The sequence below is a fragment of the Equus caballus genome, chromosome 16, assembly GCF_041296265.1.
Source record: "Equus caballus isolate H_3958 breed thoroughbred chromosome 16, TB-T2T, whole genome shotgun sequence".
NCBI classification, from domain to species: Eukaryota; Metazoa; Chordata; class Mammalia; order Perissodactyla; family Equidae; genus Equus; species Equus caballus.
The window spans coordinates 82,310,046-82,382,134 of NC_091699.1; the positions used below are offsets into that span (position 1 = coordinate 82,310,046).

At 44.7% G+C, this 72,089-nt stretch overlaps 1 long non-coding RNA gene across 1 annotated transcript; it reads left to right on the forward strand.

Annotated features, from left to right (window-relative positions):
* Window positions 1-28,197: 28,197 nt before the first annotated feature.
* On the forward strand, window positions 28,198-49,780 carry LOC138918084 (uncharacterized). The gene is made up of 3 exons (XR_011427037.1): window positions 28,198-28,371; window positions 47,736-47,806; window positions 49,608-49,780. It is a non-coding gene; the product is annotated as an uncharacterized lncRNA (long non-coding RNA).
* The last annotated feature ends 22,309 nt before the right edge of the window (window positions 49,781-72,089 follow it).

Consider the following 72,089-nt stretch of genomic DNA (forward strand, 5'->3'; position numbering starts at 1 on the left):
CTCCCTCCGAAACTTGTGGAGAATCCTTCTTTGCCTCCGCCTCCTGGTGGCAGTCGACAATCCTTGGAGTTCCTTGGCTTGCAGCTGCAGCACTTCCATCTCTGCTGCCACCATCACACGGCATTCTCCCCTGGGGCGGCCATGTATCTTCTTATCAGTCATATTGGATTAGAGCCCACCCTAATCCAGTATGACCTCATCTTAACGCTATATCTGCAATGACTCTATTTCCAGAAAGGTCACATGCTGAGGTACTGAAAGTTAGGGCTACCACATTTCTTTTGGGGGGACAAAATTCGACCCATAACAGGATGAATGTGGAAAAGGCATGTGTCCTTATAGACTAAGTCTGTAGATACAGACACCACTCCAATGGGATACAGATATCCAATCCAGAAAACATACACCTAAACCCAGCCACAGCCAGGGAGGAGGGAAAAGAGAGAAATGAGGCAGAATCCATCAGTGGGGACTGTGGAGAGAGAACCAGTGAGGAAAGGAAGGGGCAGGGGCAGACAGAAGGAGAGCAACTAGACGAGAATGCGGACCTGGAAACCTCCTCTCAGTCTCTGGCCAAGGATGGCATAGAAGTGACCATGTTAGCAGGACACAGGAAAAGCACAGAGCCTCAGGCTTCCTATGGCAAAATGAAGGTGACCCCAGGCCCATCCCTGGCTTCCTTCCTTCCCAGCTGCCTCCTCCCCTTCTTCCATGGCTCTGACTATTGCCACTTGACTCTCCTAACGGAGAATTTAATGAGACCTTCAGTAAACAGATCCCGGATTCTCTCTCTACCCCGAGTAATTATAATGCTCAGCAATTTTTTTCCCCTAACTTGCTGCTGATTTTCTAATTACTCTTGCTCCAAATAGGACAGTTAGCATTAAAATGAAACCATGCTGAGGTTGTGGGTTCATTCACATCTGCTTCGCTTATTTCCTTAATTTGACAGCATGGCTTTATGGACAGAGAGCGGCAGGTGATTCCCACATTTTATAGTGCGAGGCTTGTGCCCCAAAAACACGGAAAACTCTCAACTGGCCTTAAGGTAGAACTCTCCTGTAGGAAAATCTCATCAAGACATACCCACCAGATGGAGTTTAATGAGTCTTAGAATATGGCAGCCTTCTCTCTGGGAGGGTACCAGAGAGGGCGTTTCCCTTCACTTCTTCCCAATAAAGTAGCATGGCTCCAGTAACTTGAAATGAATTTCTGAACATGAGGGAGATTCCTTTCATCTAAGGGCATGAAGCAATTCAAGGGCATAGAGTGGAGGTGAAGGGACACGGGTTTCTGGGGTAGGGTGGGGGAGGAAAGGAAAGTTCAGGTAAGAAGAATGAGCAAGCAACAGAAACTTAGAAAAAACTTGGGTTGGTGCCACAAATGTCAGCATCTCTGCATGGGCATGTCTGGAGAAGTCGTGTAAGGAAGCCCCCACCTTCAAGTCAAATTGTCCCAAATTTACATTAGGCTGATTAATAGCTATTTTCCTCTTGTGAAATTCCATGACCTAATTTGGGGCAGCAAGAGGAACTTTCCAAGGAGATGTGGTTAAAGAAGCCAGCAATGTTTAATCTGGAAGGAATCCTCACTATAAAGTCCTCCATCCATATATCTAATTTAAAAACACCACATGGCAAGTCAATCTCATTTCTTCCCGCCTTCATCTAAGTGGAAGCTGTGGAGGAGTGACTGCTCACCTGGATGCTGAGCAGTGTTTGCAGGCTCCTCTTCCCTCTCTCTCTGCCTCCTCTCAATCTCCTTTGTCCTCCATCAACACCTTAAGAGTCAGGAAACAGGAAGAGCCTCAAGACTCCTAGAGTAAAGGGAGGCCGACTTTAGACTCCGTTTCCCTACCCTGTAGTCATGGGTTCTTGCTTTTTTCCCCTCCCTGTTCTCTCCACATTCTGTCCCTTCTTTGGAGGTAAAACAAGTATTTGGATTCAGATTCCAGAGGTGTAGGGAATGAATGTGGACTTGAAACTCAAACAGACGTGGGTTCAAATCCTGGCAGCATCACTGACGAGCCATGCATCCTTGGTGAAGTTCATTTCTCGGCCTCACCATCCTGCCCTGTAAGCTGGAACCAGCATCATCCTTCTTCAGGATTATTGTGACAACCCAAGGAGTGTGCCGACATATGATTGGTCTCTAGTAACATCAGTCCTCTTCTCATTGTTAAATCAATAAGTATTTCTTAAGAATCTCACTTGGGAAGGGGAGTTAGGTGATACAGTCGCTACCCTCACAATGTGTCAGGCTCCATGTTTGTGCAATGGCACCTTGACTGGTACCCCAGAATTTTCCCCTTTCCTTCTTCTCCACATCCTTCTCAGTTCTCAAAGGCAGTGCAGGACCAAACTAGTATGGCTCGAGGCCTCAGTTCATCTTGTTTCCCTACCATCTGGCCTATGACCCACCATTAGTCCTTTTATGTCTCCTGTCTAAAGAAATGTCTTATGTTTTGCCTACGGAAGATGGTTCCCTAATGAATGTCAAATAACAATAAAGCTTAAGTGTTTTCATCAGACACTTGAGCAGGCATCTGTCCTCCCAGCAGTAAAATATGCTGGGGCTCTGGAAACAGCTAGGAAATTTGAAACTGGGTTTCATCCACTTAGAGGAGAGCTGTGAATAATTTCAATCACTGATGCAGTTAGAGGAAAAGCCCTCATGAGGCTATAGCTAAGCTGTCTTGGCTCTTGACATGAGCCTTCCCCGTGGAAGGAGAAAGAAGAGTGTGCCAGGGAGAAGGAAGGATGGGAAGGCACCTAGATCCCACGGCACTAGCCAGGGTAGGGCAGGCTCCTGGGGGCCACCGCCCTTCCCCCCGCCTCTGCTGCAGCCTCAGCCTCAGGCTCTGGGATGCCAGCCCTGTGGACAGCACCTCCTCCAGAGCCCTGGTCTGCCTGAGCACCAGAGCACATGCTTACTGGTCAAGAGAGCCTTAAAGTCACAAACGGAAAAAGAATTGCTCAGGTAGTGGCTCCCTCTAGCATAGTTCAGATGTCCGGGAGCAGATGAATCACACCCAAAGGCTCTGAAAGAACGTGCAGACAAGATCATGAAGCTGTCCTCAAGTATGGGACAGAAATAGAAGGCACTGTGGCATAGATTTGGAACCTGATGGTTTAATGTTCAAATCCTGGTACAGCCACTGGTCAACTGGTTTGGGGAAAGTGATTTAACCACTTTGAGTCTTGGTTTCCTTGTATGGAAAGTTATATGTAGGGATGGAGGTAAAGGTCGAGGGGAACTTAATATTTTTCTTTCAGAGTTGACGGGAGCGTTATAGATAAGGTGTGTAAGCCGTCTAGAATACAGCTAGTGCTCCATCGAAAGGTAGCCAGAAAACTAACTGTTTTCCCAGACGCTAGGGAACTGCATGGCCTCCATCCTCTAAGGGGGAAGAAACAAAACCTGAGGAACTTGAATATCCCAAGAGAGAAGGGAACAAGGCAGAGGTCACTACTGGCTTGCCAGGAGCAGCAATATTAAGCAAAGTTCAAGAAACGATTCTGTTTCCACAGGGCATCATACTTCATCAGGGAAATGAGATAAACCCAATGTACATTGTTTTCTTCAAGAACTCTGAAAAAGACTTCTGTAGTTAATATGAAGAAATGAAGACCGGATAATAGCAGCTGGGGAAATCATGGATCCAGTCACCGTGGAGGAAGGCCTCCATGGATGCTGCCTCAAGGATCTTCCCTTGTGTTTGGTACTGACTCTTTACCCAATGACTCCTGTGAAGTAAGAATGGGCATATTTATCACTTTTGTAGATGACACAAAGCTAGGAGAGCTATATAATAAATAGATTATAGGATTAATATTTTAAAATATCCCAGCGGCCTTAAATTATGAGCTCAAAGAAACACACAAGAACTGTAACTGTCAAACTCTTTACTTCAGTTCAGAATAGTAGCTGGAGGTGAGGCCCTTGTGCTAAGTGCAGTGGCATTCTTGGTTCAAGCCAGAGATAAAAACAGGAAGTATGAAGGGAGGAGGAAGAAAACTATTCTGAATCCAAAGCATCCAGGCCACCCGTAGAAGTCAGACGCCAGGTACAGTGGTCAGCAGGGGAGGGCTGTAGGAATTGATAGGCTCAGATGCACAGGTCGCTCCCTTGCCTTCCTCTGGATCTTTAAAAGCCTCATCCAGCCCTCTGCATTTTGCCTGAAGAGCTGATGCTGCTGTCTGTTCAGAACCAGGCAACCACCTCAGCAAACTGAAGCTAACTCCGGGGCTCGACAGAGCAAAGACGAGGTCAACTGGAGCCCCAGCCTCGCACTAGCGCTGCCTTCTTTGTGGGAAGTTTTGCATTCACTCTCTTACATGATCCATTTACTCTGTTTCTGCTGGCAGGAGGAAATGAAGTACACTTAGTGAGCATCTAGCACGGGAATCCCCCATAATGGTCTTTTCTGTGTATTTGTTCCCATCAGAGCCACTTCTCATGCTTACTCTTCTCCCTTTGGAAGCCACGTTGGCAAAATAGCTAATGCGCATCAATTCTATTTTACTGCATCCCCTACTCTCCGTTACTTTAAATCCTAGAATTTATTATACAGTTGATGCTAATGCTTAAACTGACTGAGGCTTTTTCTCCACCAAACATTTGATATGCAATTAAATAGAATTGGACACATTTGAAGCTAATGTCTTCTCACTTTCCTCATAACAATGTCGAGGCACCAGAAGCAGAGGGGCATCCCCATTCCCCTGAGAACCTTCCCATTTGTGGGAAAGGTTCATGCTGCCACATAACCTTCCCCCTAGGGCTGCACATGAGAACAGGAGGAATTAGGGAACTGGCAGGGCACTTTCACGACATCGTGCTGTAGGCTTCAAAGCAGGGAGCCATTTAAAATGTTTCCCGCTCGTGGTTTTGATCCCATACCAGAACAGCATGGGTAATTTTTATGGGTTACCAGGGGAGTATTCAAGAATAATTTTATTTCTTTTTATAAAAATAAAATGATTTTCAAGAAATTCCACCAGTGTTTGAGTCAAGACTGCTTGTCTCCAAAAATATTGCTTTAAACTCTGTTACATGCTTTCGTTAATCTGATTTGTAGAGTATTTGTCTTCAGAGAATCTTCAAGTAATGATAAATGTTAGAATTTTTGAAATCATAAATAAATGAGATGTGGCCCTGAGACAATAAGATCATTTCTTGACACCCAGTCCCATGTTCTTTCCACTCTTAGTTCTTTCATAATTTATTTCAGATTATAAGAAATTCTCTGTGCATTATAGCAGCATAAATTCATATCATTTATTTTTAAAATAAAGTTTATTTTCATAGAGATTCTGAGGGCTTGGCGTAGTATCGGCTTTGGGATTGTATTTTAGACTTGAAAGTATTAGAAGAAGCTTATTTACCTGTCTTTTGCTCACAACAGTCATGCACATCTTATTAGCATTCAAAGCTTGTGTATTTGCTTTTGTCACATTCCTTAGGAGGCTTAAATGTCAGCTGAGCACAGACCCCTGAAGTAGCCCAGGCTCCCCTTCCCAGATCATGCAGGCTGTTCCCAGTGCCAAGGCCAAACTGGCCTTCCAGAACTTTTCTCTGCTTGTAGAAGTCCTGGGAGAGCCAAAGGCAGGAGCCTGCGGCCACCTCAGGAATCCATGCTCAGCTCTGTCGTTCCTGCTCTTCCTCATCCCTTCCAGGTACACTGGCTGCCCAGCCCTGGCCACTCTTCTTAGACTGGAGTCACAGCTTCCCCAGAGGGGACCACCCTGCTGACCTGCTGGCATCCTGCCGTCTGCTTGCCCGCCCGATGATGGCACTGGCTTCTCACGTTGAAGCCATCCCTGCCAGCCACTGTCCCTCATTAAGCCCTTAGCATCTTTTAGTCTTTTCCTTGACCCCTGCCATCCACTGATAAGTGCACTGATAACCCACATAGTGACCAAGAAGTCCTGATTCGTCCAATGTGGTTTTGTCCTAATGCACTTATATTTAAGACATCTCATATTTAAGTGCATCACGGGGGTGAGCGTTGTGTTCCAGAGGGCAGTGCAGATGCTGGGAGCTCTCTGGTGACTGCACAGGAGAACAAAAAGCCCAGCAATGGCCAAGTCTCACTGGAAAGATGAGGGCCAAACTCCAAATTTGGAGGACCAAACGCCTGAGACAATTGGGCCCAAAGTTCACACCTGAAAAGTGATTTAATTTATGTTAGGATGCTTTGGAACAGGAGACGAGGGGCCCAGAGGGTGGCTAGATTAACAGAGTGAGTGCATGGGCTGTTTCCAGGCTTGGTTGAGAGTAGGGTGAGTGAGTCAGGCTGTGCTCAGGGCCAGAGAAGGCAGACACGGACACTCCCATCATCCAGCCACACACTGAACAATCGGGTACCCCAGAATCCATATTTAGCAGCACTGATTGCAGCAACACTGAGTAATTTCATTGATATTTTATTGGAGACTGAAACTTTTAATTTTAATTAGATCCATTTTTCTAGGTTTACTACATTTTTAATGTGTTTTTATTATGCCTTGAGGTCATTTCCCCATAGGAATTATTTTGGTTTTATAATTAAAAAAGGAATCAACATTCTGAATTTAAAATATGGATTTTTCAGATTTAACTTTTCTGAATCAAAGTTACACCCCCAAAATGCAACCACTTAGAGACTTAGAGTGGTGGTCTATGTCTGTGTCACATGGTGATTTTTTTCCTTCTCACCTGGATGACATAAAACCAGCTTTTACTGACCAACCCTGGGAGATGTTTCGGCCTGCAGATTCTTGGTAAAGACTCCAACATCTCTTGAGGCAAATGTGTGCAGGTTGCCTCAGATCTGGCTACAGAGCACACGCAGGTGAGGTGGCTGCCTTCCCTGGCAGACAGGAGGCGAAAGCTGTCGCTGGATTCTGCTACCTCGGCCCCACGCTGACAAACAACACACTAATAGGCAAGGAACTAGACAACTCTGTCTAGGAACCCAGCACGTCTCTTGGCAGAAGGGCAGGAAGGTTCTGGTTTCCAAATAACAAAGTTTTGTCGGAGCCAGAGGCCCAACATCCCCCTGCCTAGATGGCCTCTCACGGTTTCCCAGCTCCTCTCATCAAGGCAGCCTCTCCTTCAGCGAACAGCCTATGCGCTGAGAGCTGGGAAGGTGGTGGGCACGGGGCGTCCAAAAGAAACCCATGTAGCCATCCAGTCCTGCTGCCAAAGGCTGGTCTCTTACTGAGTTTCCACTAAGTGTCAGGTACCATTATAGGCTCAGAGGAAGACGTTGTTATTCTCATTTTAGAGTCCAGGAAGCTGAGCTGGTACCCCAAAAGATGAAGTGACATACCCCAAACCACACCCCTAGCAGAGCAGAATCTAATTTGAACCAATTTGAACCCAAATCTTTCCAGCTCCAAATGGCGCATACTTTCCACTCCACCGAGCAGCATCCTTTCCAGAAGCTACCAGGTTTCTGAATGAGTGAGTCCCCAGCATGCTGTCACCTCCCTGTCAAAAGCAGAGTTCTCCTGCAGAAACTGCCCGTCGAGCTCCATCTCACACCCATAACACGTGAGCTAAAGATTCTTAACTCCAGCACAACAGATAAAATAGGATGCAGGACAAATGCCTCTTCCCTAGAATCAGAGTTCAGCTTGGCTCTGTAACACTCCCCAGCCCCCGGGCTCTGCACCCTGCCCACCGCTCAGCCTGCTCATTCCTGCCCAGCCATGGGGCGATCCAAAAGAATATCCTCAAAAGCCCTCCCTTGCCACTCATACAAATTGTTTTTACATGAACTTGTGGTGATGCACCTTCCTTCCTCATCTTGAATGTGTCTGAAGAGCCACAAACAACTGGATGCTTATGAAAGTGAAATTATCCAGATGTCTTTGCAGATGTTACCAATGGCCAGCCAGTACAGCATAAATGCAAACATAATCTCCTCTCCTCACATGGGAGTGAGTGTTTGCAAATGAGACCAGGAAAAATGACCAAAAGCACACTAATTCCTGATGAAGGTGAGTTTTCTCTATCCCTATGGCTAGAACTTCTATTTTTAAAAATCTTAAATATTCAACATTTGAATTTTTTTCCAGTGGTGGTGATTGATATTTGGTGGTTATTACATTGTTATTAATTTGGGGCAAAAAACAAAGAGGTGCAGCGGCTGGTCTCGTGGCTGAGTGGTTGAGTTTGCGTGCTCTGCTTCGGCGGCCCAGTGTTTCACCGGTTTGGATCCTGGGCACGGACATGGCACCACTCGTCAAGCCATGCTGAGGCAGCATCCCACATGCCACAACTAGAAGGACCTACAACTAAAATATACAACTATGTACTGGATGACTTATGGGGAGAAGAAGGAAAAAATTAAAAATAAAAATATTATAAAAAACAAAGAGGTGCCGTGGGGTGTGGAGGAGAAAGGGACGAGGATGATTACTCTCATGCTCCTTCAGGGTGAGTGAAGAGAGCCGCTTGCTCAGCTATGTTCAGAGGTAGGGAGGAGACCGAGTGAGAAGGAGAACGGGAAGACAGATGGAAGCACAGAGCTTCATGGAGGAGATGAAGCTCCAGCTGGTCGTGAACATTAGAGACAACTGGTTTGGTGGAGATGGAGGAAGGCAGCAGTTGGAGAACGGCTTGACCAAGAACACAGGATTAGGAATGGGTCAGGCCCAAACAATCGACTCATAGATCATTTTGACGGGAGTTGGAGAACAGTCATGGTGGGAAAGGAGGCAGGGGCCAGACCCTGGAGGTCCTTGAGCACCAAGCTGACGAAGCCTGGACTTTTATCTTTGGAGCATAAGGAAGCACTGGAATTGTTTGAACAGGGCTGTGACACATTGAAAGTAGAGATTTAGGAAGATTCTCCACGTGGTAAAGAGTAGGATAAATTGGAAGCCAAATTGTTCGCATATTCACTACCATATTTTCTCCCCATCTCCTTTCACAGAGAAGCTGAGGGCTCCAAAGCTGCTGTTCTGGTCCAGGCATTAGGAGATGAACATATGCCCTCCATCTCTTCTGTATCCAGATGTTTCCCACCTGTGGTAGGAGGAACAGCAGAGCCAACGACATCCTGGAGCTGGCTGGCCATGGCTTGCATCCTTCTCATCAGTGGTTGGTTCATCTCTGCTCTCATCTGGCCAAGAACAGACAAGACCTGCTGAAGCCGCTTCCCACCCCACTGCATTCTGCCCTCCTTTCTCTGCTCCTGGCCGCCTGCCGCTCCCTCTGATTCCTGGATAAAGTCACACCACTTCAGGTCCTGCTGCTGCGTCCTTGAGTCTCCTGCTGGCCTGGGTTTTGGCTTGCCTGCTCACAATCTGCCACGGCACAAACCAGCATCCCAGCAGCATCCATTTCCATCGTGGGCCCCACAGTTCGTTAGGGAGGGAGGACCTCTCCAGGACCACTGGGGTTGGGAGTACAGCTGCACGGGAAGGACCCCCAGGGTGCCATGTATCCTGAATGGGAACAAGAGGGGATATGTGTGCACTTGGCCTTGAAAATCCTCCTGGCTCTTCGGGTTCTGCCTCTTCGCTTCAGATGATGTTACTTGGACTGAGTGAAAGCCTTAGGCCACGTGCTCCAGTGGGCAAGACATTTAATCTCTTAATCTCCTTTATTTTTCTAAAATAGAACTTTATTACTATTTCGAGCCCCCAGACCTCTGGAGGATAGAAACAATCTTGGTTAAAATAGGGCCCCTCCCAGTAAGGTTGTGGGGTTTACCACATAGGGCCAGAGTAACAGGTAAGAGAATCCTCCTGAGTCCTTTCTGGCCTCTGCAAAGCTGTCCTCGTGCCATCCGGTCTTCAGTCATTTGTTCACACAGGTTGCTTCAGGTTACCCCCACTCCTAACCCTCAGACCTCTCCAGGTCCAGCTCTCTCAGCTACTGCCATGCCCTGTCCAGACCCGGTCTACACGAGGCTGAGAGATGCTCCATGAAGCCAAGTCCCCGAGTGCCGGGGTACACCAGGAAGCCAGAGAAGTTTCTTCTCTGGGGTCCACCTGCCTGGATGTGGGGTGCAAGTTCCTTCTGCTTGGGTTCCCCAAACTTTTCCAGGGGGTTATCGTTCCCTCTTTGGGCCATACCTTTCTCAGCGGCTGTGTCGGCCTCCTGGGAAGCAGTCAGTGAGGTGAAGTTAGGAGTTTAAGAGGTTTATTCGGGGGTGGGGGTGTGAACGCCTGTGAAGGATAGAGGGAGAAAGCCGGATTGGCAGGAGAGTTTCCACTGCCATGAAGATGGAATAGTCTCCACCAACACACCAGGAGCTCCAGAGCAAAGCCCGCCCATTGGAGGGACGCAGCACTGGACAATGGCTCAGGCTCCAGTGCCCCGGCTCAGTCATCCTCCCATGGAACTGCCCAGGAAGAGTGTGGGCTCGGCTCAAAGGCCGTGGTGAATCCTGGAGGCGCTACAGCTACAGGCTCACAGCCAACAGCACTCCTCCCAGCTGAACCACTGGTTCTTTCCAGAAGGGAGAGCCCTACGGCGGCGCACCTTCATGGCTCCACAAGAGCCTCCCACACCTGCACGCCCTCCACCTTCCCTCAGCCCCCACCTCGCCCAGGATGAGGAATCCTAGTCGGGGAGAAGCTGCTGTAAATCACCTTGTGTAGCCCCCTAAGGTTCTTTCCAGGCACCCTGAGGACTACGCTTTTGCAATCTGAAAAACAAACGTGGATCTTGTTTCCTCTCTTTACATTGTGAAACCCCTGCCCTTAAGAAATAAACTCAAAATAGCCTAGCTTGCTGGGAAAAGGCTCTGGGGACAAGGGACATATCGGAGGGCCAGGAAACGCCCCCAGTTAATTTTTGAAATATCGCCCCCCACACTCGTCTCCTCTCGGTGAATCTTTGCAGCCCCACAAGGAGTTTTGCTTCCCACCTTCCCGATGCCTCCCTCCTTGCCAAGGAGAAAGGGACTCTTTCTCCTTCTCAGCGACCACCACAGGCAAACCATGTCCTGGCTGTGGAGGTAAGGCGGCCCCAGGATCTCCAATGAATTCTGGGCAAGCTGAGATACAGGTGGAGCGCTCTCCCACCTCCATGTCAGTGGTGTGGTGTTCTTCCAGGAGCTTTCTGTCCTCCCAGCACCGACCCCATCCTCAAGTGATCAGTAAAAGAGAAGTAGCTAAGGCTTATATAGTGCTTACCACGGGCCAGGCACTGTTCTAAGCACTGTAATGACTCATTTAAGCCCCACAGCAACCCTGTGAGACAAGAGCTATTATTAGCCCCATTTTACAAATGAAGGGACTGAAGTACAGAGAGGTCAAGTAATTAGCACAAGATCACACAGCCGCTAAGTGACAAGACGAAGATTCAAATCCAGGGAGTCTCTGGTCCCAAGGTTGGCGTGCCAAATCTGTACATCTAGCTGCCTCACTATCAGGAGCTAAACTTAAAAGGGGGCAGTAACATGGGGTAAAAGGAACTGACCAAACTCACAGACGCCAACAGGCAGAAGACAGGACCACAGCGTCACAGCTCTCGGGAACCTGGGAAAGATAACTCCAGCAATGTGGAGCTGGAGAAATGGGGGATAATCATAGCTCCTACTTCACAAAGTTGTTGAAGGAAACTGAGATACTGCCCACAAAGAAAAAGTGCATTTGTAAACTAGAAAGTGCCATTGTATGCATATTTGAGATACTCACATAGCTATTATTATTACCTATGATAGTATATATGGAGCTATCAGAGCTCAAAGATGAAGACACAAGTTCTAGAGCCAAGAAGCCCAGGGTTCAAATCCTAGCTTTGCCACTTACTAGCTGTGTGACATTGGGCAAGTTAGATAACCTCTCTGTACCTTAGTTTACTTTGCTCATCCATAGTGTTTGGGGAAGATTAAATAGGTTAATCCATTTAAAATACTTTGAACAGCACCAGGCACAGCATCAGCATTCCATAAGTGCCAGCTACAACTAGCATAGGAGTCAAAAGGTTAGAATATCATTTGTTGTAGTCAGTTCGGGATGCTATCGCAGAATATCATAGACCGGGTGGCTTATAACCACCAGAAACTTATTTTCCACAGTTCTGGAGGCTGGAAGTCCAAGATCAGGGTGCCAGTGGGTTTGGGTTCTAGTGAGAGCCCCCTCTGGTTGCAGACAGCTGTTGTCTCATCGTGTCCTCACAGAGCAGAGAGCTCTCTGGGGTCTCTTTCATAAGAACACTAGTCCCACTGATGAGGGCACCGCCCTGGTAAACTAACCACCTCCCAAAGGCCCCACCTCCAAATACCACCACACTGGGGGCTAGGATTTCAACAAATGAATTTTGAGGGGAACACAAACATTCAGTCCCTGACAATTACATTCTTTGTATTTCTTATGCTTTATTATATATGAGTATTGTGACTAATATTTGAGAATTTTCTCAAAGTGCCAAGGGACCTCAAAGCAGGTGATTACTTTCTACCCAGGAAATCAATGGAGAAGGTGACACTTACGCTGAGCCTTGAAAGAGGAATCAGATTTGGACTGATGGGGTGGAAGGCAGAGAGAATCATGGGAGTGAAGGCGTGGACATGTTCTGGAAGCTCCAGCTGTTGGGTTGAGTTTCAGTAGAGGTTCTACGTCTTTATTATGTAACAGAATTACTTGGGGAGCTTACAGAAATACCGACACTTGGGCCCCTCTCTGAGAGATTCTGAGTCATTGGTCTTGGGTAGAACCCAGGCATTAGTGAGTTTTGATAGTTCCCCAGGTGAAACTAATGTGCAGCTAGGTTCAAAGACCTCGGGCTAGAGCAGTGGGTTGCATCAGAATCACCCGGAAGGCTTGTTAAAACATACATCACCCCCAGGGTTTCTGACTCAGTAGGCCTGGAGTGGGGCCTAAGAATTTACATCTCCAACAAATTTCCAAGGGATACTGATGCTGCTGGTCTGGGGACCACACCCTGAGAACCATGGGACTAGAGCATCAGATGCATAAAGATCAGCTTGAGTCAAGGCTCACTGAGTTGGCTCATGGGAGTCTGCAAGGTAACCCCACCGAATTTTCAACCTCATTCTGTTGGCATTGGGATGCTGGGGTAAGACAGCCTAACAGCTGTGTATTAGAAAAATAAACCTGCTAGCAAGAAGAAGGAGGGGTTAAGGGGGAGGAAACAGAAGATGGAGAAACTGTTTGAAGGTTTATAACAGCCCATAGCCTGGACAGCAGGGCAGTCATGCTGAGAGTGACGGAACGGAGGCGAAGGCTAGCAGCATTGCTGACGTCAAATTCCGACGACAGAGTGGCAGAGAGCTGGGAAGGGACAGGAGAGAGAACAGCCACAGTGACTGCCAGGTCTCATGTCTAGGGCACTGGGGGCAGCGGCGGTCCAGGGTGAGAGGTGACAGTCTGGCTTTGGACATCTGCACTTGGGGCAGAGATGGTCCACAGGCTGCTGGGATCAAGAAATGAACCTGAGGATTCAAGACACTGCTGCAAAGAAGGGACCACAAAAGAAGTGGTGACAATCAAGAGATTAGGTCCAAGGACAGATCCTGGGTCACCCAGCCCAGCCACCCAGGAGAACAGGGACAGAATAAAAGCCAAGAGGCAAAGGAAAGGACTATCAAGGAGAACAAGGTTGTCAATGATGTGAAATGCTACAAAGCAGTGCAATGATAACAAAGAAAAATTTTAAAAAATAAAAAGCCAATCTAGTGAAAGTAAACTGTCAGGGAGAAAGGGCCCATTCTGTGTCCGAGCCCACTCAGGGGATAGCCTTTACCCTGGAGAGGGTGTGCGCCTGGGACCCTTGACTTCCCAGTCAGCTCATGAGTAAACAGCAGGCCTGTGCCAGCCTTGTTCTCACTCTCCAGCAGCCTGCCCTCCATCCCCCAAGGGACACCAAGTATGTTGAGAGAAGGGCCCCAGGGCCTGGCGTTAATGTCTCCTGTCATCACTAAGCTCAGATACTGGCAGCTGCTCATCTCACCAAATGCCTGTGCACCAAGGAGCACACTTTCCACAAAGGCCCAGATAGGGCAGAGCACAGCCACAAGCAGACAGCGTGTGGTGTGAGGCTCGCCTGTGATCGTGGACCTCTGTGACTGGAAATAGATGAGGGCACATATCAAAAAAGCGCTTGAGGGGCTGCGTCCTCTCCGCCATCCGCAGCTCCCTCAGGCCAGAGTTGGCTCAGGCAGGAGCTTCAGGACGCCGAGCAGTGGGCATCGGAGCATGTGAGGTGGGCTTTGATGAGGGCCAGGACACCACAGAAATAACATCAGAGGCTTTATGGACAACCGCGGGCCACTAAGATTGATTGAAACTGCAAAAACAGACAAGAGGGAGCCATGGAATTCTCCATCCCTTCCACCCTGAAACACAAATGGAGACTTCACCTCCTCTCTGAATAAGGTCAGGCCACCGCCTCCACTCGGTGGGTGGGATATTGCTCCATCAGAAGCTTTGTTCTCCTCAGGTTGGCCTCACAGTCCTCCATAATAACCCACATTTTCCAGTTTCCCTATTAGGGAAGAAGCAAACAAAGGTAAGAGAGCAGAGAGCAAAGGTGCTCGTCTCTCCCTGGCAGGTTGGGCTGCGTCAAAGCTCTCAGGTACCTAGCCTTGCCTGAGCTTCCTGAGCGTGGTGCAGCTCCATTTCCAAGCCTTTCGGTTTGCATCCCTGGGGAAAGGTCTGGAATAGACCCATCAGACAATGTTACTTTGAGTTGCTGGAGCAGGTTGGGATCCTCGCTCCTTCCCTGAGCGTGTGGGGGGAGCGTGGCTCTGACATGCTTTACATTCAGATTCACTTGCTGGATAGTCAAAGCCTTGTAACCTGCTTCACTGGAGTTTTCCAACTGCATTCTTGACCCTGGGGCACTGCGAATAAGGGAGTAACTGATTTTCATGCCAAACTAGAGATTTCTGGAACATCTTATATGTGGTGTTTGGACAGTAGATTCTTTACTAAGGAACTCATGTTGCGACATAGAATGTTCTTATGGAAGGGTTCAGAGAAGGTGACGAGATTCCTTTAGTCCCAGCTCTTAAAAGAGTTGGTAAGAGAGGCTACCTGGAACCTCAGGTGAAGAAGGATTCTGAGGTGTCCCCTGGAGCAGGAGGGCAGGAAAAGGGAGCAGCAGCCAGGAGCTCTGTATGCCACCCCTGACCTCTTCATGTGCAAATGAGGGAAGTGACCCCAGAAGAGCAAGTGGCTGGTTCAAGCCCAAGTGTCTCCAGGGACAATCAGGAGTTTGATGCAAGACTGTGTGTCCTTCAAGGTGTTATCGTGCAAATCCCACCTCAAAGAGCCCCTGCGAGGTTGAGAAGATAAAGCAACACCACGCAAAACTAAAGGACAGGCCCAGAAACTGCTGCAGGTACGCAGGTAGCAGGTGGACGTCTGTGCAGCCCAGCAGTCCGCATTGAGTCCAAGGGAAGACTCAGGGCTGGCAGAGGGGAGGGGGGAGGAGGCCAGGCCAGAGAAGAGAGCATCTGTCCAGTATGCACACAAGCATCCTTTCCCTTTCTTCTGATAACAGCACCCTCCCACCTTCAACCACGTGGTTTGGGGTGACGCCACCCTTCAATCAGAAGCTGGTGCTTGACCCAGAACTATCCAGAGTGTTTCCCACCCTTGGCTACAGTGATCAGTGCAGAGATGAGCACGTGGCCATCCTAGGCCAATGAGCATCAGACCCCGACTCTTGCAGGAATTAGGGGAGAAGCTCTCTTTCAGCTGGGATTAGGGAGCCTGGAGCTGCTGGTGGCTCACGCCACCACATGCAAGGAGCCCAACCGAGAGGAAAGCAGAGTGGAAAGAGTTAGCGATGCAGATTCCTGATTTGGGGGAAACCAGCACTGACCTACGCCTAAAATGAATTCTACCCCTAGACTTTTTAGTTAGATGAGCCAGTAAATTTCCCCTTTGGTTAAGGCAAGTTGGTAGCATTTCTGACACTTGCACAAAAAGTGTTCTGACCTCTATGCCAAGAAAGAGCATACAGTCAGGCTTAATAGCACAAGTTTCCTCAACTCAAACTAAGGCAGCCTTAGTCTGCATCAGTGCCAGAGTAAAATGCAGTGACCTATGTATGCCCAGCATAGTCTCTGCCATACGCTAGGTGCTTGAGAAATTCTGGACCTGACTCTGTATGGAGCCCAAGAGAAGCGTTGAAGAGGACATGACCCCTGTCTGGGGGCACTCACATTCCCACAGGGGACACAGACAATCAGCTGCAAAGAAATGGTACATCATGTGATAGGAGCACTAATAGAGATGTCATCTGGGCTCCAGGTGAGCATGAAGGAAAGGAGGGAGCATCCCGTGGCTGAATGCAGAGAACACCTGCTGAATTGAATTGAATGGCATTGGTCTGTCTATACCCATGAAACTATGAAGTGTTTAAAGCTCCCTTCACTTGGCAATGTAGGAGGAGAAAGACAGGAGACTACCACTTATTGAGCATCCACTATGCACCATGTGCTTTTCACTAGATTTTTTCACTCAATCATCTCAGTACTCTGATGAAGTAACTATGAGCATTGCTGTTTTACACATGAAGAAATCAGGGATCAAGTTCACATTCCCCAAACAGAAAAATCCAGGGGAAGGTCTTTCAGGAATGGCTTGATCCAGGGACTCAAACAATGTTGTGAAGACCTTTTCATCACTAACTTCTGCCTTCCATAGTGGCTTCAGAAACTTCATCTTCATGAAGATAGCCCCTACAGCTACAGGCTTATGTCATCCTTTCTGCCTGGAGTAACTAGCAGTACCAACAAATGCATTATTGCCACTAAAAGAAGCACATGCTCATCCAAGAAGCAGGGAATATGATGCTTGAGTGCCCAAGATGAGTCAACAGTTCACTTCTAGAGCTGAGAGATGACTCAACGCCCCCCACTGTGTATGGATGAAGAGTGGAGTTGACAGCGGCTCCTCAGAAAGAAATTGGACACTGAGTGGCACAAACAGTGAAGTCCAGGACAAGAGACTTTCCTTCCTATCTATCTTTTTCAACATGCTTTACTTCGTGAACACAGCTCATGCAAACAGGTGGCTCTGGAAATGGTTAGAGGCTCACAATTTAGGGTAGTAAAGTAGCAAGTTACAATGGCTCCGGGTTCTCCTACAGTCCTGAAAAAGAATACAGATGTAGTGGTACATAAAACACAGAGCTATAACTGCATCTCCATTTAATTCCAGTCTCTGGCTTCCTGTTCAGAACCCAGTCCCTCAGCTCTAACACTGCAGACACGCAGTGGAGCCCGGGGCAGTGGTGTTCAGCCTACCTTACCTCAGAACACTATTGGGATTAGAAACACACGCGCGCCAGACTCTGCCTTCTGAAGAGTCAGAATCACTATGTCCATCTCAAGAACTCCTGGCCTCGAGTTTGGTAAAATTGTCAGGAGCACCGAAACACAGGTTATTTGCAAAATTTGTAAATGACTCATTGGCTCCCATTTATTCTGGACAAAGGAAGAGAGGCAATGAAAGGCGCTAAAAGTTTGATAGGTTATAAATGAAGCCTTGGCATTTGGTGGGAGCAGTCGTTACCAGTTAGAGTTAGGTTCTGCCTGTCTCAATCTTCGCTTCCTCTTCCCTCCTGGGATGCCCTCTGTGTGTTGTTCTTCCAGAAACATGTTCTTGGATCCTAGCATCTATACAAAAGGCTTCAGCTCCTCAACCCCCAACCATTTAGTTTGAAAATAGATGAATCCAGATTTACTGATGGAATTCAGTGGGTGGTATGGAGGCTCCAGTGTACCCTACCTGCCTCATTTACCTGGGGAAGCCAGTCCAAAACCAAAAGTGCTGTGGAAGGAATGCCACCAACCATAACAAGATCGCCATACATGAAGCCAGTGTACTATATTCTAGAAAATATTTTTTCCTGAATAATGTTATTTTACAACAACAATACATGGCGACAATGACAGGAAAATTATCCTCTCGGTGCATCTCCTCAGAATTTGGGATTGGAGATCATTTCCCCCTCCTCCTGAGCTGATATACATCCCTTTATTAGATGTGAAAATGAGCTCTCCTAGGCATTTCCATTAGTGCCTCAGCTTAATTTCCAAATATCCAGGACTAATTTAACACTTAGGTTTTTTGTAGCCAAATTAGGTTACGGTTTGGGTCTGATTACTCCTCGCCATCCTCAGTGTAGGATCTGATCTCTTGTTTCAATTATTTTATTTTATATGAACTCTTTGTTACAACCTATAAAAATCTTCTTTGGAAACAAATAATGTAAACATTGTAAATAAATAGAGGCACGTGACACTTTATTTTCCCTTTATTCTCCCGTCGGAGAAGGCCTCTGCTTTAACTTGGTTCCGGGCCCTTCCTGTTGCCTCCGCTCATTTGTTCCTAACATGTGAGCCCTTAGCCCTGTACAGAGCCTGGAAAAGCTTTCGTCGACTTCCTTTCTTCCCTTTTCTCCAATTCCTTTTTCCTTTCTCCCCCTTTCCGAGTTGTAAGGAAAACCCTGACCAAACACCCCATTTCCCTCTGCACCCTAGAAGAGCCTCAGATCAAACAGAACAATTAACTCAGCAAACAACGCCATTAGCAGAGCTCGCACTCTCCCCACCGGCCCTAAGCCGAGCAAACACCTCGTGGAGCAGATGGAGGCAGGGAATTGCAGGCGGGGATTTTACAGGCCTCTCAGCAGGCCTGCTCCGGCTCTTTGGGAACCAGACAATTTAGCATATGCCACTGTTCCCAGATGCCTTGGGGCGCTGGCTGGGGACCACAGACTTGTGTACTCAAATAACAGCTTTCAAAGTCAGGTTGGGGCTGGGGCTGCTTTCATGGTGCCGCGCGCCCAGGAGGGACCCTGGCCAGGACTCGGGCTCCTCAAGGCTGACCACCAACCAAACCCTGATGAAGAGCACAGAGGAACACACCCGCTGGGAGAGGCCACCTCCAGTTATCCCTGAGCCTGACACATCGTTCTCTCTCAGCTCAGTCTGCGAAACTTCTTGAGTACTTAAGCAGAAATTGAAATGCATCGGAAATAATGTACCATAAGAACAGTAGTTTTTACAGAAATCAGAGACTAAAATGACCTATTAAGGTAGCTTGTCCACCCCCTATCAGCATAGGATTGGTCCCTGAAGAGTTTTGATAGTTCATTTTTAAATAACTCCAGCTATGAGCTTTTCATCACAGAACTCCCCAGGAGAGACCGCGCTAATGGATCTCATTTTTCGGAAGTGTACCCAAGATCCATCCTAATTTCTCCATTTCATAAGCTGCTCCTTGTACCATCCAAAATGGCTCCAACAGCTCTCGCTGCGTTCTCTCCGTGAGGCTCTTGGCTGTAGAGGCCTTGTCTTCACGTAGTTTGTAATCCTTTCTTTTTCTGGAGAGGAGCTGATGGATATATCTGAAATTTGCTAACTGCTTGTATAATTGAAACATACAGTCTCATGAAGCTTTGCTTTGTGGTGAGGCAATTGGAAATCAAAGGGTTAAACTGCAGTGGGCAGAAGGTAAACTGGAAAACTGAGAGAAAGTACAGAGTAGAGGTGTAAGGCATGGGCCTTGGAGTCTCACCAGCCTGGGTTCGAATCTTGGCTTTGCCAACCACTAAGGGTTTGACCTTGATATATGATAACCTCTCTTAGCTTCCCTTTTCTCATCCATAAAATGGGAATAATACTGCCCACCTCGGAGCACTGCTGGAAAGGTTGGGTAAAAGATTAAGGATCAAGCACATAGTAACACTCAATAAATAATATTATCATTTTTTACTATAAAGGTGGTTTAGATGTTAAAAGTATATACTAAGAGCAAGAAGTTAGAGTAACTCTTCCCCATTCAGGGTAGAAAACTACAAACAAAATAAATGACCTCTTTCATTCCTTTACCTGAACCAGCTATATACATTCGCAGCACTATGCTGGACCCAAGGAGGAATTAATTGGGGAGATGAGATATTCTCTTGTTAAGAGTTAAACAACATGGCAAGGGGATGGCACCATACGGTCAGCTAAATGCCAGATAAGTGGGAAGAGGAAGGATGCAGACTGAGAACTGAGCCCAGGCAGGCTACTTCCGGACTTGTCAGGGAAGCTTTGATGACCTCCAAGCCAGAGGTCAACCCAGAGCCCTCAATGGCCAGTTCTTGGGGCAGCCTCTCATTCAGTCTTATGACTAAAGGAAAAGATCAAAGTGGTAGTACGTTGCCTGTTTAATCAAGTAGCCAGTCCACTAGCCTTGTGTAATAGTTAGGGCTCTTCAAGTCGTGATAGAAACCAGACTCTATGCCAGCTTAAGAAGAAACAAAAAGTGAGTTTGTGGATGATTCTGGGCAACTTCCAGAATAACTGAGCCTCAGGAGCCCAGAGCTGAGGACGGTCTTCAGGAGCTCTGGAACTGGAGACAGACTTCATCAGGACGTGCTCTGTCTCTCGGAGCTGGAAAGCTAGCACAGAGACAGATGAGGGATGACGGAGAAGGCCGGGATGTATGCCAGCGGCAAAGAAAGCAGCTGATTGCACTGTAGAGTCACAGAAAGTCAGAAATTGGAGGCACCAGCTGCCTCTGAAAGTGGGGATGCAGGTGGAACAGAAACCAGTAGGATGGGCTAAATACCTTTAAAGAAGCATTTTGACACTCACATCCCTTCCTCACTGTAGCAGAAAGCTAGACGTTTACTCTCTGCGGAAGTCTAACTGGAGAGCTTCTGAACCAAGGCACTAGAAGAGCAGAGGGCCAGGATGTCACAGCAGAAACAGGAGAATTAAGTGATAGTTGATATGCTGAATCAGGAGCCCCCAGGCCTCTTTCCCTTACTTGGCTCCCAGAATACAGACAACCTGGCTTAAGCCTCCTGGGCAAAAATTTGGCAGGTGCCTTGCTAGAAAAAACAACCACCCCAACAGATAGACAGACACTGAGAGGTGGGTCCCCAGAGAAAGGACCAAGCCAGTTCTCCCTCCAATGAAGCCCACCACCATCACACACAGCCCAGGCAAACACAGCTTCTGACCAGCTGTTCAGGGGCCCATACTTAAATATCAACTGATAATCAAAGATCATCAAATGTTTGAAAAGGCTTCCAGTGTCCAAAAGAATAAACTGAAGGAAACAGAAAAAAATTCAGAGGGGATAATGAGATCACTGAGACTCTCAAAGTAAAAGCAAGGAAGGTATTGCATCTGTGAAACAAGAACAGGAGGTACAAATAAGAAACACCCATAAAAATGAGCTCTTGAGAATTACAAACATGATGGCAGAAATGAAAAATTCAACAGACTATTTGGACTATAAATTAAGGACATTCATCACCAAGCAATTAAAACTTTGAAGTAAAAATAAATAGTCTTAGGGGGAAAAAGGGAGATTCTAAGAGATTCCCTAAAGGAGCCAAAGCGGGGAGAGGAGCCAGGGCTTTCAATGGCCATCAATTTCTCAAAGCTCGAAGGCAGTTCTGTCTTCAGAATCCTCGGGGGAAATGATTCCCAGCCCAGAATTCTATACTCAACCAAACTATTCATTGGGTGTTCAAAGTAGAATAAAAACATTTTCAGGCATGCTAGGTCTCAAAAATTGCATCTCCCACGTGCTTATTTTCAGGAAGATACTGGAGGATGTCCTCCAACACGGTGGGAATGAACCAAAGGAAAATACGGTATCCAAGAAACAAGGAATCCAACATAAGAAAAAAGTGAAGGGAATTCCCAGGAAAATGGTGAAAGGAAGTCCCAGGACAACCACTGTACGATAGGTTTAGCAGGCAATCAACCCAGATACGAGCAAAAGGGTAGAGAAATGCAGGATGGATATCCCCTAGAAAAATAAGAAATTGTTAAGAGAATTGCAGGATGAATTAGTGATTGATGCTAGAAAACTAGGCAAACAAGAAAAAGAAAAGGATTATTAACTCTGGGAAAAATAAATACTGGCTCCTGAAAGTAAATTTAATAATACTACATTACATCACTCAGTTGTGAGCAATATTTACACAGTTATAATGCACACAATGAACGAAGATGCAACAACAGTATGATAAAATATGTCGGTAGTTAGGGGATCAGGAGTGTGTGTGTATGGGGCGGGTGTGGGGGGCAGAGAGGGGACAGAAGAGAATGGATTATAAGAAAGTTAAATCCTTATCTTTCATACTTAGAGATCAATAGGTAACATTTAAAACTGAAATATCAAGAAATAGTGGTAAAACCATTTTGTTTCAACACATTGAAGCAAATAACAGAATAGTAAAAGGAACTGAAAATGCTTGCCTCTACAAAGTAGCAATGTCATGGGAAGGGATGGGGCACTGCACTGTGCTTTTTCATTATATGCCTTTAGAATTCACTTTCTTTTTAAACTATAGATATAGATATATACATATCTATGTTTACTTGCATATATATGTGTCTGTATATAAATATATATTTCTATATATAAAATTTTAGTTAAGCAGACCAGTTTGGTGTCAGAGACACCTGGATTTGTATCTAAGTTCTGGAACCTCCTAGCTGTGTGACCTTAAGTAAACACCATCCCTTCTCTGGGCCTCAGATTGCTCATCTATTTCAGTAGACAACGTAATTAAGACAGCAAGGGGCACAAGGCCTGAAGCATCTCAGGTAGTTCTTTTTCCCCACCCTATTTACCTCGTCGCTATCATCCTCATTTTCTCTATCACCTCTCATCTCTAATGTCTCTGCCATCACTTAACAGCACCCACCAAAGAATTTGGAAAGGGACAAGAATTCTGCAACCAAAACTCACCTGGTAGCAAGAAGTGGAGGAAGGGCTGAGCACAGGTGGGGCCCGAGGCAGTGGCGGAGTACTTGCTCAAGGAGATTGCTTTCTTCCCTTGGAAACCAAGACCTGAGATGCACAGTGTGCACAGCACAGGGCTTCTATTTAGAACCTGAGGACAAGAAGGGGCTGAGGAAGAGATTGTTAAATTATTAGGAACTTTGTGAGCCAGTTGTTAAACACAGCCATTATTAAAAATTAAATTACAAAACTTACAATGAAATAAATTAAATTAAAAACAAAAGGATCAAATACTAAAAGGCCATCACTTCCTAGTTATTTGGTAATTCTCTCGCTCTTGAGGGGATCCAATGCATCTGGTATTATCTATGTCTGTGTTAAGTGGCGTCCTGTCGGTGGCTGGAAGTCAGCCTTTGTGAAAGATTTACATCACAGAAGCTGATAAATGCTGTAAATCAAGACCTTTTTCTCAGAGAGATGGTTTTAGACATTCACCAGCACACCACTGGCATGGGATCAGGAACACCAGAATCCAGATGTGTCCGGTTTTCCAAAGGCTCAACAAAAACATATGTTTTGGCAACCTCTTCAGAAAACTCTTTCATCTCCTTAAATATGATGATCCCTAGTAGTCAACAAACATTTGAAGAATGAACTGTATGGGAGGAAAAAATTTTTCCTCTACCCTCTTAGGTCCTGTAGCTGAAGACTGCAAATTAAACTGACAAAAGACAAATTAATAGAAGAAAGGCATGCAAGTTTTATTTGATTTTAATATTTCACATGCACGGGGGCTTCATAGGAAAGAAATAAAAAACCTAAAGAAACAATTAGACTCAGGGGTTTATATACCATTTTAACAGAGGATGATAAACTGTGGAGAGGTGACCAGACAAACGAAATGGGGTTTGGGCTCTTAGGGGACATAAATTGTGGGAAGGTAAATAACCCCTCTTAGGGGAGATAAATTGTGGGAAGGTAAATATATAGGCGGCACTAATGGTAAATAAGGGTTGTTTAGTGAGATTTGTTTATGGAAACTTATCTCAGCTGGCCTTCTGTCTCCAGTGATAAGGGTCGTTCTCCTCATCCTGGTACAGGAAGGTGGGGAGAGGGGAAGTGAAGAGACAGAATTTACGCCACCTTCACAAAGGGAAATTTATGCCCTGCTTTTAGGAGGCTAGAGGGAGGGTAGAGAAATCTTTCTGTGTCTGTCTTCCAATTGCCTAAAACTCAAAATAATCCTCATGCATATTTTGGGGTGACATATTCTGATACCCCCTCAGAACAAATGAACAAACGAACGAATGAATATCCAGAAAGCTATTCTTAATACTCAGAGCTTTCTTTAAAGTGTGAAACAAAGAGCTTTAAAACCTTACAACTCAAAGTGTGGTCGGTGCACCGGCAGCATTGGCATCTCCTGGGAATGTGTTAGAAAAGCAAACTCTCAGGCCCTTCACAGACCTCCTGACCAGGAGTCTGCACTTAACAAAGTGAAGTTTGAGAAGCATTGCTGTAAATGTCAGCGCCCATCAAAGTATCCCCCAGTTGGCCCGAGAGCTTTCCCTTCCCCGCCTGAAATTCTACCCATCAGAAATCCATTGCAGTTAACAAGCCTTTAAAGAGGCAAATGCCTCTGAGTGGGTTAATGGCCTAGCCCTAAGGAGAATTTGTTCAAGGAGATTGCTTTCTTCCTTCGAACCTTTACCTGAGATGCCCAGTGCTTACAGAATGGAAGTTTTATTTGGAAAAGACAGGGGAAATCCAAGGGGAGATATTTCAGTCACTCCCCAGGATCAATGCAACAACATTCTCACTCTGCCCCTCATTTCCTCCCTAACCCCTACAGACTAGTCTCCACTTAGCAGCTGGAGGAGCTTTAGAAAATGCAGATCAGGTCATGGAATTCCCTTCCCACTGCATGCAGAATAAAATCTTAACTCCTGATCTGGACCAGAAGACCCAGGGAAATCTCCCCTAGCCTCGCCAAATCCTACTCCTGTATTCCCAGGCCCCAGCGCCTCTGGCCTGCCTCCTGTCTGCATCTCCGGCACTCCGGCTTCTTCTGCCTTCAGGCTCTGAACTTGCTGTTCCTTCTGCCTGGAACTCTCTGCCCCTGGGTCGCCCCTGACCAGCTCACTCAGTCTATGCTTAAATGTCTCCTTTCAGAGAAGCATTGCTGACCAAACCCAAACTGTCATTCTGTCACATCATAATAGTCATCAATTTTTAATTTGTCAGACCTACTTATTTTTGTTTATTTATTTTCTGTACATCCCGAGACACACACACGCACACATACACACTCACACGCTCCTCCATAGACACAATCCAGATGTAAACTCCGTGAGCACAGGGGTCACGCCAGCACACAGTGGTGCCTGGCACAGAGTAAGTGCTCCATAAACATGGACGGGTAGATGCAGGTGTGAATGAAGGCGACTGCATGGCAAAGTGCGCCACCACCAAGACCAGCCCTGCACCCTGAAAAGGAAAAGAAACCCTTTCACTCTTCCTTCTTCTGCCCCCCACACCCTGTGGCCTGTCCTCCACTCCCTCCCAGGACACAGCCCTGCTACTGAGATTATGGGTATTCAAGTGTGAAGAAGTTTGCAGAGGGCCCATGAGGGCAAGCTGGTCTGAGGGCTCAGAAACCCCACCAATGGCAGGTCCTAGAGAGGATCTGACTTGGGGATGCCAACCACATTTCCGGAGGCTCATAAAGTTGCCAGATGTCGATGTGTTAAATGGTTAGATGCTTGTGAACACCTGGTCAGGGCAGAGCCTCATGCGGGGGCCACATGACTGAAAGTTTGCTTGTTAAGTGGGAAGTCCAAAGAAGGCTTTATGGACATGATGACCACCCTCCACACACACGCGCCCCAGGAACAGGTGACTGGCTGCTAGGCAGACGGGATGGCTGCCAGGGATGCAGAGCCCCAGCCCCCACTGCACTGCTCAGCACTGGGGTGCACCCCTCTCCATTTGGGATCATCCTGTTAACCAGGAGCCTGCCTAACTGCTGGGTCATTTTCTAGACACAGGTTCAACATATTCCATCAAGCCACCAGCTCAGGAAGCTTCTTTGCCAACTCTTTTTCCACACAGGTCTCCCCTGTGGCCCTTGGGCACCTCTCCAAGGATAGCGTCAGTCCCCCCAATTCTAGGCCCCTGGGGACAACGCGCCATCCGAGGACCAGCTGGCTGTGTGGGCCATGATTGGACCATTGGTCTTTTGCAGGCTGCCCCAGGAAACAATCCTCCACTTACCACATTATTTTTATGGAAACAAGCACTCTGGGTTCACAAAATCCATTGAGAGGACAAATTGAGGGGCTGCTGTGCTCTTGCCATACTTGTCAGTACATCTCAGAGATGGAAGCGCTGTGGGGCTTTTTCCTCCCTCCTTCCCATTAGGTATCCCTCATGTCATCTATTTTCATATTTTGTCTTTGTTATAGACAGTGTAGACAAATCACTTTTCCTTCTTTTGGCTCTTTCTCCATTTCAGGATCTTGTCTTATGAAGAACATACTTCGGAGGTATCTGCCCAGCCCCCGCCCCTCGCCTCTTCTTTAGGATTGTCCCCCTTCTACTGGAATGTCCATTAGAGTGACAAGAGAAGAAGGAGGCTGCAGGAGAGGAGACCTGCAACAAAGTGAGAGAGCGTCATCTGTGCCCGTCGGCTCCCGTGTGTGGCTCTCCCTCCCTGGAGGGCTTCCCTGCTGTGAGGTCCACGCATCACCACATACCCAGTGGTAACGGCCCCTGCTTGAAAGAGTTTTCCTGTCTTGTGACCAGAACCAGTTTGGGAGGCTGCTTCTTATCCCCCGTCCCTCCTTGCTTTGACTTACTTTTCATTCCCTCCTCATCATCAACCCTCGGCCACTCCTCTCGTCTTTTCGCAGCTAAGGTAGGACCCCTGGGATTAGCAAGTTGGCCCCTGGGTATCCTCACCTCACAGGTCCTAGCTGCCAATGGGCTGGAAGCAACAGCCTGGGAGACAGGGGTCAGGAAGAGGTGGGTGTGGGGTCTTAAGTCTCATCTTGAGGAAGGTCTTCGCCCATTTGGTGGCAGGCAGCAGATGTGGAGGACCTAATATACGTACTGAATTCAGTGGCAGAGCCATCAGGGTACAGGGGTGGACCCTGCTGACCCGGGGGCCAGGGCAGAGTCTGACCACACTCTCCTCAGGTCTGACCTCTCACTCCCCTCTCCCACCTCAGCCACCTCTTTCAGCTGCTCTGGCCTCCAACCCCCCCCCACCCCCACCCCCAGCCCTGGTCACGCCCCTCCTCCCCCCTCATCCCAGCTACCTTTAAACACAAGCAGAAACAAATTATTTATGAAGAGCCCTCATTTATAATGCATCCATAAGCCTGGGAAGACACCAATAATTTATTTAATGAGCACAGACACGATGATTCACAAACGACAATTCCAGTCAGAAATTAGCTTCATTAATTTGCTGTGAGCCCTCTGCTTTGATTTAGGGCCTCAAGAGTACCTCAGACCCATAAATCTCCTCAGCATTTCTGTCACTCCTGCCTGAGCCCGGCTCAGGTGAGGCTCCAGCACAATCACCTTGCATCGGGGCCTTCCCACCTAGCCCTGCTCTGTGGTCACCCCACACCCTGCCCCTGATCCGCAGGAACCTCCCCAATCTTCTGGGCAACAGGCCTACCCGTGTGTGGCAACAGAAGAACATCCCAGGTCAGACACTCCCGAGGGTTTTGACCACAGATGCCCACCCCACCCACAAGCGACAGCCATACTGGGCGTGTGCCCGTCACCACAGCACCACGCCAGGTCGCAGACCTGAAAGCTGCTGACGAAAGCCTGACTCTAGGAAGTTAACAAGTGTAGATGTTTCTAGTTTGCCAGTCACAAATCCTTGCTGAGCAGGCATGCACCCTGTCCATGGGCCTCAGGGTGCCCACCTAGGGGTGGGGAGGAAGCTGCAGACAGTAAAACTCTGCCTGAGCTTCAGGGTCCTATGTCCCCTCCTCCACATACACTCAGTGACCTCATCTTTATCACCTAAGCAAGCATAAGCTACGGTTTGCTGCCCACGTTAATTTTCATTATTTTTATTTTTCAGTTTAGCTATTTTTACCCAAGTTACACGAACACATGGGTTAAAGAAACAGACAGTTCTACAAAGCTTGTACCCATAGCATAAACAGCAGTCTCTCACCTCCACCACTCCCATTTTCATATGGTATTTATCTCCATATCTTGAAAAAATATACTTAGATTACTACTTTGGGTTTTTTTTTTTTTTTTTCAATTTCAGACATTAACTCTCGGCTCCCCCCTACAAAATATGAAGGATTGGTTCTCTTTCACCTCACCCCCTTCTCTCCACACACACGTTTCTGGTCCAGAGGTCAGCAAACAATGGCCCTCGGCCTGTTTTTGGAAATAAAGTGGTGTTGGAGTACAGCCACGCCCACTTGTTTGTGTGTTGTCTGTGGCCGCTTTGGTGCCATAGCAGCAGAGTCGAGTAGCTGTGACAGAGGCTATACGGTCCACAAAGCCTAAATATTTATTACCTGGTGCTTTATGAAAAAGTTCGCCAATCTCTGTTAGTTCTTGTTTCCTGCACATACAGCTCCACTGAATCTGGGTTATAGATCAATATCAAGTGTTCCCATCAATACAGCTATCCACGCAGCACACTGTGAGTACTTTTCCTTTCTTGTACGTTTTGTTTTCACTTCCATTTATAATTGCCTTTTTGTTTGTTTGCTTCACTTTCTTTGTACTTAATACTAATTCAACAAACTCTTCCCTGGATGTATAAATCTATTTTTACACATTAAGGGATCAATTTTATCCGCTTGGAGATATTGATTTAGGAGCCTATTGACCTACCTGCTGCAATCTGAACGGTTACTCTCCAGGCCTGCTGCACAGCTCTCATCCTGCTCCAAAAGGGGAGGCCTTCTGTGTCTATACTTTGCTCAATCCCCCATTTCCAAGATCCAGGTCATTCACTTTCTTGGTTTACTCTAGTTTTGAAGGAGCACATACTCTGCTATCATCCCAAGAAAAAATGCAGAGGCGGTACAAGTTTCGAGACTTTGCATGTCTGAAAATGTCTTTATTCTATCCTGATGATAGTTTTTTGTTGGACTTGGAATTGAATTAGTGGATAGAAATTATTTTCCCTTGGAAGTCTGAGGGCATTTTCTACTGTCTTCTTTCAGTCTTGCTGTTGAAAAGTCTGATGCCACTTTGATTCCTGATCATTTTGGGGTTTGTATGTTTTTCTTTTGGGAGCCTGAAGGATCTTCATTTTCTCTAGTGTTTTCAAATTTCACAATGTGCCTTGCCCTGGATCGATTTCGATCCTGTGGGCAGGCAGTGGGCAGGCCCTTTCGGTCTGGAAATTCACCTCCTTCTATTCTGTGACATCTTTAAGCTATTTCTTTGATGATTTCCCTGCTGCCAAGTCTCGATTCTTCCTTTCTGGAACTCGGGGTATTTGGGTGTTTTGTCTTACAAACTATCCTCTAAGCTTATTTTTTTCTTTCTCATTTTCCATCTTTCTGTGTTTTTGCTGTGTGTTCTAGGAAATGAACATGAATGGACAGCTAAGAAATGTCAGTCAATTGAGGAAGTCTCTAATATGACAGACTGGAACCAAAACGCACAAACCCAACACTAGTAGGAGGAAACACAATATTCAAGAAAATGAAAACTTGGGGAAAATTATGATTAATATTCTCACAGAGATAAGAAAAACATAAGAGGCTATGAAAAAGCGACATTCAGAGAACACGACAACAGCACAATGATAGCAAACTAAAATTGCTACAGAAGTGGGACACTTAGGAACCAAATGGAAGTTCTGGGTGAGCCAACAAGCCATAACAATTTGGCTGGAGCATTTCTTGGGGTACCTCAATGTTGCTATCTTTTGGTCCTTCCTCTTGGAATGAGCAGAATCTACAGAAAGGGCAGGGATAAATCTGGCTGCCAGTGGGAGGGAAGGCTGGGATCTCAATATTTGATACATAAATATTCACTTAATCACCCTACATTCACAACAGTGCCCCTACCTTCAACTGTGCCTGGTGTTACCCCAGTCCAGAGACCTTCTGTTTTCAGTCTCTCCAGACAACAAATCTATAACCCTCCAGTTTTCTGCCTGGCTGTGTGCAATGGTGAAGAGGATTGAGGAAGACAAGGGGTGCAGCTTCTATTCTCATCTTAAACTAAACCTTCAACTCGTTCTATTTTAACTCTACCTTCAGCCCCACCTCCAAGGGTACCTTGTGCCACCAGTTACAGAGACTTTGTGGGCTCTGGGACAAAAGTTGAGTTACTTCTTGACCTTCCCTACTGCTGGCTTCGGAGTTCGCTTTATTGTGGCTGTTAAGTCAGTTATCACTGACACAGTCTTCCCAGCTGCCATGTTGTTGTAGGCCGTTCTCCTGTGCTCCTTGTTCTTGAAGGATTTTTTCTCCTTTTGGGATTCCTTTAGTGTCTTTTAAGTGATGTTTCAGGATAGATAAAAACTAAGTGCTTATGTTCAAACTGCCGTGTTTCAAAGAAGTCTCTCTATGTAAAATCTATGAATACCACCCCTTTCTCTACACCATTGGTGTTTCCTACCAGACGTTATTGCGCACAATGCTCACAACGGCTGCTTAGTAGATAGTAGGTTGATCCCAAATTAGCACTTAAAGACCCTTTGTGGAATAGCCAATGCCTCTCCTCACACTGTCATCATTCAAAGCCTCATTTGTCTTCACCCTTCTTCAGTCTTCCTTTCTCAAGTCCAGCTCCGTCCACACTGAACTCTATCAGTGCTGTCCAGTATGGTCGCCACTAGCCACATATGTCTAGTCATACGTCTCCAGATAGAGCCTTGCTCTCTCCACATCTGTACTTTTACATATGCTGCTCCCTCCATCTGGAATGTGCTCTTTTTTGTACTCTCAGTTTGAAATTAAGGTCTTTTCTGAGAGGCTTTCTATAAGCCACTCATCCCTCTCCAAAATTCTAGGTTAGATGCCTTTCCTTTGTACACTTGGGGAACTATGAATTCACCCTTTTATAGCACTTGACACAGTTTGTTATAATATATGTTTACTTGTTTTTTCTGCACTAGACTATGATTTCATCCAGGACAAGTATTCATTTTATTTACCTCTGTATCCTCAAGACCTACTTCAGCATCTAGAATTGGATACACTATTTGAGAGTAAAGAATGAAGGAGGAAGGATGAGAGAAAGGAAGAAAGGAAGGGAAAGGGAAGGAGGAAGGTAGGAAGAAAGGGAGGGATTAATCCTCACATTCAACTCCACTCGACCTGTGCCTTCATCACAACTCGCTTTCTGCTAACATTTGACTTCTCCTTTCCATTCACTTGTGTGGTGGGTTTTATTATTGCTCTCGAGTATATACTGCCCATCCTTCTAGGAGGATTACAGTGTCCACCCCATTAATGTCAGATTTTGCCATGTGACTTACCTTGTCCATTCAAGTGGAAGGGATATGTGACACTTGAGAGCTGAAGCTTCAAAGTTATTGTGTGGTTTAGCCATATTTATTTATATTTTTTGCCACAAGATCAGTGATGTCTCAGATAGGAGCTGATTCTCCCTCCTGGATCCTGAAAAGAAGACAACATGGAGCAGAGCTATTGCTACCTTACAATGGAGCTGACCTCCATGTGGATGGAGAAATAAACCCTTGTTATTACAAAGCCACTGATTGAATGTTGTTTATTGCTGGACAATAACTTAGCCTAAGTTGAATGATAGGTACAACTGGTGACAGTCTCACGGGTATACAGTGCAAGACGAGTCATAGGGTCTGAGAATATAACAGTTAGAAGGTCATCCTATTAGCCTCGTTTCCAGCACCCTGGCCTTTGAAATTCTGCCTGCACTCTTGGTGCCAGAGAAGGGAGCTTATCAGACTGTGTGTCAGTTCATCCCACTGCTGGAATTCAAATTGTTAAAATATTTTTCAGCTGGTTCTCCCCCTACTGGTTCTAGTCCTGTACCTGTAGCCACCCAGATCAATCCACTCTGTATTCCATACGACAGAACTCAAGTTATTAGAAGTTTAGTCATGTCCCGACTAAACATTGCCAGTTCCTACTTTGTTGGAAGACAGAAGATGAGACAGAAGAAATGCTATAAGCGAAGATATTCCTTCTAATCCAGAGGTACCATGATTCTTTATATATTCCACAGGTGGAAATGGTACTTTTTAAACAAATTTTCCCATTTTGCAATTTTAAAATTCACAGAAACATACAATCAATGAGCTTGACCTTTAGTAAAATAAATTATCAATATTTTGTCAGCATGCTTCCAAGAAAACCTTTTTAAAATGCACATGATTTGGTTAACGTCTTGAAAACAATGCACATTTTAATGCTTCCAAATAGTCAGGAGAAATGTAGCCCCATGTAGATGCCACTACATTTCCAGGAAACCCATCATGGTTTTATTCTAATGAGCTTTTCACTGATTTACGCATTGTGTCACTTTTAAATAGCCAAAGAGACAATTGGTAGGAGAAATAAACCCTCTGAGCAACTCCAGAGGGTGGAAGAAAAAACAGTATGGTCACTTAATAAGGGGACAAAAAGATTTCCGCTCTGAATAAATAGTTTTCCTTTTCTATCATTGATCCTTCCTATTTAATTACAAAAGTAAATCATGAATACAAATTTATTATAAAAAATTAAAACACTATTGAACTCTGAAAGCACACCGTCCAATAGAACTTTCTGTGATGATGGAAATGTTTTATATTGTGCTGTTCAATAAAGTAGCCATTAGCCACTTGTGGCTATTGAATGCACTGGAAATGTAGCTACTGAGACTGAGGAACTGATTTTTATTTTTATTTAATTTTACTTAAGTTTAAATACTTACGTGTGGCTAGTGGCTACCATAATGGATAGCACAGATACAGAATAAAACAGTAAAAGTGCATTCATCTTTAAAGTCTGTAAGAAACCATTGTTAGTGGTTTGGTATACTATTTGCACAACTTGGGAGCGGGGGAGTATGCTATATGTCATGTATAATGAATACAGCAGTTTACAGCATGCTCTCTAGAATTAGATGGCCTGGATTCAAATCCTGAGTCTGTAACATACTAGATGTGAGACCTTAAGCAAGTTCATTAACCTCTCAGTTTTCTCATCTATAAAATGAGGCTAATACCCACTTAGGAATCTTTTGAGAAGTAAATTAGCCAATACATCTAAAGCCCTTAGAACAGCTCCTGGTACATAATAAGCATTCAATGAATGTTAGATATTGGTATTAACATTGTTGTATACATATTGTTCGGTGGCTTATTCTGTACTTCTTGCCTTAGAACGCTTTCCACGTCAGAGTGTATTTGTCGGTGGTGCTGTAGAGTTGATTCTGACTCCTAGTGACCGTGCAGACAGCAGATGGGAACCCCGCGGGGTCTTTTTGCGCCATCCTCTCGTGTCCTGGCACTCTATCAGGCAATGCTCCACTGCTCTTCACAGGGTTTTCGTGGCCAGTTCTTTTGGAAGTGGGTGGCCCGGTCCTTATTCCTAGTCTGTCTAGTCTGGAAGCTCCGCTGAGACCTGTCCACCATGGGTGACCCTGGTGGCATTTGAAATACTGGTGGCACAGCTTTCAGCATCACAGCAACATGCAGCTGCCACAGTAGGACAACCGACAGACGGGTGGTATGGTTCTCTGACCAGGAAGTGAACCTGGGCCACTGCATTGAGAGCGCAGAATCTCAAGCACTAGAACATCAGTCAGACCATATAGAGCTACCTTATTTTTCAAATGTGAGCTTTTTTTTAATTATAAAAGCAATAAATGCAGAAGGTGAAAAAAAAAAAGGAACAGAATAGTAAAAATCTACTGACTTTCACTTTCTGAAATGGTAGACTAAGTAATTCAGATCAATCCTTCTCCAAGACAGTGTTAGAATTGGACCAAATGTTGTTTTTTTTTTTAAAGTTGCTTAAAAAACTAGAAAGCTAACAAAATAGTGAAGAATTACCAAATCAGGATTTGGGGGAGAACAGAGGCCCAGGGAAGCTAGCCCAGCCCTCAGCACTCATTTTTCCTTTACAGAATAATAAAAGATCCAAATAATGGGGTTATCAGACACAGACTTCGAAATAACCGTACTCCTGGGGGCCGGCCCCATGGCCGAGTGGTTAAGTTCGCCCGCTCCACTTTGGCAGCCCAGTGTTCGGATTCTGGGCACGGACATGGCACCGCTCATTAGGCCATGTTGAAGCGGCGTCACACATGCCACAACTAGAAGGACCCACAACTAAAATATACAACTGCGTACTAGGGGGATTTGGGGAGAAAAAAAGCAGGAAAAAAAAAGGAAAGAACTGTACTCCTGCTCAAGGAAATGAAATTCAAAATGGAGAATTTCAGATGAGGACTAGAAAACATAAAAAAGAATCAAATGGAAATCCCAACACTGAAAAATATAATAAAACAAAAAAATAATAAATTACTCATTGGATGGATTTAAGTACAGATTCGAAACAGCTGGAGAGTGAATTTGTGACTTGAAAGTTAAGTTAGAAGAAAATATCCAGAATAAAGCATGAAGAGACAAAAGGATAGAAAAAAACAGAAGACAGGAAGAAAGATATTGAGGATTGTGTAAAGCCTAATTTATGTTAAAATGGATTCTCAGAAGGAGGCAAGATAGACCAAGAAAGGCAGTAATACTTGAAGCAATGAAAGCTGTGAACTTCGCGAGACATGTGAAAGATATCAATCAACAAGTTCAAGAACCCCTCGGAATCTTAGACAAAGGGAGGCAAAAAGAAGACACTAGATGCATCAGCGTAAAACTACTGCAAAGCAAAGACAATAAGAAGATCCTAAAAGCAGCTGGAGAAAAATGTTAGAGAAGCCTCTAAGGAGCAATAATAAAACTGAAAGTTAAATTTCTCAATAGAAACAACAGAAGCCAAAATTCAGCTGAATGAGTTCTTAAAAGTGCTGTAAGGAAAAAACTGTCAACTTAGAATTTCAGCAAAAATACCCTCCCAAAATAAAAGTCAAAAAAAAGATTTACAGGAAAAATCTGAGAGAATTCATCTCCAGCAGACTCTCACTAAAGAAATTAGTAAGAGTTGTCTAGAGGCAGAAAAAGGATGGTCTCCAGTGGAAGGTTAGAAATGTAGGGCAGAATAAAGATCAACAAAAATGGAGATAAATCTATATGAATGTTGAGTATAAAACTGGGACTAAAGTCCCAAGAGATTTAAAGTCCTTTTATTTAATTTTAAATTTAAACACACATATAAGTCAAAGAGGGTAAATGAAAATTAAAGTGTGCTAAGGTCTTTGCGTTATTTTGGATGGGGAGAAGTGCCAATTAATATTAGATTTTTGTAAATTAAAGATGCATATTGCAATATCTGGGGAAACCATCCCTCTTCTTCCTAATTCTCTTAAGGTTTTTGTGATAAGTGGATTTTGAATTCTAATAAGTGATTTTTCTGCATCTTTTGAGACTATCATCTTGTTTCCCCTCTTGAACCATTAATGTAGTGAATTCATTAATAGAATCTATAACATTAAACCAACCTTGAATGCCTGGAATATAACTTTTGATGTAATCTATTATATTTTTATGTATATTGCCTGGATTCAATCTGCCAATATTTTGGCTTTTTGGGTTGTTTTGGTTTGGTTTTTGCACTTAGGTTCACGAGCCAATTGATCTGTAATTTACTGTTCTTTTACTGTCTCAGTTTAATTTTGGAATCCTGGTTATTTTAGTTTTATAAATTGGAGGGTGTTCCATTGTTTTCAATTATCCGGAAGATTTTGTATAAGATTAATCTTATCTGTTACTTTAAAGTTTATAAAAGTTCAACTATAAACTGCCTGGGTCTGCTTTTGTGGAAAGATTATTTTCTGTTTTCATTGATCCAGTTTTGTTTAATTATATTTTCTAGATGTTTTAAGAAAGTTTTTAATATTATAGGTATAAGCCACCCATGTTATTCTCTTACTATTTTTTTATATGTATGCTGTATCTTTAAATTGTCCCCCTATTCAATCCTAAATTTGTTTTGTGTGTGTGTGTGTTTTATCATTTTCTGGACCCATTTCAAAGAACCAACTTTTGGCTATGTTAGTCTTCTTTATTGTATATTTGTTTTCTGCTTCTTTACTTTCTGCTCTGGTTTTTATTATCTCATTACTTCTATTTTTATTTTGTATTTATTCTGTTGTTCTTTTTCTAAGTTCTTAATTTGGTATAACTTTGATGCTTAGATCATTAAATTTCAACCATTCTTCTAGTTTAAGTTTTTAAGAATACTTGTATAAGTTCTCTTTAAGCACTGCTGCACTATCTCACAAGTTTTGATACGTGGTGTTTTCATTACTATTTAATTCTGAATACTGTTATTGTTTCTCCTTATGATATTTCCCCTGATCAGTTTAGAAATGCCTTAAGTTTTCCAAAGACATGAGTTTTTATCTCGTTTTTTTCATAATTGTCCTTAAACTGTGGACACATAATGTGGTGTGTATGATACAGATTCTTTGGTATTTCAGAGTTGTTCTGCAACCTAGAACATGGTCAATATTTGTAAATGCTCCATGTGTGCTTGAGAAAAATATGCATTCTACAATTAATTGCTAAAGACTTCTAAATACATCAATATTAAATCAAGCCTGTTAATTGTGTTGCTTAAAAAACAATTTACAAAATCAATTGCATTTCTGTGCACCAACAATAAACAGTTAGAAACTGAAATTTTTGAGTGATACCAACCACTTACAATGGCACAAAAATCAGGTACCTAACACAATGTGTTAAGACTTCTGTGTTGAAAATTACAAAACTTTACTGAAAGACAGTAAATAAGATTTAAACAAGTGAAGAGAGATCCTTTGCTCACAGTTTAGAAGACTCAGTATTATAGAGATGTCAGTTTTCTTCATTATGTTTGCGTTTGTGTGTGTGTGTCTGTGTGTATGTGCAAATTGACAAATAACTCTAAAATTTATACAAAAGTACAAATAACCTAGAATATCTAAGATACACTTAAGGAAGAATCAAATATCAAGATTTTTGTGAAATTATGATAATTATAACAATATGGTTTTGATGCAGAGAGAGACAAATAGACTGATGAAACAGTACTGAAACCCAAAAATAGACCCTTTCATATATGTATACTTTCTTTATGACAGAGGTGATGCTGTAAATCAATGGGGAAAGGACAGAGTTTTCAATAAATAAAGCTAGATCAATGCATTATCTTTATAGAAAAGGGAAAGGAATTTAACACCTAGTTCACACCACATACAAAACTTATTTTCAAGTAAATTAAAATCTCAACTATAAAAGTTAACACTATAAAACTTTAGTAGAAAAATGTGTTTATGACCTCAGAGTAGGAATGAATTTATTAAGACACCAAAAGAAAACAAAACTCAAAGTTAAATAAATTCAACTAAATTAAAATAAACAAATTCTGTTAATCAAAAGATAGCATTGAGAAAGAGAAAAAGATAAGACACAAATGGAAGAAGATATTTGCAATATATGTAACAAATAACGGATTTGTATGTTCAATATATAAAGTAGTCTTACAAATAAATAAGAAAAAGGCAAAAACTCAGTGGAAAAATAAGCAACAGATGTACAGTCACTTCACAGAGGATGAAATTCAATGGCCAATGATCACGTAGAAAGATGCCCAACCTCATTAACAACTAGAGAAACAAAACTTTAATCCACAAGGATATATAAATATCCATTCAACAGACTGAAGAAATTTTAAAGTCTAATAGCACTAAATGCTAGTGAGGATGTGGGGCAAAGAGAACTCTTATACACTGTCAGTAGATGTAAAAATTTGTTTAACCATTTTTGACAACTGGGTTTTCAAAGCTGAACACATGCATGTCTCGTGGCCCACCATTTCCACTCCTAGTCTACACCCTAGAGAATCTCTTGCACATATGCACCAAAAGACACATACAAGAACACTCACAGTGGCTGGTATACAACTCAAATGTCCACCAAAACAGGAATGCGTGAATAAATTACAGTACAGGTCAATAATCTTTTATCCAAAACACTTGTGGTAAAGTTTTCTTTAATTTTGGAAAGACAATAGAATGAGTGTGTATATATACATATAAATACATATACATATATATGGTGCAACACCCCAAATTCAAACACAACATTTTCTGAAGTAAAAACATAAATTTTCACATTAAACTGGATCAGTAAGTACTACAAATATCATCACATGATGACATACTATAGAGCAAAGAAAATGACTAAACCATGGCTACACCGTCAACATGGATGGCTCCGAAATATACTGATGAGTAAAAGAAGCAAGTCAAAAATAGCAAAACTATTACGCAATATATACAGTATACACAAAATATTGAAATATTATGTTGGACATCTGAAACCAATATCATGTTGTATGTCAATTATATCTCAATTTAAAAAATAGCAAAACTTAGGGCTGGCCCCGTGGCCGAGTGGTTAAGTTCACACGCTCTGCTTCGGTGGCCCAGGGTTTTGCTGGTTCGGATCCTGGGCACAGACATGGCACTGCTCATCAGGCCACGCAGAGGCGGCGTCCCACATGTGACAACTAGAAGGACCCACAACTAAAAATAGATACAACTATGTACCAGGGGGATTTAGGGAGAAAAAGCAGGAAAAAAAATAGCAAAACTAACAATATATTTATTAGGCATATGGGCAATTGTTGCAACACTGTAAATTAATAAAGAAAAGCAACGATTAACAATGGATATTTCTGGAGGGACAAAGGGGATGTGATCAGAGAATGCTCATTACTCTCTTAATTTTAAATTATATATGTATTTTTTAATTATATATATACACACACATCTACTTTTATATATATGATACATTTCACAATAAAAAGTTAAATGTAAAAAGACTATTGATTTTTATATATCGACTTTTTAACTAGCCACCTTATCATTCTTTTATTGTTTCTAATAATTTTTCTGTCAATTCTCTTGGTTTCTGTATGATAGTATCAACTGCAAATAATGGTAATTTTGTTTTCTCCTTTCTAATATTGATACTTATTTCTTTTTTCTTGTAATTGCGTTGGCTGTTGCTTCTAGATCAATGCTAAAATAACAGGGACGATCTTTTTTTCTTGCCCATTTCATGGATTGCCTTCTACAGTGTTCCACCGTTAAATGTATAAAGGACTTTTGCGTGGTCACAACTGTCTCAGGTTGAAACAGGCCGCTTGGAGAGATAGGCCGCCAGCTCTGGGAACTAGTGCTTTAGTCTGTTGCTTATTTGTCACTGCACAGATGTGGGGGACCCTGACATCATCCCATGGCCCCCCAGGAGACACATGGAAGGGGCCACGATGAGACAAGCACTTCCTGAACGCAGGAAGGTAGGCACGCGGGGGCGATGAGCTCACCCAAAGGCCAGGCTGAGTGGCCTTCTGCACAGAGCCCAGGAGTGCTCAGGTCAGGCTCCCCTTCAATTACAGAATCGGCTGGCTCACAAACAGGCTGGAGGGAGTCCTCCATCTCAAACCAGACACCTGCGCGCCTGTGACAGATCTGTCCCCACGGGCCATTGTCTGAGCAGAGCGCAGCTGAATCCAGAACAAACACCTCTCTCAAAGGGCCTGTGTTTCATTTAATAGAGTTCAAATTGAGTGTCCAGAAACCTTGATGCTTTTTCACTTCCTCGACGTCTTCTGCGGCAGCTGCAGGAATTCCCTGGGCTCCCTTCCCGCCCACGTCTCGGGACCTCCTCACCTGAGAACTCTGCCGCTACTGGAGCTTACCAATTGTTTTAAAACAGTGCCCACGAGGAGCTGCTGAAGGGCTGGCTGAAAGTGTTGGGGGCCTGTGTATATAACACACCTGCAGAACTTCCGGGTGGGAGGTATGTTAATAATTGCTTTCAGAGCCTGGGTGGGAAACATGGAAACTTTTTTAAAATATAGATTCTAAAGTTCCACCCCCGGCTAATGGAATTAGAATCTCAGGTGATAGAGCCTGGGAATGAGAGTTTTTAACAGGTAATATTAGTTAGCTATTACTACATAACAAACTACCCCAAAACCCAGTGGCTTAAAGCAGTAAGTATTTATTACTTCTCATGAATCTACAGGTGAGCTGAACAGCTCTCCTGGTCTTAGCTGGGCTCATTCACGCATCTGTGGTCATCTGTAGTTGGGGCAGGCTGTTCTACAGACCTCGGCTGGTCTCTCTCACTTTTGATGGAATTGGCTTGCTGAAGGCTGGGCTACAACGAGCTTGGCCGGGACTCTGGGCTCCATCCACACAGTCTCTCCTCTCCCAGCAGGCTAGCTTGGGCGTACTCACAGGGCATCTGAGAAGAAGCTAAAGCACGCAAGACCTCTTAAGGCCTAGGCTTGAAATAGGCACACTGTCACTTCCACCTCATTCTATTGGCCAAAGCAAGTCATCAGGCCTGTCCAGATTCAAGGTGAAAAGGAATAGACTCGGCCTCTTCATGGGAGGACCTGCAAAGTCCCACTACAAGAAGCATGGGTTTTGGGAAAGATGAAAATTAGGAGCATTTTTATAATCAATCTGCCATGAATCTCCCCTAGAGAGCTATGTAGGCAGCCTGGCATCGATGTACAGACCATCTGTGAATTCCAGGGATAAACAGCGTCCTCTTAAGATGCCTACAGTGAAGGCCACTCAAGGCCTCCCTTTGTGTCATTCATCCCCGGGCCTTAATCAATTCTCACATCCCAGAGCCTGTGCCTTGTTACTGGGACCAGAACCTCGGTCTCCTCAGCAGCACAAAGGTAACCCTGGGCCTGGCTGGTCCCAATCAACTCACAAAAGCCTCAGTTCTTACCAACCAAAAGCCAATCGATTCATTTACATAGAACACCTAACCAGGTGCCCAGACATTTGGGTCAGCATCCCTTTCCTATAAGCAGAGATATGGAAGACAGATCAGAACAAGAAGGTTGCTCTATTTATCAGGTAGGATTTTTCCAGTTACTACCAATAGAAAAACCAACTCAAACTGACTGAAGCAAAGAGAGAAAATATTGGCTCACACATTACATCTTGATACAGGACCTCAAATAATGCCTTCAGCCTTGGTCTGCTCCCCCATTTGGCTCTGCCTTCTGCTATACAAGCTTCATTCATTAGGTACTCAGCAAAGCTAGGCTCACATCCTCACAGGCTCAAGATCAACTGAACAAGAGAATGTGCTGGTCTCTCAAGGTTCCAGCACAATCTTGTTTCTTCTTGATTCTGACTGGGTCACATGACCATCCCTAAGCCAATCACTGCAGGAGGATAATGTGATATTCTCTATTCTAATGAGGATAGACTGACAATAAATATGGGAAATAAGAGCTGTAGCAGGTTCGATGATGGTAAGTGTTACAGGGAAAAATATAGCTGAGAAGGAGAATGGGTGATGTAGGAGTGGGGCTCAATTCTAGATGTGGTGGCCAGAGAAGACTTCACTGAGAAGTGTACGTTGAACATGGGGCTGGGCATGGTATGCAGATGCCTAGAGAAGAGCATTCCAACAGAGGGAATAGCCAGTGCAAAGGTCCTGAGGCAGGAGCAGCATGGTCTCATTGGCTCTTTGCTCCCATACACTTGGAGATACCCTCCTGGCCCTTCCAAGGAGACTACAGATTAATCATCCGATTTCACCTCCTTCTTGTGTAGATGAAGCCAGAAATGCTTTAATCCTCAATTTTTCTTGTTTTTGTCTGACATGGCAGTGACATTTTTGAGGATCACAGGCCAGTTATTTTGCAGAATGTCCCTCAAATTGAGGTTTGTCTGATGTTCTTCTTTATTAGATCCAAGTTACACACTTGGGGCAGAAATACCACAGAAGTGATGGTGTGTCATATCAGCAGGCCCACAATGCCAGTTTGTCCCATTCCAATATGTTAACTTTGACCACCTGGTTAAGGTGGTGTCTGTCAGCCTTCTCCACTGTAATGTTTCTATTTTTCTCTTTATAACCCTAAGTATCTTGCAGAGAGATACCTAAAGATTATGTTAATATCCTGTTTCTTATCAAACTTTCACCCACTAGTTTTGAGAATTTGTTTAACAAAGTTTCCAGGTGATGCAAATGTGCAGCCAGGGCTAAGAACATTCTCTGGAGCTTCCTTGGCCCAGGGTGTCTCTTTTAAACTAGGAGAGAGAAATACTGTACAATATATCATTCAAATGAATAAAGTGTAAGGAATTCTAATAAAATTCGCCTTTCTCACTTTGTTGGTGGCTCCATTGGCTGGTGTTCTAAAGGTGCGTTTGGTCTGCCTCCAGGGTCCTCCAGCCCTGCTCCTCACACCGTAATGGCCTGCTGACCCGGCTGTCTTCTGCTCAATAGTGGAAGCTCCCAGAGGGCAGGCATTCTGCCTGAATCATCTCCATATTCCCAGGCAAGGCTGCGCACAAGCACCAAATAGACGACATTCTCAAATCAGGTGATTTAAAGAGAGTTTAACAAAGTTCTATTTAGAAAGACATGGGCAGGGTTTAGGACAGTGGCTGTCAACCTTGCTACACGTTAAATGTCCTGGAGAATCTTAAAAATTACTGCTGCCTGAGTTTCACCCCCACAGAATCTGATCCATTTTGTCAAGAGCCACACTGTCCCATAGCTACATGTACCTACTGAGCATTTGCAATGTGGCAGGTCCAAATTGAGAAGTGTTTTAAGTGTAAGATATGCACCAGATTTTTAAATCTTAGTAAAAAAAAAAAAAAAGGAATGCAAAATATCTCATTAAGAATTTTTTAGAATGATTTCTTCTTGAAATGGTAATATTTTGGCCATACTGGGTTAGATAAAATGTATTATAGAAGTTAATTTCATCTGTTTCTTTCCACTTTTAATAATGTGGCTACTGGAAAATTTAGGATTACATATGTGGCTCAAATTATATTTCTGAGGGACAGCACTGGTCCAGAGCACAGCCTGGGCATCAAATTAGAATGTTTTAAAACCTCCTCAGATGGTTCTAATGTGCAACCCAGATTGAGAAGCACCGATTCAGAGAAATCATAAGAGACAGTGCAGTAACAGCAGGGGGACTATGGGAACACGGGGAGAACAGCTCCAGGAAGAGCATTTCCTGGCGGGAGCTGAGGCCTTTAGCAGAGGAATGAAGTAAACTCCAGTTTGGTAGGGTGGAAGCCACAGAAACAAACACCCTGATCCCTCTCTCCTCCTCCCTTTGATCCCCCTCTGGTAATCCCCAGTGGCTGAGCCCAATTGACAGCGAAATAAGAAGAGAGCCCAGTTGAAGTAGCCCATCCAGGTCAACCTCCCTGGGCACAGAGTAAGGTTGAAAAATGTGGAGAGTGAATCTGAAGGGGCAAATGGAAGATATCCAGCTCAGGCTCTTAAGGGATGTCCTGCGAATAAATGAAGATCCTACAAATAAAACACATAAACTCTTACAGTCGTAGCATTGACCACAAATAGCCTATATACCTTCTGTCTCTCCAGTCCTAACCCTGGATCAATATCCAGTGAGAAATGGAATCAGCAGCATTTGAACTGCCCAGAATAGCTTCCGAAGCTAGCAAACTCCTAGGCGTCCTCTTTACTCACAAACAGTAATTTTGCAGTCCTTGAGTACTTCAATTGCTGCAGAAAAAAGTCAATTAATAATACTAATAACTACAATAAGTTTCTATTTATAGAGTGTTGACCATGTGCCAGGCACTGTGCAGGGTGCTTCCTATACATTGTAGCGCAGTGTGGCTCTATGCTTTTTCTCAGCTTCACAGTAGAAAATATCTCCTATGTATCAGGATGTGATAAATGGAACAATTTTTAACTCAATTCCTCCTGAGTTCCCAAAGGCGAAAAAGAAAAACATTTAATGCCAGTTATCCTTACATTGCAAAGGATGGTATCCAGTGCTGTCGTAGGGCGTGCTAAGCTGTCTTAAACGGGTCTGCCGGCATTCTGACTGAAGGAAGAGTGGCTAGCTGAGGCATACCCCTCCCTCCCATCACAGGAGACCAAGAGACCAGGCCAAACCACCCGGGCGCTTACCAAGCTCTGCTTCTTTCATAACTACTATCCTTCTGTTGGCCAAGTCCAAAATCAATGGGGTGGCAAGGGACACTGCCCTTTCTAGTGCACTGAAAGAGCACATGGCAGAGGGAGGGAGTAAAGAATTGTGATCAATAACCAATCCAAATAATGAGAATCACTAACCGATAATTCAAAGAGAGAAAAAGCGGTTGACATCCCAACCCCATTCCAGGCTTCCCAGCCCAAAGCAGCCTGGCAGGCTCACAGAGGGGAGACGCTTTAGACTTGTTAAGGGTGTGGAGTTATGTGACATGGACCTGGACGGGACATTTTAACTATTGAATTGAGATCTTTCTTGAGACTGGAGCTTGTCAGAAGATATTTTTGTCCCCTGAAAGTCACCTTAAAAAGTTATGAATTGGGGCTGGCCCCGTGGCCGAGTGGTTAAGTTCGCGCGCTCCACTGCAGGCGGCCCAGTGTTTCGTTGGTTCGAATCCTGGGCGCAGACATGGCACTGCTCATCAGACCACGCTGAGGCAGCGTCCCACATGCCGCAACTAGAAGAACCCACAACGAAGAATATACAACTATGTACCGGGGGGCTTTGGGGAGAAAAAGGAAATAATAAAATCTTTACAAAAAAAAGAAAAAGTTATGAATTTATCCTAAATTCCATCTAAGACGAGAGAAGAACCAATCTGTATGTCACAATGAAATGTGCTGTGGACGGAGGGATGTTTCCTGCTAGAACCCTGTGAGTCCAGGTCAGGCAGCAAACCAACCACGTACATCACATCCCAACCTACAACTTGACTGTTTATTTGACATCATTCAGACAGAAAAACCAACATCTTTGTCTTTAGAATGTGTATCTAGTTTAATATGTTGTAAACACAGTTTGAGAAAAAAATATTTCCAAGAGCAGCCTTTAAAGATTGTCTTTATCCATCTTCAAAATATTTACAGAAAAGATGAAAATCAGAATGTTTTCAACCATACCCAAAAGAAATCTGTTGTGTTGTAGTTAAGATTCACAGAAGGGGAAAGAAAAAGTCTGTCACAATTAAATACAAACCAAAAAGACACTCTGTTCTGAAGCCAGCAACCATGAGGTTCATTCCTCATGGACTTGGAGAACACCCCCTCCTTAAGAAGGCTTTCTTGAGGTAAAAGAAACTGAGGCCGTGATCAAAGGTATTAAACAGACTCATTTTCCCTTCTGTGACTTGTCTGATAAGACACAGATTGTGATTAAATCAAGTTTACTGGGCTGTTTCTCCATGCAGGCCTGTGTGCATGAATCTCCTCACCCTCCTACCCACTTTGCCAGGACAACTGCCCCAAAGTGCAGACCGCACCAAGGAGGCCACTTTGTTCTGAATCACAAGTGGCATCCTGCACAACTGCTGGGAGTCAAGGTATTGACCCCAGTAAGTTCTGGAGGTTTCTGAGCCCATTCCTCAGCAGATTCTACCTCCTTCTGCAGGTCCTATAGTCTTGACCCATAAAGATCAATTCACCTTTCCCTTTCCACGCAAAACCACTGATAAATAAAGACAGCTCATTTACTAAAGGATTTGTGCCTTTCCATGTCATTCTCCTCCCTGAAAAATGATAAACTGATGCCAACTGAGCTGATATTTTATTCTCTCTATCTGAAAATGACAACTCACATTTTCTACCTCTTTGCATGAAATGCGACTCTGCAATTTCTCAGATAAAAGTCAAATTCTCTCATCACCAGATGGGGCTTCTCAAGGACGAATACCTTGTCTGGTTCATCTCTGTGTCTTCAGTCCCTGGCACAGTGCCTGGCCCTGTAGACTTCAACGGTCGAGATGACATGAATAGATAAAGGATTCTGGGGTCACAGGAGACACCTGCAGGTGTCGCTGATGAAGGGAAACCAAGAAGGAAGGATGTGACTGACCCTCCTACCAAAGCAGCGCACAATGTGATTTCTCCGTGTGCTTTCCCTTCCTTCCTCCTCTGCCCAAACTTTACGGAGCCCAAGAGCTGCCAGTAACCAGTAAGAAGAGTAAAGAGGTCTATTGGAGGACAACTTTCAGCCACTGTGGACCCTGCTCCCCCATTTATAGTCAGGGCTGGCTTCGTATGCATGTGACCTGTGCAGCCACACAGGGCCCCATGCTCAGAAGGCCCTCGCACTTGGTTTCATGCTGAATGTTGCCTTCTTGAAATTCTTAGTAAGTTTTGAATAAGGGGCCCGATCTGCATTTTTATTTTGGAGGCCTTGTAAATTACGGAGCTAATTGTTAATAGTATAATAAGGAAATGAGGAGCGGGGTAAGGCTAAGGTTCATCCCAACAAGGACATTCCAAGAGTCTGCTGCCTTCACCAGCATCCTAAGAACAAATACAGCATCCAGGGGACATCTGCAGCTGAGCCCCACCTCGCTCCCTCCTGCATTTGTGAGCCTGAACCCAGGAGTCATCTTCAGCATCTGGCTCCTAAACCCAGAGGTTGGAATGGGGAACAAAAAAGTTGATCTACCTTACCTTTGACTTTGCTACTTATATTTATTTAGTATAATTATTTTCCCTGCTAGATGAGAATATTCTACCAGAATTTTTAAGGTCAAAATATTTCCCCCCAAATGCCTATGTAATATGCACAAAAAAACCTTTAATTTTTTGTTACCCCTTGCCAATAATCCCCCTTCTCCTATCCCTATTTTGATTTCATTTTTCTGAGAACTATCATAAACAATTCCGAACTAGAACGTGTTCTCCCTCAGCAATTCCTTGTTCCTTCACTGTTGCTTCGGAGAAGCGTATTTCCAGGGCAACTTCTTATGTGGTCACACTTACCATGATGTAATCAATCAAACGAAGGCTCACAGAAAAATTTATTAACTCAGCAGAGAAAAGGCTCCTGCCAGGTCTAGCAGAGTTATTAATACTGCAAACGAATGCTGAATTGATGATCAGTAGGAAAACTTCTAAGTAGACATTGGTTTTAAATTTTGATTTCCCCAGCCCTGATGAAAGCTCTGCTCACTCTCTATTTCACTGTGTAAAAAATGTGCTGAAGCTGTGTTTTCATTCTAATATCTGTTCTAATGAAAGCCTGATATGTCTTTATTAGCTCTGGGGTGTTTGAGCCCTGCTTTTGTAATATGTCAGTCCAAAATCAGAAACTGCGTGCTTAATATTTGTTCAAAAATCATTATTATCTTTACTTGCACTTTTATTTGGCTTAATGTCCATAATAAATGATTGATATCCACAACAGGCAATACCACATATTGCTTTCCACGAGTTTTTCTCCACCATTTCTGGGCTGGTGTTGTGAAGCGCTGGAGCCGTAGGCAGGAGGCCCTGGGGCTCTGGTCAGCCATCTCTCCAGTGTCAGGTCAGATCCAGCAGGAGACCCCAGCCATTTCCCCCCTGATCTTTGTCCATAAGGGGCAGCCAAAGTCTGAGAGCAGGCAGAGCAATGTGGGTCAGTGCGGCCGCCTGCCTGGAGGAGGTCAGCCCTCTGAGAGAAGGCTCTGAGAAAGGGGGATGATGCCCTCCTTCAAGTTCATTGCCCTCACAGTAGCCCAGGCCGAAGGATGGCCACAAGGAACTGGATAGATTTGAGAGACCATGGGACATCCCTCTCCTGGAATTGTCCCCACCTCAGACTCCTCCAGAGTTTCAGATCCACTCAGTTTCCAAATCCTAAAGCCCATTTGTAACCACGGAGTTTGTGGAAAGTTAGGGTCAGCACCTCACAGGGAAGTTCATCCATCTTTATTAACATCTAGACATTATCCCTGCCTCACACGTTGGTGACATAAGCCACATATATGGGTCTCATTGTCTCAGTCTTCCTAGTGTGGTCTGAATTCGTAGGAATTTCATTATCTGTAAAATTGCCGAAGGCTGTAAGTTTCCTCTTAGCCTTAAAATGCTATGATTCTGTGCTTCAAGGGAGACAAAGAGGTTTTTCTGTCGTTTTCTCTCAGGGAAGAGAGGGCAGATGGAGAGCAGGCCGGGCCAAGGCAGCCAAGGGCGTGTGCAGGGCAGCGGCAGCCAGGTGAGGAGCCACGAGGAGTCCAACCTCCGTGTGTGCGGTAATGTGGTATTTTACGCGCATCTTAACGCACGTCAACCAAACGGCATCAGATGTTTCTATGGCTCTGAGTTTCAGAAGATCTGTTTCCCAACTGTTTTCTAACTCTGACAGCTCTCCAAAATTTTGCTTCAAAATACCAGAATTCCTTTTGCTTGCTTTCAGCAGGTGCACTTAACACCGCTTTTATCAACAAAAGTCAAAATAACAACAATAATACTAATTCTTAAGGACTTGCTTTCCATAGAATTTTTTAAGATTTTTGTCCTTTACCTATGAATTCTAGAACCCCTTTGCTTTGCAATCTCTCTCTCACTCTCTCTCTCTCTGTCTCTCCCTCCCCCCACCCCCCATCATTCTGAGGAAAGGCAGAAAGACAGAGAGTCGTCCAGAATGGGGGAAGCCAGAATTTGTAAGCCATTTGTCCTCTCTTTCTGGAGCAGCTGAGGTGAAGCTTGGAGAAAAGAATCTGAGGAAACAATTTGACCAGAACCCTCGTTTTACAAAGAAAATGCGCTTCCCAGGCTTCCCTGCTCACCAGCTTTCCGCGTCCACATTTCCTACAAACACAATAAAATAGTCACACAAGCTGCCCATTTGGGGCTCTCTGGGACTCCGCTGTGACCTACCTCTCCAGCCTTTCCTCTACTGCATCCTGTCACATACCCTTATGTTTCCCAAGCTAGCTTTCTTTCTATTCCTCATGAATCAATCATATTTTTCTCCTTCTCTGCCATGACTCACAGTTTCTTCTGCTGAAAACATTCTTCCTCCTTTCCCATGTCCTCAAGTTTCAACTTTGTTCATCCCTTAATGTCCAAGTCAAAAGCCACATCTTCCATAGGCCACCTGCGATCCCTCCAGACTCCCTGAGAAAATCTCTTCCTTCAACACACGCCAGGCCCGGGCTGGACGGGTGGGTTCAGAGCTAAACTGCATGCTGTCCTCACATGCAACATGTTGGCGTTTTCATGACAGGCTACAAAGAATACCAGCTGGGCGATCTGGTGTTCTCAGGAGCCCATGAAATATCTGTAAAACACAAAATTTGAGAACCCCTGCTCTACTAATCCCGGAGCAGGCTCCTTTGGGTTGCCCATGTACAAAGCAGCTTCACTTCAAAACAAAACCTACGTTCAGTTTCAGCCTTTGGGGCTTTCAATTTGGGCTCATATTTGAATCATTTTTCTTGTTCCACAGTCACTGAACACGTATGTCTTGTTTCTCCCAGTCAGCAGTCATTGAGGCCTCTTTAGAACCTCAGTGTCAGCTTCTCTGGAGGATGGCTACCCACCAATTTGAAGTGCCCAAATCTGGCTTCCCAAAGTGCTCTTTGCACAGATTCTGTGGCCTAGATGTTAAGTCAGATCACCCCAAACATGCCCTATAGCATCATACATTCCAAGCCACCAAGTAGGACTTTAGAGAGTGCCTCTTGCCCTGGGTGAGTTGTAAAATGAACGCTCTCTGGTGCAGAGGGCCTGTGGAAGGGCTCCACGGATAACAGGCATACATCCTATCTTGGCACCAATCCACCTGTAAGAGCATCTGCTGCCATACGGCATGTCCAGGCTGCAGCAAAGAAATATGTTCTTGTTATTTCACAAGCCACCAAGTATTCTATGCTCAGCTGTCCCACCTGGGCCTCAGATGCCCTTAACCTAACCAGGATGAAGTCACTAGTGATTTTAAGTGATAAACCAGATTATCCACCACTTGGGTCTTTTTTCTCACCAGTTTTTTCCTTCTTTCTTTGTGCTTCAAGGAAGAGAGACTATACAGTCAGTATTACTCCTGCTAAATACCCAGAGGGACCACAACCAACTTTCCTGGTCTGTGTTCCATTATACAAAAGAGGACTACAAAGAAAAGGACTGTGGAAATAAATGCATACTCTTCTTTTGAAATTCGTGAGGAATGTTCATGATTTTTAACCATAAGACAGCAAAATGGGATAAGGTGATAAACAATGCAAACGGTACTGTAACTGTTAAAGAAAAAAAGGAAGAAATGCAAAGAAAAAAGAAAGTCATCACTAGGAATCTTAAATTCTGAAAAAAAGAGTTCAAAAAGATCTAATGGGGAGAAGAGAACTTTCCAACTGTTGTCATCCTGCTATTGTAACCTGAGCCCCTCCCAAGTTTTCAGACTCCAAAATCAGATCTAATTAAAAGAAAATGGAAAAGGACTTGGAGCCTTTTCAGCTCTGGATAACATGCAGACAAATAAATTAAAAAGGGGGAGAAGTGGAACTAACCCAATAATCCGTGAAAAGCTCATTTCCCTCCCGGCCGCCACTGATGCAACACTGTCCTTCCTCCCTCCCATCCTCTGGTTCAGGGGCAGTGAGTGGAGAAATTGGCTAACAAGATCAGAAAATTTAATTACAGCTCTGCCGTCCCCTTCCGAGAAGTTGGCTGTCACACTTCCCTTTTGCAGATCGTCGTCTGAATGTGCTGTCTCTGATGAGCTTCCCCTCCGCCCCAGTCTCACTCATCTCCCGACATCGGCTCGGGACGGTGGACACAGACACTTTAATTTGGGGGTTTAGAAGGATTAGATATGAAGATTAAAAGGAGCAGTTGGAGAAGAGAATGTCGTTATCCTCTCATTTCCTTTGGTCTGCCTGAGCAACTTTGCCCAGTCTTATCCCAAGAGAAGTACTGTGGGAGCCCCAAAGGCTTAGCATCCTCGCATTCCAGACCTAAAGAAGCCCTGAGACCCTGTAGAAGGAGCAGACACACCTGCATTCAAGTGTCTGTTTTGCATGCTGACTCAGAGATACAGGAACGGCTTCCTTGAGCAGTGTTTCTAGCAAGATTCTGAAATGCTTTGGGCTCAAAACAAACACACGAACAAAAGAATAATGTGGTCCATTAATGATTTCTTCCAGGGGGGTAGAATGCAGAATGGTGTCAAAAGAACCAAGTGTTTGCCATTTCTGTTCTAGGGCAGCCAGAGGTTTATGTCCAAATCCAGTGTGCAAACCACTGGAGAGTGACATGGAACAGGTGTCTTCAAAATTCAAAGTTTAGCCAATTAAAAAAAGGACTCTTGGTTTGCTTCTCTGTCACTAGGCAAAGCAAGGTAGTCAGACAAACTGTGCAGAGGTTCCCGGCCTTCACGTGACTGAGATGCTATTTCTCTTCACAGAATGTAGTCGGCCCCTATGTCCTCAGACCACCACAGGTCTCCTCCTAGATTAGGGCAAGAGACATAAGCCCAGAAAAGTGACTGTGGTAATAAGGGGCAGTCTCCTGCTAGTGTGTCAGGGATCCTTAACTTGGCCCGGTCAATGCTGCTGGGAAGACAGTGCAGCAGGAGGAAGAGGAGCCAGCCAAGGAAAGACAGGTGGGAAATGCATCATGGTGAACAGGAAAGATGAGAGTTTTTCTAAAACTTTCTTTCTTAAGAAGGTGTATCAGTTTGGGTTACATTTGGCTGCACACAGCGGAACCCCTCCTCTCATGCCACAAGGAGCCCAGCAGTAGGCAGTCCAAGGCTGCTGCTACTGCTGAGGAAGCTTCAAGGACTCAGGCTCCTTCCAGGTCCTTGTTCCCCCAGTTTCAGCTTGTGATTTTCATCCTTATGGTCACAAGAAGCAGCTTGACCTCTGTGTTCCCTGCAGGAAGAAAGGGAAGGGCAAAGAGGAAAGGCAAATTGTTTGCCACATTGATCAGGAATAAAAGAGCTTTCCAGAAACCTCCATCCAGTAGACTCTACTTATATCCCATTAACTGGAACTGGGTCCCATGGCCACCTCTAACTTCAAGGGCTTTGTCTAATTAGACACATTGCTGCCCTGCACTAATTGGGGATCTGTCACTAAGGAAAAAGAAGAGCATGGATGTTGAGCAGATGTCTAGCAGTGTCTGCCACCGAGCAAATAGACAATGGTGCCAATAGAAATGAGAAATAAGGAAAACAACAGGCTATGTCACTCAGGGCATAGGTAGGCTTCTAGTTCAGTTGTCAACTAGGAGCAAGGAGTAAGCAATGAGGAAACTAAGGCTGTGATACAAACTCTGCATTCTGGAAGCCTGGACCTATGCATCTTGGCATATAAGTCCACCCTGGCCACAAGCAACATAGAATGTATCCTGGACACTCTATTCCCCACCCAGCGACATCAGCAGACAGAGGCCTTTCTCCTCCAGTGAAAGGGAGCAGAGATGGTGAAGATTCTGACTGAGCTGGAACATTGCAGCAACAGGCTATATCTCCTGGAACTTCCTTTTTCCCTAGAAAGTACCCTTGGGGCTGGGCTGCATGCCTGGGAGGGCATCACCTTAGAGAACATGAATGATAAGAAAGAGCAGACAGAGAAACCAAAGCAGAGAGAATCATTCAACAGAGGTCTTCAGATTCCCCTCCACCTTCCCTTGGCCTCCTCAATCCCTTGCACAAAAAGTCCTAATTTGGCCAGAATAAGGTCTGAAGCTGAGGGTCTGCCAGCCCAGAAGCGGGCACCTCATGGCAGTCTTGGAGTCACAAGGGCCGTCGTGGGTAGCCTTCTCAAGGACCCAGCGCTCTCCTCTCCTCTCTTGTTGTGGAGGTCAACTGTCCAGCCATACAGCCTCATGCCCAGCAGCCAAACAGCACTCAGGCCTCCTGTCACTAGAAAGATCTGCAGCCTGGACCATCTCAAGTGTCTGTTCAAGGAAAAAAGAATTGCAAATAGTGCTTTATTTTTCAAGAAATTGATAAAGGAGCATAAACAGATTAACATGAATAGCTGGGAGATGTTCTTCTGGTCCTTTCCACAAAGATAAGAGGGGTATGGGGTTGACTTCCTCCATCCACACTCAGCAGGGGGATGGACTCAAAACTGAGATCTCATCAAGCAGTGGTTTGTGTGCACATCCTTGACTCATTCCACTGCCCCAGTGTTCACTGTACATCCCCTGGGTTTGCCACGGACTTGACAAAGTGCTACGGGCTGCCAGATGGAATTCGGTTATGAGGCCATCCCAGAGTGGTTGCTCATGGAATTACCCAAGGGGAAAATCGCTAATAGTACTGATACCTTAGGGCCAGATAGGTCTTAGTGTACACAGAGTGTTTGCATCCATTACCCCATTCATTCCGCACCGCAGCCCTGTGAGGTGCTCTGGAGAGACAGCATCGTGTGTGATTAGAGTTCAGACTCTGGCTCCAGACTGCCTGAATTCAAAGCCTGACTCTGCCACTGCCTAGCTGTGTGACCTTGGACAAAGTTATCTAACCTCTCTGTGCCTCAGTTTCCTCATCTGTATATTGAGGACAGAAACAATTGCTATCTAATAGGGCTGTGGAGAGGACTAGTTATTTCACATAAAGCATGCTGAACAGTGCCTGGCACACAGTCAACTTGTGCTATACATTAGTTATTACTACTCCCATTTTAGAGATGCAGGGGTTACTTGATGTTCAGGGTGGAACATTAGAGCTAAAGGAAGCTTAGTTACTATCTTTTTTTTTGAGGAAGATTAGCCCTGAGCTAACATCTGCCACTAATCCTCCTCTTTTTGCTGAGGATGATTGGTCCTGAGCTAACATCCATACCCACCTTCCTCTACTTTATATGTGGGACGCCTGCCACAGCATGGCTTGACAAGTGGTGCATAGGTCTGCACCCAGGATCCGAACCGGCAAACCCCAGGCTACCAAAGCAGAATGTGCAAACTTAACCACTGTGCCACCAGGCTGGCCTCAGTCACCATCTTTTATGCACAAAGAAATTGGGGCATACCATTCCTCAGGGGTACACCAGGCTAGCACCCTTCTCCTCAAGGTGACAAGCAGCAAGTCTATTCCCTCTGATCGGGTCTTCTGAAATTCTGTCCCAGCCGAAAGGAAGCCATATAAGTCACCTGTAAATAGCAGGCAAGATTCACAAAAGTACCTGCAATCGTTAATTGTATGCATCGTCTCAACCAGAGTCCTTACGGTCCCAGTTGTTTGGTCAAATACAAGTCTAGATGTTGCTGTGAAGGTATTTTTAAGATGTGATTAACATTTAAATCAGTAGACTTTGAATAAAGCAAATTACCCTCCATAATGTGGGTGGGCCTCAGCCAATCAGTTGAAGGCCTTAAGAGAAAACACTGAAGTTTTCTGAAAAAGAAGCAATTTTTCTCAAGACTACAACATAAGAACCCTGCCTGAGTTTCCAGCCCAAAAGAATTCAGACTCAAGATTGCAACATCAGCTCTTACCTGAATTTCTAGACTACAGGCCTGTTCCACAGATTTTGGACTTGCCAGCACCTAGACAGGCATAAACCAATTCCTTAAACTAAATCGATATCTTGCTCTCTTTCTCTCTTCCCCTCTCCATATGCATATATCATATTGGTTCTGTTTCTCTGGAGAACCCTGACTTAGGGGGACAGGGCAGTGACTTTGCCCGGCTACTTCTTGTGCCCAGAATGCTGTTGGTGATGTCTGCTGTCAATGTTGCTGCTCCTCCTGCTGTTTAGGCTCACTTAGCCACCTAAAAAATATCAGTCAACCTCAAATTATGCCTGGGTGCCCAAGATGTCCCCATCCCTTGAGTTCTCAGTCTGGAAGCCATGTGGAGATCAAGGTGACGTGAGTCCTGGACCAGAAAGTTTGTAGCTGGTTCCATGGGCAAAAGGAAGACATTGCATATTTTGAAGAAATGTTATGAAGGCGATTTCAGCAAGGATAAGTGTAGCAGCCATGTGCTAGAAAGTCTAGACATAAGGGGCTCATCTGAAGAGGGGCGGACGTGTGGGGTGTGGTGTGGTGTGAAGCAGTCAGAGCCTGGGACTGAGTCTTAGGCGAGGATGGAGAGGAAGAAGAACAGAGGATGAGTCGGGGTTAGGCATTTGGTTGTTGAATGGATAGAAGGTTGTTCACAGGGAAATTTCCTCTGGAAATCGAGGTCCTGGCAAGAAGTCAAGGCTAGAGATGTAGACTAAACTATGTGGAAGTTAGGGTTTAAGCCTTGAGAATGATGAGCACACAGAGAATAAGAGACACACAGAAAAGAGCAGAGGACCTGGTTCAGACCATTAGTCACAGCCATAGAGGATGAGAGGAGGAAAAGAAGAGGCAACATGTGCTCTAAGAGGAGAGGAATTAGGACGCTGTTGTGCTCCTGAAACCTGGGAAGAGGAAAGGTACGTGAAGGATGTGAGACAATATCACAGGCCCATGATTGTGGTTGCGATCATTGGCCATTCACAAAGCACGTTCGCATATTTAGGCATGGGAGAGGTTCTGCAGTAAAGAAACTTGATTAATTTGGTTCAGGGCTGCTTCGCCCAAGCTCACAGGTTAGAGTACTCTTCTTACAGGACTCTCAGAGCACTTTCAGAAACACTGGGCTAGCCCAATCCCTAACGCCCAGCAGAACCACAATGATGTCGCAGACCCTCCAACAATTAACACCGTGTTTTTCCAATATATCGCATCGAATGCCTTGAACTCTGCAGGGGAACAGCATTATATAAATCTAAACGTCGGGAATGTTAAACATCCGAGACAGAAACAGCCATGAGGTCAGTCCACATCTGGTCTGTCTCAGAGCCTCCTGGAGCAGCCTGCCCACAGCTCCCGCCCCCACCCCAGCGCTCTCAGGAAGAACAGCGAAGAGATAAATAAATCCTCAAGAGCGTTCTTCCCTTCCCCACTGCTGCTGTCTTTTGCTTCTTCTCTCCCAGGGCTTTCCTTGATGAATCCACCATGTGCCTCAAATTATTTATTTCTCTTTCCAGAATTTCAACAATGGATGGATTAGAGTACCACATTTTTTAACAGCAGACTCTTGAAATGCCAGAGGTCGGAATCATTATGTGCTGGGACAAAAGACAGGGCCAGGGGCTGGAGTGGAAGCCTTGCACCTGGAGGGAGGTGTTCCCTGGGAAGCCCAGGCGAGCTCTGGGCATGGGCTGCAGCCCTGCACTTTGCTGGCTGGCTGGCTCTGGGTGGCCTGCGTGCATTCACCACCCACCTCACCCCGCCACCCACCCAAGATGAAGCTGTCCTTCCTGGCTCCTCCTTTCTGGTAGAAGTAGTGCCAACTTTTGTTGTCTGGAGGATAGCACCTAAGGGTATGGACCTCCCAGTAGCCATGTTGCTTTTTGGACGTACAGAGCTATTTAGAGAACCACAGCCTTGAAGACCCAGGAGAAACATCACTGTTTACTGACTACTTAGAGCAGGGGTCACAAAATATGGCCCTTGGGCCAAATCTGGCCTACCACCTGTTTTTGTGAATAAAATTTTATTGGAACACAGTGTGTCCTTTTGTTTATATATTGTCTATTGCTGGTTTTGCCCCCCAACAGCACAGTTGAGCAGTTGTGACAGAAACCATATAGTCCACAAAGACTAAAATATTTACTACTGGCACTTTGCCGACAAAGTTTGCTGTTTTAAAGGGTATGGTTTAGAACATCCCTCCTGCCCTCGTTCCCACCATGACACACACACACACACACACGCACGCATGCACACACGCACATTCCTGTCCTGCCATCTCTGTGCCATGACTTATCTTTCCTTCTAGTCTGAGTCCCTTTCTGTATCTCCCGGTCTCTTGAGTCCCTGTCACTCTTTACTTTTCCATCTCTGGCCCTCCCTGGACTGGTTTCTCTCCACCCTTCCCTGCCTTATCTATTTCCATTAATAACTGATTATATATAAACAAAGGGGTGTTGTTTCTCATTTGTTGAACTTACTTAAGGACCTGTTCTAATCATGAAAGTGAATGACTGGGAGCTTTGTATTTCTCTGGGAAAAAGAAAAAGAAAATCTAATTGCCTTTAGTTCTGCGGTCCTCAGTTTTTCCCATTGTGGTTCAATGGCCCATGGTAGAAAGGGTTCCTCCTACACACATATCCTTATAGTTTTAAAACCATCCTCAAAGAATGTCATTGTGCATAGTCTTTAGTTCCAGTTACCAAAGAAACAGTCAGCAGTGACCCCGAGAAATTCTAGCCCACGTTTGTAATCCAAGTTAGGAGAGAACAATTGGAAGCATGATTCTGTAATATCTTTGGGAGGATTTCGGTCACTTGAGAGGTTTTCCACAAGTGAGCAATTACGGGGTCACAGGAGAAATTCAGCCACAGTGGTTTCATTTATTGCAGCACTCATCGCAGTCTGATTTCTATAATAATTGTGAAGTTATAAGCAAATTGAGAACTGAGAGTATATCTTACTCATTTTCATAACCACCCCACCCCAACCTATCCAAGGACCTTGTTTGGGAGCTGGCGCATGGTGATAATGGGCTGGTGTTAATTACAGCTGCTTCTTGGTGCCATGAACGTAAGTGAGTTACACTCAGTTTTCATTCTGACAACCACATTGCCAGGTAGGAGGGATTAGTGCCATCCTGCATATGAGGAAACTGAGGCTCAGAGGAGTTAAGTGGCTTGCCTAAGCCTGTGTCCTGCCACAGCAACATGTTAGAGGCTGGCTCAGTTCCTGTCTCCAGGGCCCCATGTCTATATCTGCCCTTGATGGCCTGACATTGACCCCTGCTTTCCCCTCTACGGGTCTCTGGGCCAGCATCAGCTTTACCCTACACTTCCCTCCCACCCTATTCTCTTGTCACTCCTAGTCCATGCTCCTTAGAGACATGGGTGCCTCTGGGTCAGCCAGGCAGAACTACTCAGCAAAGCTCTACACCATTGCGCCGGGAGAGGCTGTCAATGCATGAGAGGCAGCAGGGCATGCCCTCTTTCTACATTTCTGGAGGAAAGAAAGAGAGAAGCTGGAGTCTCAGCCGCTACAAACTCATCTGAGGACGTGCAGCCTTGTGAGGTTTTCCAAGCCTGACTCAGGACAGTCTGGAAGACTGGGAAACAGAGGCTCCATACTAACTTGATCCATCCTTCTTTGACTTTTTGACCAAGATGGACATTCTAGGGGCATGACAAGCTCCATCCCTGAGGAAGCACCTCTGAGAAATTTTCTTCATCCTAAGGATTCAACTCACTTCTGTTCCCCATACTCAGCCACCAAGTGCTCCATGCCCTGTATAAATACAACCCTGATGATGGTGGCCTTGTAAGGGTCCTAGGTATCTTCCTACTCCTGCCCCAGTAGCTTTGCCCAAGCAAGGTCACATGAAGTCCCAGGATGACAGCTGCCAGGAGCATACCACGCAGGGACCTCATGGGCCCCCAGATTCACACAGCAGATATTGCGACTGGAAGGAAGCAGCTCCCCACCACTGGCTTAGCTGTAGCCAATACTGGTGCATGCCCAGTCTCCGAGGTGTTCTTCCTCCAAAACTGGCAGAGAACACTGCCTGCTCTGCACACCTGCCATCCCCATGCCCAGAGAATCTGAAAATGGGTTATTACTCTCATCAATCTGCATTCTTACATTCCAGTAGCTCATTTGGAGGTGGTGCTGCTGCCAGGGCCAGACACAGTGTTCTGGCTGCAGAGGCTGGCTTCCATCATCAAGTGGATCTGCCCCCCGCTGACCACCAACCACCAGCCCTCTCTTCCTTCAACCTTTCCACCCTTTCTCTATAGGAGAATCAGAGAGGCTGAAATTTGGGAGGAATTTATACATCACCTAATGCTGAGGTTTTAAACATAAGATCCGTGGATGGATTTCCAAGAGTTTACAAATCTCCTTAAATCATATGAAAAGCATTCACACACACACACACACACACACACACAGAGTTGCACACTGTTCTTGGGCAAATGTCCATAGTTTTCAATGGATTTTCAGAGGAGTTTTTAACAAAAAAGAAAAAAAGAGTTAAGAACGAGTGGTTTAGTGTGGCTCCTCATTTGCAGATGCAAAACCTAAGACCCAAACAGAGGGTCCAGAACTTGTGATTCACCAAAGTTCCCTAGCTGCCTTTTCTCTCCCTTGCTATTCCTACCTTGGATGTCAAAAAGTCATGCAATAAGAGGGTGTAACCTAATCGGGGTCTGGGCAGAAGCTGTCTCTTTCTGCAAGGAAGTTCATGAATCATGAAGTATACGTCCTTAACCTGTAGAAAGGCCTTCAGACCATGGCGGCCCTGGCAAAGGTCCCATTGTCCGTCAGACTTGACTGGTCAGCATACCACGTCCTCAACATCCATCTCTCTCCTCGCTACCACCACCCTTAGGAAATGAGCACTGGGATGAGGGAAGGCATAAGAAAACAGAAGAAAGAGGGGAGAAGACTCCCCTATCCCACAGGAAAACAAAGCCAGGACACTAAGCTTCCCATACCCGGCATGTCTGGTCAGGCTTCAGCTGGCCGTGAGCCGGAGCAGTCCTGCACTCGCTCCTCTGGGCTGCATCAGTCCTGTTGTGCTCCTGTGGGGCAGACAGGTTCTTCTGATGCTTCCCTGGGCTGGAGCAGTCCTGCAGGTGCTTTCCTAGGATACAGCAGTCCTCCAGATGCTCTTGCGGGATGCAGCACTCCTGCTGATGCTCCCCAAGCAAGACCAATTTTTGAGTGCTCCCCAGGATGCCACGTGGGAGTCCTGCTGATGCTCCCATGGGCTAGAGTTTTACCTTCATCCTTAGCTCATGGCCCTTGAGGGTGCTTCTGAACTTCACAGGGAAGATATAAAGAAAATTCCTTCAGAAAGTACACAGTTCCGGAATCAGAAATTCTAAGAGTCAAATGGAATGTGAGAGATTAGCTAGATAAACCCCCACATTCTATAGATTCTCAAAGAAACTAATTTACTTGTCCTAGGCAGTACAGTAACATTTACAATAAAAGACGAATACATGATTGATTGATAGATAGATAGATGGATAATAGATAGATAGATAGATAGATGATAGATGATTAGTTAGAAGATAGGTGATAGATAGATAAGAGGGAGAGAAACAAAGAAGAATTAGGTATGGCTCCTATTGGCCTCACCTATCTGGCATTATGGTGGGTTTTGGCGTTATTGTTGCTGTTTGATAATTGCATTCTTTCTGTCTTCATCACATCTCCAAACGTGTTCTCTGGGGAAGACCAGCATGTCTGTAAAGGAAAGATGGGAAGGACATTGTACTGGACAGAACAAAATGGAAAGGAGAACAAGTTCAGATTTACTGAGCAGCCACTCCATGCCCTGCACTCTATAAGGCACCTTACTTATGTCCCAAACCCCAGTGCTGGGTGGTCACTATGGTGGTTAGTGCCTGATCCACTTGCTTATTGGGCTCCTTGCCAAATGCCAGAAACTCAGCTCTCCTCTCTGTGTCTCACGGGTGAGCTCAAAGGGTTGAGGGAGGGGGATTTTCACATACAATCTCCCCTGCTGTCTATGCATTTTCCTGTCCTCCCCTCCAGTTGCTACTTCAGCCCTCCCTCTTGGCCATTGTTGGGGTCACTCTTCTCTTTGCTTTGATTCTGCTTACATTTGTCCACTGAACCATCAATGCTCCACTTGACTAATAAAGCCTCTGGGCCATCTCTCCTTTCACAGCTGCTTCCTGGAGGCCCCTCTCCACCTGCCTCTGGATCCCCATCATTCTAACACTTCCAGTACCAGTCCATCATCACTGTTCTGTTCAGGTGGCCCACTCTGTGGCTGGAACCCAATGTTGACTGCTTACAGCACTCCATGCCCACACTCTATACTCAGTGAGGTTGCCAAAGAGGGTGACCAACTGTCCCGGTTTGCCTGGGACTAAAGGGCTTCCTGGATCATGAGGCTTTCAATGCTAAAACTGGGACAGTCACGGCATCGGGATGGTCGGTTACCCTACGAGTTCAGCTAGTCAGTGGCAGGGCTGGAATGCAAATGCAGGCCTATCTGTTCTTTCAAAGCATCAGCCTGCAAAATGCTGTATATGTGTTGAACACACAGAGCAGAAACATGTAGGAGAGGGACACTCAGATGAGACCTGCTTTCCTCTGAAGAACTAAATGTGTGGAGTGAGCCTGTTCCATGGACTTCTAAGAATTAATTGATAAAGTTAATATATTACCTTAGGGTAACCATATGTCCTGGTTTGCCTAGGACAGTCCCGACTTACACCTGTTCTCTCGACATAATTATTAATAGCCCTCTCTTTTCAGGCTCAAAAGTGTCCTAGATTAGACAATAAATTATATGGTCACCCTCACCATCATTTCACAGAGCCAGCTGATTAGGCTCTTGATTAATAGGATCCTTCCTCGTGACTATAACTAAAACCCAGCATAGCTTCCCCTGCTATTGACAGGGCATGCTCGCGCTGCAGACCCGTCACCCTGAAAAAGCAGCTTTTCTCCAGCTCCGTCTCTCTCAGCTGATTGGAGCTCACTCGGCCAAAGGAGCAGGCCCTCCCCTGGCTTCTAAGCAGAACCCAGCCTGAGGAATCAGTGCTCACATCACTTCAAAGAAGCAGACCAGGCATTAATTGGCACTCTGCAAAGATTTATGCACCATACATCATTATCTCCTGCTGAGAAACAAGACAGATATAGGGCATACGGCAGGTCCTTTAGAAAAGGTGTCTTGATGGATCTTTGAACCTAAAATACCTTAAGTAATTGGGACACCCACTCAGGGACATGCAAGATGAATGACCTGGTTTGTAGAGTACCACGCCCTTGGCTGCCTGCCCCTCCCCCTCCTCCATTTCCTCCTCCTTCTCTTCCTGTCCTCCTATGGCCTCTCCCTGCTCATTAGTAGCTCCACCAAAAGACAAATTGGGGCAGGGAGAAGAAGGGCATATTAGTCACTGGGAGTAGGTTGGATGGCAGAGGAGGTGGAAATGAATGGCTGGAACGAAGTTTGAGTCAGCTGGTGGATTCCATTTATTGAGGCTCCACCTGTATCCTAGACCTCTAAGGAGCAGGGGTTACAGCTTTGGAGTTAACATACATACATGTAAATTGCCTAGTGTGTTTCCTGGTACACAGTAGGTGCTCAGCAACTGGTGGGTAGCAATGGGTTTGAATTAGTGATAGGGTTGACTGTCTGCAGTTAAGGGAATAGCAAGATTGGAAGAGTCCATCACACCAGGCACTGAAGGTCACTTGGTACCCAGTCCAGTTCACCTGTTTTATCAGAAAATTCAGAGCTAGGTCACCTGCTCATCTCTGTTCTCTCACCCTCTCCTTCCTCCTCCCCCCAGCCCCCCGATCCCCCATCTCCCTTCTTCTCTCTCTCTCTCTCTCTCTCTCTCTCACACACACACACACACACACACACACAAACATTTCTGCCCTAGGGACTATAAACTCAAGAGACAGCTTAGGGCAGGGATGAAAAGAGCACTGTTCCAGGAGATTCCAATTCTGTTCCCGCTGCAGTTCAGTAAATATTTTGGCCCTAGGATGCTGTGCACAGGATACAAAGATGGCAGGTGAGGACACTATCACGGTCTGCTGGGGTCTCACAGTGAGGTGGGAAACAGATTCAAGCACACAGACCATCTCAATCTGATCTCATAAACCAAATGATCAAGGCAAGCTCAGAGTGCGGTGGGAATGCAGACATAGGGCCCTAGGCCTCCCAAGTGAAGATCAGAGATGGCTTCCTGGAGGACCCTGAGCCCTTGGTGAGCCTGAAGGCCCATAAGAATGAGCCAGAGGAGGGAGGAAGCCAAACACCCCCAGGCCCAGAGGTGGGAAGTATCATGGCTTTATGGAAAATCAACATTCTGTGTGTGTTTGAAAATTAACCGAACAGACATTCTTATTTTTTTACTTGTAAGATGTTTCTTAGGCGCATTCCTGATCCTAAGAGAAACTTTTATACTGGTTGAGTTCATTATAGTTTGATCAGTAAGGTCATGGTTGCAGGTTAATTATCACAAGGTTGGTGAATAAAATCAACTTCCTATAGCAGCCATAAATTACAACTCTAAAGAAACAAATTCAGTGTTTTACAATAAATGATCTAGCATTCTAAATGAATATTTTTTTTTCAAGGTTACCAATTACAAGTCAGTTGGCCTTAGAACTATTGAACAAAACTTTTAGGGGCCGGCCTCATGGCCGAGGGGTTAAGTTCACGTGCTCCACTTCAGCGACCCAGAGTTTCACCAGTCCGGATCCTGGGCACAGACCTAGCACCACTCGTCAAGCCATGCTGAGGCAGCGTCCCACATAGCAGAACTAGAAGGACCCACAACTGTGTACTGCGGATGCTTTGAGGAGAAGAAGAAGAAGGAAAAAAAAAGACTGGTAACAGATCTTAGCTCAAGGCCAATCTTTAAAAAAGAAAATTTTAATATACTAGGAAAGCTAGTGTTTGCCTCTTTCAGTAAATACACCTTCAGAAACACAACTTTATGATAAGATACAGAATAAGTACAGGTTAACTTAACATTTTTGGTAACTGGTAGATAAATATTCACTAATCATCTTATCTTTCTTTCTCAATGAAGAGTTGCAGTTTATTCGTTGATTTGCATTTTCAAAAACAGATCGAGAGCTTCTCATCCTCTCAGAGTTTCGATTAAAAAATTCTGTCCGCTAGCAGAAACGATGTTAATAAGCTGAATCACAGATTTGGGGAACTTACACTAACTTATTTCCCACAACAGTGTACGTGAGAACACACCTGCTCTCCTGCTGGCCCTCTGCTTTCTCTCCTGAGAGTGGGGATAGTTACCCGCACCCTCCCTCCTTTCAGAGGGGCTCGTGATGATCCAATATGCTGTGATGTATGAACTTGATTAGGGCTATTTCTCCACCTTGGTTATCTCCTGGCCCTGGGAGTGGGGAGGACACCCTGCACAATGCAGACTCTCAGTGAGAAACATGAGATAGGTCTCTAGACAGTCAGAATACCAGAGAGCCATCCTCTTGACTCCCAGAGGAAAAGCCACTAAGCAGCCCTCTGCAGATTCCTGCTCCAGACCCAGACTCCTCTCTCCCCTGCCCCGGCCCGATCCTTGCTCTCCGCTTCCTCGTCCTTGGTCTACTCCTATGGCTGACGCCCTCCAACCAGCCCCCTCCCTACTAAGAGCTCCTCCCTGCCAGGGCCCTTCTGCCTTACTCACCAGTCCTGTCGCTCTCAGCTGTCTTCAAAGAAAACTGACCAAACCACCAGCCCCACCTCTGGAGTCCCCAGGTGTTTGAGCTCAGTCCCACCCAGTGCCCATATGTTGGAGCCTCTAGCCTTTAGAATTTGGAGCACAGCTCTCTGGGGTGTTCCCAGTGCCACCCTCACCACTCACATCTGTGTGGAGCTGGGAGCCTGTGCCAAGATGTGATTTGTCTCCATAGCTCAGAGTCTGAAAGAGTCTAGAAGCCTGGAGAAACCTCCAGGTAAGAGAAGTTTCATTTCTCTGTACCTCTTCCATGGGCCTTTACCTCCTTGACCAATGAAATCCATCCAGGGACTCTGAGGTCATTTTCTAAACTGAAGACACAGGGACCCAGAAAAAGTTTTAGAAATGAAAAATAAAAAAAGCAAAGGGATAAAGTGGAGGAGGAATAGGTGGACATGAGATATCGTAGCAAGAGTGGAAACGAGAGCTGGAGATCCAGGTTACAAAAAATACGGAGAAGGAAGTCACAACGAGAGCAGCACAGTGGGTTGGGGGTTTCAGCAAGGGAAGCCAAGCTGGCACAGCCTTACTGCCCGCAGGGCAGCTCAGGGCCACACTGAAGGCTGGACCCCAGCTGCCATGCTATCAAGTTTAAAGGCTGACTGTGGGGATTGAAAATGTTTTTATCCAGATGAGGAAGAAAACACTGCAAAGGACTCCGGCTTTGGGGAAACCTACGAAGTAATTACCCTGAGTGGTCCATGCAAACATTCCTTAGTTATTGGTGGACTCAAAGGTGCCTAGTTGGTGACTAACTGCGTGCTCCCATAAGAAAGCTATCGCGATTGAAGGAGATCATCAATGGGTTGGAGACAAGTTGGCACAGTGGGGAAAAGAGATCCAGCATGATCTTTTTCTCCATCATGTCTTCTTTTCTGGACAAAGAAGGGTCAGAGATAAAAGAACAATTTGGAAACCATCTGAGGAATGGGAGCTACCTGCAGGAAGCAGGTACCCTGGGAAAGCGCTGAGAGCAGCAGCAGGAGGCAAGGGTCTTCCGCGCTCTGGGGCAAACAGGCAAGACTGTCATGCCTCCCGGAGACCGGGCCCCTTGTAAAGCTGGAACCAGCAGAGCAGGGCAAAATTGTGAGCCTGAATGCAAAGCCAGGCTGGCATGAGGAAGGCTATGGTGCTCTGATTGCTTGGGCATCAAATACACAGCCCTCTGCACCAGGCCCACAATTTATGATCACTCTTCCCGTGCTCCACTCTCCCACAAATCCGTCTCCCTTTGTGTCTTCTTTGAGGCAGTGGTTCTCAACCTGAGTCACCATATGCCAAAAGGCATTGTCAGTTATCGGGCAAGTTGAGAGGACTTTGCTACTAATATTGAAGTACTTAAATGTATGTTTTCTGAAAATAAATTAAAGGAGACCAAGTTTATTTCCACAATAACATCATTTTCACTCCTTTTCTCTATTAGTCAGGTCTTGTTGACTGGAAAGGAAAAAACCTAACTCAAACTAGCTTAGGCCAAAAGGAAGATTCGTTGGAAGATTTTTTTAATATTCCAGTTACTATTTTTGTGTAACATATTATGCCCAAACTTAGTAACTTAAAACTACCATTTTATCATGCTCATGAATTATATGGGTCAGGAACTTGGACAAGGCACAGTGGGAATGCCCCTGCTCCATGATATCTGAGGCCTCAACTTGGAAGACTCAATGGCTGGGAATGACTTTATGGTTGGAGACTGGAATTATCTGGAGATTTATTCACTCACACGCCTGGGTGGCTGATGTTAGCTGTCATCTGGGACCTCAGCTGGGGCTGTCAACCAGAGCATCTACACATGGCCTTTCCATATGGCCTGAGCTTCCTCACAGCATGGCAGTCTCACGGTAATGGAGCTTCTCACATGGTGGCTCAGGGCTCCAGAACAATTTTTCCAGCTAACAAGGTTGAAGTTGTTTCACCTTTTATGACCTACTGTTGGAAGACACATAGTGTCTCATCTGCTGTACTCTATTGGTTACTAGCAAATCACAAGCCCACTCAGATTTGAGGGGAGGGGAAATATAACCTACATCTCAGTGGGAAGAGTGTCAAAACAATTTTCAGACATGTTTTTAAACCACCACGCTGGGATATCTTATGTAATTGCAGAAGCAGGGACTCAAACACTGCCAGGATTCTATGCTTCCCTTTGCATGCTGAATTCATTGGCTTTCTTCTCTCTTACTACAGACTGGCTTCATCCAGGGAGCACAGAGGGGGACATCTAGAGCCATATAGCACAGACATGGCCCCTGGAGCCCCATCTTTATTTTGTCAGGCCATTCCTGGAGGGGAGACACCATTGTGAGATAAGCAGCTCCCCAAATGGTCTCTGTGACATTTGTGATCCAGTGTGTTCTCCTAAATGCAAGAGCAATGGTGGACTGACAACCAACTACTATGGCATTACCCATCTGCTATAGTCTACCTTATATATGTCCAGGTCATAAGTCAATGGTGAGAAAGAAAGAAAAACAAAGAGAAACATTGAAAACCCTGTCTTTTGGCACTGATTGAATTTTACTCTGATATGTAATTGTGTATATGTCATTTCCTTCTCTAAACTTTGAGTATCTTGAGGAGTGTATGGCACTAGAGTTTAGTATACACTTGATTAAATTAATTAATAAGTGAATATTCTGAGTGAATATAAATCAATTGCTATTTAGCATGATAGAAAACCCAAGTTATATAGACAGTGAATGTGTGTACGATTAGATAAAAAGACATAAATCTATACCTAAATTTTTAGTGTATTTCCTTAATATTACTTAAAATAGTATTTTCTTTAATAACTAAAATTTTTAATGAGTAAACTGTTGTTAATATACTTATTTAAGTTTACTTTTAATAGAAAATACTTGCAATTCAGTTGCAACTCAGACAGTCCCTAATTTTATTACAGTGATCTATTACCACTCTATCTCCTTCCAGAAGGGGAGGTAAATCCTCTCTGGAGAAAAAGAACATCAACACACATTCTTCAGAATATTGTAATCTATTGGAAAGATTTAAATAGAAACTAATTCTAAAATCAGAAAATATAATATCTCAAAATGTATTTAAACACATTATGAACACATTAGATGGACTTAACAAAGATTAAACACAGCAGAAAAGAGTATTACTGAACGGGAAGATAAAGCAGTAGACAATAAGGCTAAGCTTGAAGACAAAGAAAAGACACAGGCTTAGGAAACTGGAACACAAGTCAATAGAAAATCTATAAGTACGTAAAGGAAAAAAGATAAGAAAATGCAGAAAAGATCATTAGAGGAATGATGAGAATGGGAAAGAGCAATATGAGAAGAATAGATAATGACCAAAATTTTCCAAAGAGTTGAAAGACAAATCCACACATTCTATTAACCCCTAACAAGAAAAATTCGAAGAAAAGTACACCTAGGCACATCAGAGTAAGACCGATGAAAACAGAGGGAGAGAAAGAGAGAGGGAGAAAGAGAGAGAATATCTTCAAAATGGCCTGAAAAGAAGACACATTCCCTTCAAGGGAGACATTAAGATGGACATCTGGTTTTGTAACAGGAATGATAAAAGTTAGAAGACCAATGGAATGATTTTCAACTATGTCAGGGAAAAAAAGCAAATAAATAATGACCAATCTACAATTCTAAACCTTGAGAAAATATCCTTCAAAAATTAGTATGAAATAAAAGTGTCTTTAGACAAACCAAAAGTGAGAGGGATCATGGCCATCAAACCTGCATTAAAAGAAATAGCACAGATGGGGCTAGCCCAATGGTGTAGGAGTTAAGTTTGCATACTTGCATACTACACTTTGGCAGCCTGGGGTTCACTGGTTTGGATCCTGGGCGCAGACATAGCACTGCTTATCAAGCCATGCTGTGACAGATGTCCCACATATAAAATAGAGGAAGAGGGGCACAGATGTTAGCTCAGGGCTAGTCTTCCTCAGCAAAAAGAAGAGGATTAGTGACAGATGTTAGCTCAGGGCCAATCTTCCTCAAAAAAAGAAATAGCAAAGGGATTTCTTCTCCAAGAGTCAGCTGGAAAAATAAAATGACCCTAGACTGCAGAAGCAAATTCCAGACTCTCCAAAGGAACACGCTGTTAACCCAGGAAGCAATCCTGGAGTCTCACATACAAAGTGCTGCCAAATATGAGCTCACATAAGGAAATAAGCCACCATTTGCAAGAATCAGAAGAAGTAAAAAGCAGTAGAACTAGACAAGCTATTAATATATACAGAAGAATTGTGGGCTACAGACTTACAGAATAAGTATGTCTGAAATAAAGATATAAAGGATGGAACTTTTAAGAAGAGATAAAAACAAGACACCATAAAAATACTAATTGTTTTTAAAAATTAAAAAGGAAGTTTGGGAAATGAAAAATATCATTTAATCTAAAAATTTTTTAAATAGGTTAACCAACAAATTAGACATAGAATTAATGAATTAGAAGATAAATCCAAAGAAATCACTCAGAAACTAGCACAGAGGAATTGACAAGTGGAAATATTATAAGTGAAGTTGAGGGAAATGAGGGATAGAATGAATCTATAGGCAGACACATCCAAGGGAAATTGCAGAACAAAAGAAAAAAAATCTTAAGACAACCAGGGAGAAAAGACAGGTTACCTACCAAAAATACATTGACATTTCCTGAGAGCAACAACAGAAGTCAGAGACAGTAGAATAGTGTCCTCAAGGCTCTAGAGGAAAATAGCTGTCAATCTAAAATCCTGGACCACGTTAAACTTTGTCAATGCCCTTCAGTTGAAGACTTCAGGAAACATACCTATAGTTGAACAAGTTGGGTTTATGACTTGTTGCAGCAAGGGGGAACCATGGTGTGTCTCAGTATGAGGGTGCTGGTAACAATCTATTATAGGATTTGGGCTCTGGTTGGGTAATTTGGGAGAGGGCCTAAGGAACCAGAGGACTCATTCTGGATGGGGTCTTATAAGCAAGTGAGAGCAATTCTACAACTGGGTACCTCAATACTTATCTATAGGGAGGGAAGGCTAGAGTGAGGATAAGCTGTAATTGGTAAGAAAAAAAAAACTGCATCACTCATTTAGCAAAAGAGGGGCATGTTTGGTATTTTGTAAGTTATACATTGACCTCGTGTGAGTGGAGGTTCTGTGAAACTGTTTATGTCTAACAAGAGAAAAACATGGCTTAGCTGTAAGCATCAGATCAGTTTATAATAATATCGAGACCTGACAGTGAAGTCAGACCAGTCTCAGACATCAGAAGCTGCTATTTTTTTTCCTTCTCAACTTCCATTCACAAATGAGGATGAAATAAATGAGAATGAATTAGAGAATTTGACACTCACAGCCCCTCGCTGAAGGTCATTCTAAAGGGTACAACTTGAAGAAGTAGGAAACTGAACCCAGAAGGAATGGGATGTAAGGAAGAATGATGAGCAAAGGAATCAGTAATCATGGCTTAAATCAAACTCACACTAACAGTATGAAACAATAACAAGTGATGAGAGGGGTTAAAAAATAAGGTTGAACCACAGTTCTGAACAATACATAAGATCAGAGGGAAATAATCAGGCCAAGCATTCTATGATCCTTGCATTAAGGAAGAAGGTATCAATCATGATTAACTATAAGGCTTTGTTAAGGCAAGATGCATGTTAAAATTTAAGAGTAACCACCAAAAGAATAGAAATAGACCATATGAATTTGGTGGGGGAAGGAATGAAAAAATTCATGAATACCGAATAAGCAAAGAAAGAGGAAACAATAATGCCAAGAAAAATTATGATAAGTGGAATGTAAAAATAAATCCAAACATATCAGTAATGACTACAGACGTAATCAGATTAAATTTATCAGTTAAAGGGCAAAAATTACAAAATTGGATTTTTTTAATGAGATCTGTGCTTTTTCAAGTGGCACATAAAACGTAAGACAAGAAGTTTGAAAGTTTTAGAAAGATAGAAAATGAGCAAATATCATACTAATAAAAGAGAGCTTATTTCTCTATATAACCATCATCCTTAGGTCCTCTCTCTCTCTCTCTCATCACTGCCTACTGCTCCATTTTATTGTTTCTTAATTCAGAGCAGTTCTTTCTACCCATCATGCACACAAATGGCCATCCCAGCTCCTTTTACAATATGACCTTCCCATTTCAGAAACAACCACCAACAGATTCCCATCCTCTTAAAAAAGAAAATCTTGGGACCGGCCCAGTGGCATAGCAGTTCGGTTCGTGTGCTCCGATTCAGCAGCCTGGGTTCACCAGTTCAGATCCTGGGCATGGACCTACACAGCACTTATGAAGCCATGCTGTGTCAGGCGTCCCACATATAAAGTGGAGGAAGATGGGCACGGATGTTAGCTCAGGGCTAATCTTCCTCAAAAAAGAAGAAACAAGAAAAGAAAATCTTATTGGTTGGAGTGGAGGAAGTTTAAGACATTAGAAATATGGGAAGCCTCTGATGAAGTGGAGAAGTACATGTTGATCCCAATGCAGCCTTTTTTAAAGTTTGCTACTTTGTTTGATGTTCATAACATCAAGTCATCAAGAAAAGCTTAAATGATGTTTCTAAAAACTATTTTCTAACACAGTGTGTCATTTCACACCCTCCATGAAGCAGACACCAAGATGCAATATACATGAAAAAGATTTACTAGAGGAAATACCCGTGAAGGATGAAGGGGCAGTGGAGCAGAAGAAGACAGGGAGAACTTTCAGACCACCGTGCAGGTCTAACCCCTGTGGAAAGACAGAGAGAGGGAGCTGTTGGGTTGGAGGAGCCCCGAGACAAAGCACATTTCTGAGAAAATCTTCATCAGGCCTATAAAGAGTTTCCAAGCAAAGCTGCCCATCAGAGGGATTCCGTGTTGGACAGGAAGGGACTGATACTACTCCATAATTCCTGTTCCACAACTCCATATTGGACAGGAATGAGCCTGCCATGCTTGTTCATTGGCGAGGAGCAGTGCAGGGGAACGCTGGATTCAGTGTTCACGGGGCAGCAGCTGGGGGCTGTCAATCAACTGTGGTCCCTGTAGCAGCTTCACATGAAGGAAATCTGAATGGCAGGTCCCATGGCCACCACCGTCCATGAGTTATACCACACAGATTCATTCCTCCACTCATGTTCAAGGAGCAGCTATGCCATGGTCCCCATGGGTCTCTCTTTACAAAAGAAAACTTTGAAGAGGGAGTTTAGAGGGATAAATTACAGCACCCAACACTGCAGTTGATCTCAAGGCCACAATTGGTACTCATCCTCTCCCTTTCTACACTATGTATTCTAAAGTCTTCTCATCTTCAGCTATTGTCTCGGCAAGCCTTGGTGGCTTATACAGTGGCATGATCCAAACCTTCATTCTGGAGAGGCCTGAACCACAGGTAGTCATACCCTTTTCAAGCTGCTGTTGCTTCACACGTCCATTCACAGGTACAGTGGGGAGTCACCTGGGTTCCACAAGTAGTCTCTCTGCTCCATTGCGTAAAAGTAGCCCTTCTGCTGATCAGAGCCAGTTACCCCAGCCAAGAGACTCCTCTTCCTGCCTGCTGGGCCCTGGGTGCAAGGAGTCCAGAATGCTCTGGCTACAGCATAACCTGGAGTTTAATGGATCCTTACTCTGCCCCCTGACAAGCACACACACCCACTGAGGATAAAGGCTCCAGTCCTGCAGTGCCCATAGTTCCAGGCAGCAGAAGCACAATATCCGCAAGGGGTCATTGAGAGTCATGGTAAGTGGAGCTTCTCCTGCTTTCATGCCTTCATTCCTAGACTCCTCTCTCCTTCCTATGGAAGACACAGCACCATCTAGAGGTCTCTGATTAAACACACACGCTGCATCCTGAAGGAGGGCACCCCAGCATCCAGACTGCTAACTGCATTCACAGGGGCTGCAGCTTGTGCCTGTCGCTCATTTATGCTCCCTGCAGGAGGTTCTCTTGAAGGGGATCCAAATGGTGCACCTCCATGACCCCTACAGACAAGAAAGGGCCAAAAGTGATTTAGAACAGTTTCTACGCAAACAGCTAAAGTCTAACTATTCCAATTATCTCTTGCTGCATAACAAATTATCCCAAAACTTAGTGGCTTGAGACAAGCACCATTTTATTAGTATATCTAACAATTTTGAAGGGCAGGGATTTGGGCAGTGTTCACTAGGTGATTTTTCTGTTGCACAAGGCAATGACAGGTCACTCAGTGGTATCAGCTCGGGGAGGTTCTGGAGGGCCCAAGACAGTTGCCCACATGCCTGGCACCTTGATAGGAATGGATGGAAAGCTGGGTTTAGCTAGGACT